This window comes from Cetorhinus maximus, chromosome 28 (genome assembly GCF_964194155.1).
Source record: "Cetorhinus maximus chromosome 28, sCetMax3.hap1.1, whole genome shotgun sequence".
NCBI classification, from domain to species: Eukaryota; Metazoa; Chordata; class Chondrichthyes; order Lamniformes; family Cetorhinidae; genus Cetorhinus; species Cetorhinus maximus.
The window spans coordinates 26403053-26475141 of NC_135906.1; the positions used below are offsets into that span (position 1 = coordinate 26403053).

Consider the following 72089-nt stretch of genomic DNA (forward strand, 5'->3'; position numbering starts at 1 on the left):
CTACTGCGGATGCTGGAAATCCAAAACGAAAACAGAAATACCTGGAAAAACTCAGCAGGTCTGGCAGCATCGGTGGAGAAGAAAAGAGTTGACGTTTCAAGTCCTCACGACCCTTCAGCAGAACTCAGTTGTTCAAGAGTTCTGTTGAAGGGTCATGAGGACTCGAAACGTCAACTCTTTTCTTCTCCGCCGATGCTGCCAGACCTGCTGAGTTTTTCCAGGTAATTCTGTTTTTGCGTCAGAGATATATTATTTCTGTCACCCGACCTCCAGTCCCATCACAAGGGTTAATCGCATTTAGGCAAAATTGGTAAGCCAACGATGAAATTGTGAGATAGAAGCAAAATACTGCGGATGCTGGAAATCTGAAATAAAATCAGAAAATGCTGGAAAAGCTCAGCAGGTCTGACAGCATCTGTGGAGAGAGAAACAGAGTTAACATTTCGAGTCCGTATGACTCTTCTTCAGAGCTAAAGAGTAGAAATATGATGGATTTCATACTGTTTAAGAGGGGGTGGAGCAAAATAGAAGGTCAGGGGTAGGCGGGAGCTCAGGAGAGATGCGATGGATTCAAGACAATGGGAGTGGTAATGGTAATGTTAAAGACCAAAGAAGGTGCTGACAGTGGCATAAAGGTAAGATAGCAGAATGTTTTATTAGCAGAAAAAGGGTCAACGCTCTGTGAAAGAACAGCATAGAAAATGAATGCAATTATGTAATCTGGCTAACATGATCAAACATACTTTTAATTTCTTGCTTCAAACTGCAGTCACCACTGGGAGCTACACCCTGAGGTTATACCCAAGATGCTTTCTAGAAGAGAGAATCATAATCTAGAACTTAGGGTCACTGTTTCAAAATGAGGGGTTGCCCATTTAGCTAACAGATTTTTTTTAGGATTTTTTTCCCTCAGAGGGTTGTGGGACTTTGGAACTCTCTTCCTCAAAGGGTGGTTGAGGCAGAGTCTTTGAATATCTTTAAGGCAGAGGTAGATAGATTCTTGATAAGCGAGGGGGTGAAAGGTTATCGGGGGGGGTAGGCAGGAATGTGAGGTCACAATCAGATCAGCCATGATCGTATTGAATGGCGGAGCAGGCTCGAGGGGCCGAGTGGCCTATTCCTAGTTCGTTTGTTTGTATGTAAATTTGTGATCCAGAATTTGTTATTCTGCCACTAAGGTGGTGCTCTGTTCCTCAAAGGCCCCAGTGTGTCATTGTGAAGTGAACATAGTCTCTGGTCAAACGAGGTCCAAGGGTTTTTTTCGTGAAGGAACATTGCAAAATATTACGCATCTGTAGATTTCAACATTCTGGAGTGTAGCGTCTGGAGTATTACAACCAAGCGACAGGAGAGGGGTGGGGCTTAGGTTTTCCTAGAATCGCACAGCCACAGAAGGAGGCCATTCAGCCCATTGTGTCTATCTTGGCTCATTGAAGGAGCTAGGCAATGCACAGCTTCAGGCTTCCTCCTCCTCAGAGTTTTCTGATCTTTGTTGTGAATGAAAAGCCCATTAAATACCTTCATAAACTTGTCAATGATGATGGTTGCCAGAGATGCCTGTGGTTTTGAGCAGGAGTCAGGATCACATTTTAAAAATATTTTTGGGAAGGCCCACTCAAACCTAGACAGTCTGAAGCACAGCCGGTTAGCTGCCATAGCCTGAGGTAGTCTAGGAGGTTGTCAAGCAACCTTCTCCACATGGCCATTCTCCACACTTAAATTTAGATTAATTGTCCTCTCCTTACTCAAGCACTGGGGGTGGTAGTATAATGGTAATGCTGCGGGAGGTCTGTATTAATACCTTAGAGATGTGAGTTCAAATCCCATTACATTAATCAATCCAGGATAAAATGCTGTACTTATTAACTTTTTAAAATAATTCATGGGATGTGGGCGTCGCTGGCTGGGCCCAGCATTTATTGCCCGTCCCTAATTGCCCTTGAGAAAGGTGTTGGTGAGCTGCCTTCTTGAACCACTGCAGTCCCAGTGGTGTAGTACACCCACAGTGCTGTTAGGGAGGGAGTTCCGGGATTTTGGCCCGGAGACAGGGAAGGGATGTGAAACTATTGGATTGGTGCAAAAACCAACCCGGTTCCTTCAGGAGAGGAAAATCTGCCATCTTTGCCTGGTCTGGTCCGGAGAACGTGCGACTCCAGGTCTTTGGATCTCTGAAATGGCCACTCAGTTGTATCAAACTGCTACAGAAAGGGTTAAAAAAAAACACAGTACTGTGGGTGTACTGACACCACATGGACTGCAGAGACTCAAAAATGAATCGGCTCACATTTCAAGATTGAAGTAAGGAAATAAAGCGGTGATGGGGTGGGAAGCGAGTTACGACTCAAGTCAGACCCTACCCTCATCCAATGTCCAGGCAAAGGTGCTTCCCCACAGCGGGGGGGATCACTGGGCAGAGATCAGAAGCAGGAACCATGGCTGATTTTTCCCAGTTGAAGCCTATTGTGTGGCTGATAATTCTACTTCATTAAATTAATCCCCTGAACTGAAACCGCTGAGGGCCGTGATTCCTCTTTTAACAAGAAACGGAGAACGCCTGATTGACTCTGCAGTGAGCTAGTGACTAACCAGGTCTCTGTACAAAACACACACTTGATGCCAATTAACGCAACCTTAGGTCTCCTTCTCCACCCTCAGAATTGATTCAGCCTTGTGTGACCGCAAACCATGTGTCCCAGGCATCTTGTGGTTTTGCCAGGGACGTGTTTGTTCCTCGAAACAAAAGCAAAAAAGATTCTCGGGAAAGGGTATCTTTCAGAAGTGGGCCTTCCCGCGATTTCATTAGCTGGATGTTAATTATGGAGGAAAAAGACACCTTCCCTTTGAGGCTGAGGAATAACAAGGGAGGTTTCTCATCCCTCTCGATTTTCTCCCCTGAAGGGGCAGAGTCGGAGGCTCCAGGATCCCTCCTGTATCACTCCACACGGCCTCTCGGCCTTTTGGCTAAGATCAAGTGTTGCAGGGGCGACACCATGGTCCTGCCAAGGCAAGGTCGGGATGGAAGGGCGATAACCAATCGCAATCGAAATCCATACCGTGGGTTACCTATCACCGTCCGAGTCACGGTGAACCACAGCGAAGGAGGATCACCTATGGATCGGGACTTCTTCGCCAGGAGGATCCTGTTGAAGGCGTGCGGCTTCCAAGCTACGGAGATCTTCACCCTGCACGACTCCCGCAAAAGTGGTTATTTTGACGTGACGTTCAAGCGGGTGGCAGACTGCGTCCGGCTCCTGAGGGTGTTCGAGGAGAAGAGAGACCTGCCGGAGATGAAGATCCTGACGGCGGAGCCGCACTTTTCTCTGCCGTTGCAACGGGAACGTGTGGTGATGGTGCATGTGTACAACCCCTTCGTCCCTGTCGCCGATGTGGTCACCTTCCTCACCAGGTACTTCGATAAGGTGGGGAGCGGCACCGAGATTCGAGACGACTTGGGGATCCGGACAGGCAAACGCCTGTTTAAGGTCACGCTAAAGACCGATGGTAAGGGAGCCATTTTCCACCCTCCTTCCAGTTTCGCTATCGGGGGAAACCGTGGCTACCTGGTCTACGCTGGGCAACCCAAGCATTGTCGCTCATGCGGCAAGGCTGGTCATGTGGCGGCCAACTGCAGCGCCTCCCTCTGCAAGATCTGCAAACAGGAAGGGCACCAGACAAAAGACTGCAAACAGGCCAAGTGCTGCAACCTGTGTGGCGAGGCAGGTCACCTCTACAGGACCTGCCCCAAACGCTGCCGTACTTACGCACAGGCAGCCAAAGCCGACCAGGGGGAAGCAGAAGAAATGTTTCGTGTCACTCCAACCACCAAGGCCCCCAGGGAGCTCAACGGGACAAAGGAGGACACAGAGAGAGACAAGGTGGAGAAAGAGATTGAGGCAACAGAGAGCCAATCAGCAGCACTACCCCCTGTACCTCCCAGTCCTCAGGACAGCGAATCAATGGAGGAGGAGGCAGCAGTGGAAAAGCAGCAGGGGGAGCGGCGGACGGTGAAGAACAAGAAAAGTAAGAAGGAGCGAAGAAGAAGCAAAGGCGTTTCCCAGAGAAGCGGCAAGAGGCGTCTCCCATCTGACACGGATGACAAGGGCAGCAGCTCTTCGGATGATGAAGTGCCAGGGCGGCACCGACAGAAGAGGCGGCAAAGCTCCAGGGCGTTGGAGGACGAGACACCCGAGCTCCAGAAAATTGGAGACAACAAGGAGACCAGCGCACCCCAACTTTGCCTGCAACCTGAGGAGGCCAGTGCACCACAGCCCCTGGAATCTGGGAGCAGTGAGGCAATCATCGCACCCCAGCTCCAGGAAGCCGGGAACAGCAACACCCCAGAGGGGGTGAGTTTTGGAGAAGCTTCTCCAGCAAAGGTCATCTCAAAACCCACTCTCTACGTGAACCTCCAGATGCCACCGGAGCAGAACACGGCCAAGGAGATCTACCTCAGCCCATCCAACGTGAAGGAATTTGAGCTCACTACGGGTATGAAGGAGCAGACTAAAGGTCTGGGACTCTCAGAGACAGTGGGTTTGGTAGGAGAATAAATGCTTTAAAATGGGTTTAAAGATTGTATCCATAAATGTGCGTAGCATTAAATCTACTACGCGATGTGTTGCGACCTTGGACTACCTAGCCAAGGTCAAAGCTGACCTGTTGTTTCTGCAGGAGTGTGCGATACCGCACCTCAGCTCCTACAGGCAATGGTCACGATGGTGGTCCCACGGGCCATCGATCTGGTCGGGCGGAAACGACTCTCGTTCCTCCGGCCTGGGTATTCTGCTGCGAGGAGGCAACTTCACCGTCTCCGAGGTCAAGGAGGTGGTGGGCGGGCGACTCCTCGTAGCAGACGTAATGTACAAGAACGCTCCACTCCGGTTAATTAACGTGTATGGCCCGGCACAAGGGGCTGAGCGGCTGGAGGTTTTTCAGCAGCTCCCACTGCTGCTGGCGACCTCCAGGCCGGTCATTCTGGGCGGTGACTTCAACTGCATCATCGATGCGGCTGGACGATCCGGCAGGGCCGGCAGCAGATTGGACGCTACGTCCAGATCCCTGATGGAAACAGTTAAGGATGCCAAGCTGCACGACGTCTTCAGCAACCCTGCAGACGGAGCGCAGCGTAGATACACCTGGTCGCGGCCAGACGGGTCCATTCGTTCCAGGATAGACTTCCTGTTTGTGTCCCGTGCATTCACAGTCAGATCCACCGAGGTCAAGCCGGTGTTCTTCTCTGACCACTGCCTCCTACTGGCGGACTGCCACTTGGAGAAGGACCTGAGGGTGGGCAGGGGGGCATGGAAGCTAAATGTGCAACTGCTGACCCCAGAGAACATTGAGGAGCTCAAGAGGGATTACAAAGGTTGGAGAACCGTGAAACCCCTCTTTGAGTCCCTGACACACTGGTGGGAAGCGATCAAGGGAAGCATCAAGAGGTTTTTCATCCTCAAAGGCACCCAGAAAGCTAGAAAGGAACAGAGGGAAATGTCCCGACTCCAGAAAAACATGCAGAATCTGCTCCGGCTGCAGTCGATGGGGGTCGATGTCAAGGAGGAGCTCCGAGAGGTGAAGGGCCAGCAAGCCTCGCACTTTGCCTCGGAGGCCTCCAAGATCATCTTCCGTTCCAGAGTCCGCTCCGTGGAGCAGGATGAGACGTGCTCACGTTTCTTCTTCCAAAAGGTACACAGAGAGCGCTCTGTGATCAGCAGCCTGAAGGAAGAAGACGGCTCAGTAAAGTCATCACGGTCCGACATTCTGAGGATCAGCAAATCCTTTTATGCCGGATTGTATGACGTGAAGCCCACGGACAGCACGGCCTCCCAGTCCTTCCTGTCCTCTATCACGGAGGTCTTAGACAACAGTACGCGGGAGAGCCTGGACAAACCGCTAACTCCTGATGAACTGACTAAGGCCCTCGAGTCCTTGGAGAAGAGTAAAACTCCCGGAAGCGACGGCTTGCCAGCGGAGTTGTATTCGGCTCTGTGGGACTTGATCGGCCCAGACCTGCTAGGAGTGTACGAGAGTATGCTCCTGGCCGGTAGTATGTCAGAATCCATGAGGAAAGGCATCATCACCCTCATCTACAAGCACAAGGGGGAAAGGGAGGAAATTAGAAATTGGCGACCCATTTCACTGTTGAATGTGGACTATAAGATTCTGTCCAAGGTCATCGCCAATCGGGTCAAATCCGCTCTGGAATTGGTGATTCACCCTGACCAGACCTGCTCTGTGCCAGGCAGGAAGATCTCTGACAGCCTGGCGCTGCTCAGGGATACGATTGCCTATGTACAGGACAGGGGTGTGGATACCTGCCTCATCAGCTTGGATCAGGAGAAGGCCTTTGACAGAATATCGCACACCTACATGGGGGATGTGCTCTCCAAAATGGGGTTTGGGGAGGGAATTCGAAATTGGATCCAACTGCTCTACACTAACATCAGTAGCGCAGTCTCAATCAATGGGTGGGAATCAGATAGCTTTCCGATTAAATCTGGAGTCAGGCAGGGCTGTCCTCTCTCGCCTGTCCTTTTCGTGTGTTGCATAGAACCCTTTGCCGAGTCCATCAGGAAGGATCCGGGCATAAGAGGAGTGACGATCCCAGGCAGTGGAGGCACTCAGGTAAAAGCCTCCCTGTACATGGACGACGTCGCCGTCTTCTGCTCGGATCCGCTGTCGGTGCGCAGACTGATGCACATCTGCGACCAGTTCGAACTGGCCTCGGGAGCCAAGGTAAATCGTGGGAAGAGCGAGGCCATGTTCTTTGGGAACTGGGCTGACCGATCCTTTGTCCCCTTCACTGTCAGGGCTGACGGCCTGAAGGTGCTGGGGATATGGTTCGGAGGGACCGGGGCATGCATTAGAAACTGGAAGGAGCGAGTGTCTATGGTGAAAAGGAAACTGGGCATGTGGGAGCGACACTCCCTCTCCATTGCGGGTAAGAACCTGGTCATCAGGTGTGAGGTACTCTCGCTGTTGCTGTACGTGGCGCAGGTCTGGCCCATTCCACACTCCTGCGCGATGGCGATCACTCGAGCCACCTTCCGCTTTATCTGGAGGTCGAAAATGGATCGTGTCCGCAGGGACGCGATGTACAAGCCTCTAGATAAAGGGGGAAAAAACGTGCCCAACATCGCCCTCATACTGATGGCCACCTTTGTGTGTGGCTGCATCAAGCGGTGCGTAGACCCTCAGTACGCAAACACCAAGTGTCACTACGTGCTGAGGTTCTACCTGTCCCCGGTGTTGCGAAGGATGGGTCTGGCCACGCTGCCGCGGAACGCTCCAAGTAGTTGGACCGCGCCGTACCACCTGTCCCTGGTGGAAAAATTTATGCAGAAAAACACCTTTGACCACAAGTCCATCAGGCAGTGGTCAGCACGTAACGTCCTAGAGGCCCTGAGGGAAAAGGAGAGGGTGGACCCTGTGGGATGGTTCCCCGAGCAGACTGTCAAAGTCATTTGGCAGAATGCCTCATCGCCAGAACTTTCCAACAAGCACCAAGACGTAGCTTGGCTGGTGGTGAGAAAGGCCCTCCCCGTCAGATCCTTCCTACACGCCAGGAGTCTCACCCCCTCTGCACGTTGCCCTCGAGGTGGCTGTGGTGGGGAAGAGACCGTTGTTCACCTCCTTGTGGATTGTGCCTTTGCAAAGAAAGTCTGGAGAGAGATGCAGTGGTTGCTGTCGAGGTTCATCCCGAGCAGTTCTGTGACACAGGACTCTGTGCTCTACGGGCTGTACCCAGGGACACACACCGAGACAAACATCAACTGCAGCTGGAGGATCATCAACTCGGTGAAAGACGCGCTTTGGTCTGCCCGAAACTTGTTGGTCTTCCAGCACAAAGAGTTGTCCCCGACCGATTGTTGCGGACTGGCACAATCCAAAGTCCAGGACTACGTGCTGAGGGACGCACTAAAGCTTGGGGCAGCTGCCGCAAAGGCGCAATGGGGAAGGGTCGCTGTCTAAGACCTTTCTACCACAGCGCACCGAGAGACTGGGAACTGTTTAGAGCCCCTCGGGCTGTACAGATCAAAATGAAAGGCTGTAAATGATTGTAATATTGTTTGTACTGATGCACCTGGTGATACATTTTGTAAAAGTTTAACCTGGATTGTACCCTTGTAATGTTGTTTTTGAAATGGTTTGGAATGTGATTGAAGATATTTTATGAATAAAGTATATTTTTACAAAAAAAAAAAAAAAATCACTCCACGCGATTCTGTGCAGGATGGTCAACCAGGAAACCAACTAATGCTGCAGTGTCTTTAATGACAATAAGGATTGGCCGGGCCCTTCTCGCTGATGTACCGAGTGGACCTTTTAAAAGATTTGGTTCATAGGTTTAGAAGGCATTGAATATCGCTGAAAAGAGAGACATGTTGCTGAAGTTTTTCATCTTGCACTTAGCAGGACAAACACAAGAGTGCCAAATTTCAAAACAAGCAATCACAACAATTTATACTGCAAGAGAAAAGGGGCGCTGAGACAATTAGAAGGCAATAAAGTTTCTGGTGCAGTTGGGTTACTGTTCTTATAACAACGATTGCACTGGCTGCAGGGAGACTGAGGACTGCCCATAGTAAGCTGCCTTGGATTTATTTTGTGTCAGACAAGATTCACCTGGACAGGTGATACATAGGGCAGGTAAGAATGAGGAAGTCAGGAGTAAGAAGGTAAATTAGGTGAAACCTTTTTCCCTACCAGGTAATTGAGTTGCAGAATTGCTTTGAAACTGATAATATTAATAGGTCGATTTAAGCTTCATGGCCCCTGAATGTTTTTACATTAGTTCTCAGGGTACTGGCAAGGTCACTCTGCAAAGACATTAGAGTCAATCTTATAATGTAGGCCAGACCAGGTAAGGAGTGGCATGGTCCCTTCCTTACAGGACACTGGTAAACGAGCCACCATCTAAAGACTCTTGAGCGAGCTACAAGTCATTAGACTAATTGAACTCACCGTCCCAATTTGTCACAGTGGTGTTGAAACTGACAATCCTCTAGGACAAGGATGTGCAACCTGTGGCTCTGGGGCTGGATGCAGCCCATTAAGGATCCATGTGCCTCCCGATCTTGAGCAATCAAAACCACATTGATAGCGACGAAATGGCTTGCTTCATTCTCTAAACTTTTATTCACATTGTGCTCGTGAGAAAGTTTTATTCAATTAACTTTTTTTTAAAAAGTTCTTTTAGCTTTTAAAACGCTGTTGAAATGCGTCTCTCTTGTTTTTCATTATGATTGGAATTTGAGTAATAGCATTACGGGTCTCGAGGTATGGCGTTTTTGACTACTTTTTTTTTTAAATGGCACTTCTTGCACTGGAGGTTGCTGACCCCTCCTCTAGGATACCAGTCCAGCACCATACTCACTGCACTAACCCCAAACATGACCGTTCATGATTAGCAACTGAGTGTGTGGTAGCTAGGGCTCAGCGGGTGACAATCTTGCCTCTGATTTAGAAGGCAGTGGGTTCAAGGACTTGAGCACAAGATTCATGATTGACATTCCAGCGCAGTACTGAGAGAGTGCGGCACTGTCAGATGTGCTGTCTTTCCAATGATGTGTTAAACCACTGCTCTCTTAGGTGAAATCCCATGGTACTATTTTGTAGACGAGTGGGAGAGTTGCCCCTGGTTTTTCCCCAATATTTATCCCTCAAATAACATCACTGTAACAGATTATCTGGCCATTATCCCATAGCTGGTTGTGGGAGCTTGCTGTGTGCAAATTGGCCGCTGTGTTTCATACATTACGACAGTGACTACACTTCAAAATTACCTCGTTAGGTGTAACGCACTTTGGGACGTCTTGTGGTGTAATTGGCGCTATATGAATGCAAGATTTTTTTTAAATTGTCATGTGAAATTTTAAATGTATTTGCTTTTGGAAGGGAGGTGACAACCTGTATATTGGAAGCAGATTAACAGTAAAGTAGTTAACATGAAAATTAACACGAAAGTGGTGAACAGGGCAAACTGGTATCCAATAAAACTTTCGTCCTGTGCTCCCACATTGTGACTACACAGCCCAGGTATTCCTGCAGAGAGAATGGATTGAGGAAATGGTCAGAAGTGAAGTGGGTGAAGTTGGGCTCTGGAGAAAGGCTCATTGCCACTGATGACCTTTCTCTTGCTCCTTTAAAAACAATGGGCCAGAACTTAGGAAATACTTTGGAGTCGGATCGCCACTTAGCTCCTTTCCGCTTACCCAGGTTGGCAGCTGCACATTTTTCATCCACTCTTCCGACCTGGGCCTGCTGAGAATTGTGCAGCGCACCTGGTTCCTGGACCCTTCCAGCGCAGGGCAGCAGTGTCGGGGCAAGCGAAGCGATGCCCCCTTTTAACGGCACCAGCTGTCGTAAAGCGGTAAGTTTAAAAGTCCCTGTGTTCAAATGCCACTTTGAGAAGCAGGGAGAAGGCAAGTGTATAAGGTAAGTGGGTGGGATGGGGGGGTCAGGGGTCGGGGGTTGGGGGGACAGAGGTAGGATAAGTTGGGGGGCTAACATGGGTAGGGGGGTAGTCGGGGGATTGAGGGTGGAGTTGGGAGGATGGGGGTAGTCAGTGAGGGAGGGAGGGTAGTGAGGGTGGGTGGTAGTTTGTCAGGGGCTGTCAGGAGGGTAGGCAGGCTTGGGGGGGTAGTCAGAGGTCATGAGGGTTGTCGGGAGGGGAGGGGATAGTTGGGGGTGTAGGGGTGGGGAGGGTCAGAGAGGTGGTTGGGGGCTGTTGGGGTTGGGGGGGGGTCAAAGGGGTGGTCAGGGGGGTTGTCGGGTAGTTGGAGGGGTGGGGGTTGGTCAGGTTACTAGTAGGGGGTCCAGTGGGGGTGGGGGGAGGTGTCAGGTGTTCATTCCTATAGTTACCCTGAAGTTAGAAGTGGGCTTCATCCGTCTCATTTTTTCTGGGTAACTATTTTGCTAAGAGAGTTGGAACCATCCAAAGTCTCCAATTCTCCAATTTAGATCAGAGTTGATAGTGCAGGGTAATTCCCCGTCGGAAGTTTAAACTTCCCGGGCAATTCCCGTGCAATTCTTGCATGGGGACATCCAGGGGAGAGTCTTTTTGGATAACCTCTGGGGTACGACCCAACCCAGAGGTCAGAAGTTCTGGGCCGATCTCACGTTGCAAGTCAGCGTCGTGCTGCATCCCTGGCCGTGTATTTTAGCTCAGGTAAACCCCTCAATAAAATGGAGTGAATTTTATTTCAATATCTTCTTGTGGAGTCTCGAGTTCAATACCAAGCAACATGTTGAAACATTTCCCAGGGTCCCTTTCACAGACCCCGTGTCCGCAGAACAACTGAAGAAAGTAATTACGGAGGGCAGAATCTTTCAGGTGCTAATTCTGTGTTTGTTTGTCTGACTCTAACAGGCCCGAACGTTCAGACACAAAAATACCATAAGCAATCACCTGTTTAAGATGGAAGACCACCCTGATCTAAGTCACTGCGCAGCCACTAGAAAAATCCTCGACCGTCCTTAAACACTCCTCACCTGGCATTCAAACATTCATTTTCCAGGATGGATTGAGAGGGAACAATCTGGAAGGCAGGATTCTGATTTTTCTTCTTTAGGGCTATTGCCTCAAAGCACCTGAAGTGCCCTGACTTCCCTTCCCCTAACCACCCCCCACCCCCTCTGGCTGAGATATATCGACAGCACAAACTCGGAATCGGAAAGGCTGGGGCCTTTTCCTGTCTATCACCCAGTTCCTGACTGGTCACTGCATTTATTCAAAGCCATTCAGGAGGCTGATACCACCATGTAGTCGCTGAAATGAAGGTTGGAATTCACATGTGTCCTACATCAATAAAAGTTGGTATAAAAGGGAATATAAGTGGAAGGACTGACAACTCAAAGACAAGCCCTTTTCTTTCAGATATTAAAAGTGTGGAGACTCTCTTTCTCACCAAGTGACATTGAGGGGCATATTGTCTGTATTATGTCATCCAGTGGTCTTACATACTTCAAGCTCAATAACTGAGCTGAAGCCCACAATCCATTGATTACCTTTATTAACAATTTTTAAAATTCTTTCATCGGATGGGGGTATCGCTGGCTAGGCCAGCATTTATTACCCATCCCTAATTGAGAAGGTGGGGGTGAGCTGCCTTCCTGAACCGCTGCAGTCCATGTGGTGTAGGTACACCCACAGTGCTTAGGAAGGGAGTTCGTGATTTTGACCCAGCGACAGTGAAGGAACGGCGATATTTTTCCAAGTCAGAATGGTGATTGACTTGGAGGGGAACTTGCAGGTGGTGGTGTTCCCATGTGTCTGCTACACTTGTCCTTCTTTGGGGCAGAGATCATGGGTTTGGAAGGTGCTGTCGATGGAGCCTTGGTAAGTTGCCGTGGTGCATCTTGTGGATGGTGTGCACTGCTGCCACTGCGCATCGGTGGAGGAGGGAGTGGTGGATGAGATGCCAATCAAACAGGTTGCTTTGTCCTGGATGGCCTCTTGAGTGATCTTGCAGCTGCACTCATCCAGACAAATGGAGAGTGTTCCATCACACTCCTGACTTGTGCCTTCTAGATATTGATGAATTTGTAGAAAATTGATTAATTTCCATCCCTCCCATCCCTCCTTCACACCAACTGAATACCAAAGTCCTGTACATATGTAAGACGTATGTAAGACCGCTGGATGACACAATACAGACAATATGCCCCTCAATGTCACTTGGTGAGAAAGTCAGAAATACCTGAAGCTGAAATATAACACAGGGGGCACCTTGACTCAGAACCTTGCCTGAATGCACTGTGAAAACACTACATGCTTCACCCGTGATTTCTTGTTCCAATTTGCTTTAATATAATGAACTCCAGCTGATATTACAAATACAGAAAGCAGGTTTGGAACACATAGATTTCAAATTAATTGCAATTACTCCGGATTTAAGCTCTCTTCCTTACAATAATACTGTACTTCACTGGGTGCAAAATGGCTTGACACGTCCACGCAATGTGCTTCATATTAAAATGCAAGTTCCTCCTTTCATTTTCTTTTTCTCTCTTCCTTTGACTTCCAGATTGTGGAATGGCTTTTCTTAGCGATTAAGATAGCAATAGTATAACCATGGTGTTACACCATCCCAGGACTCTGGCTCCAAGCACACTGACAGCTGTTCAAAGGTGCCCTTTTGCTCCAACTCGTGTTAGCCGTGGCTCGGTGGGTCTCTGAGACAGAGGGTGCCTTTGCTAAGAAGGTCTGGAAAGAGATGCCGTGGTTTTGCTGAGCTTCATCCCGAGCAGCACCGTGACACCAGGACCTTTGACCTACGGCTGTTCCCAGGCCGTGGTAAGACTCCACTGCGGCTGGAGAAAGACGCTCTTTGGTCTGCCCAAGACTTGATGCCTATGACCAACGGCACGTTCCAATGCCCAGGACTATGTGCTAAAGATCGCACTAAAGCCTGGGGCAGGCAGCCACTGCAAAGGGGAAAGGCCACCATTGAAGACCTTTCAGCCCTAGAAAATCGAGGGACTGGAAACTGGGTAAAATCCCTCAGACTGTATGTCTGACGTAACGAATATTATAAAAAACAACTAATAATTGCCAATGTAGTAACATACAGTATTGGAAGAAACTTATTTGGTTTACACCTTATCTAATGTCAACTTTGAACTGTCACGTAAATGTGCTTCTATAAATTTTACGAATCAAGTATATTTTTGGGGGAAAAAAGGTCAGAGGGTTGAGGGTTCAGGCCCCACTCTAGAGAATTGGGCCCATAATCTAGGCTGACTCTTCAGTGCAGTCGATGAGATAGTGCTTTCAGATTAGATGTTCAACCAAGGCTCCACACTGTTTGAAAATGAGCAGGGGCAATCCCTCCACAGAAGTTATCCTTCCGCCAACATCACTAAAAAACACAGATTACCTTATCATGTATTCCACAGCTGTTTGTGACATAAAATGGCTACATTTCTCTAAACTACAACAGAGACTACACTTATAAAAGTAATTAATTGACTTCAAAGTGCTAAGGTTGCAAAAGACAATATCAAAATGCTTTCCTTTAACAAGTGATGATTTTCGCTACATGTTCCCTATTATATATTACATTGCAAGCTCATGCTCTGAAGGGTAGCTACTGTTGATCTCCAGTTATCACTCCAGCCACAGCTCAAAGACACAACCTTCTTGGTCACCAATAAGCTGTTATTAACCTTTATTATCCTCCTCCCTCCCATGCTTTAACCATGCAGCTGATCCAGAGTTTCCCAAGTTGGAATGTGCTCTGCTTTTAGCTCCAGTCCTATCTCGCAAAACATTTTGAATATCTGGATGGGAATCATCCCAAAGTCAACACAACACAGGTAGTATTCGATAATAATAAGCCATGCAGTCACACTTCATTTGAATACTGAAAGTTGATTGGCTGAAATTTACTCTTGACTCTATGAGTTGGGGTTGGGTAGATTGTGAGTTGAGTTGGGTGGATCCATTACAGATGTGTTGGTGGGGTAAGGTTGCCAACTGTGATTAAATGGATTCCTGGAGGTTTCATCACATGATTTGCCCCCACGCTCCAGCCATTAGTCGGCCAACACATCCATCCTTGTGATGTACTGCCTTCCTATGCCAATTGGGAAGCAAAAAGGACTCTTACCCAATTTGACTGTCAACCAAACTGCACTTTTTCCCATTTCCAATATTTTTTATACCTGGACAAAGGCAATTACAGAAAAAACAATCTTTTTTAATATCCTGATGATTTTTCTCCAGGGTTGCACACAGCTGTGTCCTGGAGATTGATCTTCAATTCCTGGAGACTCCAGGCCAATCCTGGAGGGTTGGCAACCCTATGGTGGGATCAAGTCCATGGTAGATCATTGGATTAGGTAAATTCCAAGATAGATCAGTTGGGTTGGGTGAATAGTATGCTAGATGAGCTGTGGAGGGAATAGATTCGTTGGACTGAATGGTGTTCTCTACTCCAACTGACAATTACTCACTAGATCGTTAACTAGAATTTTGGCAAAAGTCACTAATTTAAAGGCAGGGCGTGTAGAGTTTATGATGAAGAATTTCTACTTGCACCACTCAGACATTCCGTCACTGAGGATTCAATTATTTTCCAGTCAATTGCCACCTTCTAAGAACTTAAGACTCCCTCTGTGACAAACTTCATCTCTGCATTTCTGGAACCATTGGCAACACTGCTGTCTCTCACTCGTTTCTTAAACATAAAGGGGAAGGCTTTTTTGAATGACTTCCTGAAACTCTCACCCATGAAAGCATAGACAATGGGGTTGATTGAAGAGTTGGCATACGACATGCAGTTGGCCCAGGTTTTAATTTTGTACGTCTCATAGTTGGCTTGGAAGTTCATGTAGAAACCTTGGAAGAGGATGAAGAGTTGGATGGGGCCCCAACAGACTGTAAACAGCAATATGATCACCACCACCATCTTGGTAACCTTAGCTCTCATAGTGATCGACCTCTCTGATAAAGGATGTACTTGCTGCAAGAGAGTGCATGGATGGAGAATTAACTTATAGCTTTCTCATACATCAAAATCAGTAGCAACTGAACATTGCTCATAAATAATTTGTTCTGTACCTGCCCTCACCTTCTCTTGCTCAATGGGGTCTTTCAAATCTTGACTTTGCTTCCTCAAAATATATTTAAGATCCTCCATGGATAAGGAACATAAAATCTAGTGTGAGAAAAGGCCTTTCAGCCCATCACACGCTATCTGTTGGCCTGTTAGGTCCTTTCCCCTCCCTTCAGCCAAGCAAGGATATTGATAATTCTCTAACCCTCAATCCATCTTCTCAGCAAATATTGACCCAGCTTCTTTTGAAGGTGCCAATTTTATCTGAACGAGTTACACGCTCGGACTCTTGGAGGCTGTTCCCCGTCCACTATCCGATGGGGAAAATAGTTTTTCTTTCCAATCAACTTTACATATTAGGTAATATTAGCAATCTGAAGCATTTTGGCATTTTCTCAACTTACTTTTGGAGTAATTGAGCAAAGTTAGAGTAGATAGGTTGGAGTTCCATAGTTCACAAGTTGGGTAAGATAGGGTTCATGACTGTTAAAATACATGATGGCCAAAAGTACCTCACTGTTAGTAATCCCCACAGTATCCCGATGATCATGGCCAAATCCAACCCAGAGAGTATGCAGCACCCAATCTGATAGGCCAGCAGCTCTTTCGCCCCAGCAGCGCCAGAAGCTTCAGTGGACAGGACTGGGATTGCAAGCAGTCCCCAGGGTCTAAGTCCCAGGAGTCCAGGACCTGCTAAGTTTTTGGGGTCTCGGGTTGGGGAGGGGAGGTGAGGCCTGTGGGAGGTGGGCAGAAGTGGGGTTGGGGGGAGTGTTGGTGGAGAGGCTGGGGTGGGGGGGGTAGCAAGCGCCCGCAGTAGCTGGAACCTTTGGGTGGAAGGGGCACCCAATGTCAAGAAGGAGGTCGTTGATGGAGGCACTGCCTTGCCCCACCCCCCTCCCTCCCCCAACCCACTTCCCACCCGGGGCCTCAGCAGAGTCACTTTTCATCCCTGCACCTGAACTGCTCCCGTCAACCTTAAAATTGAGACTGGGCGGGAAACGGCCTTTAAGTGGTCATTAATTGGCCACATGAAGGCCTCAATTGGAGCAAGGGCAGGTGGGGGTTGACTTAGGCATCATCTGTGTGGCTGTAAAATTGCAGAGAGGTCTGGACGAGCGAGAGCCCAGCGGAAAGGCAATCCGAAGAATTCTAAGGCCACACCCCCGCCAACAAACCCGTCGGCGAGGGAACGTAAAATTCTGCCCTATGAATCATTTATGTAGAGTCACAGAGTCATTTCTGGCACAGAAGGAAGCCATTCGGCCCATGGTCTTGTTCAGTGCTAAGCCTCGACCACTTGTGGTAAACTGGCCCACTGCAAATAAAAACAATCAGACACACACACACACACACAGGCACACTCACAGACACACACTCACAGACACACACACACAGGCACACTCACAGACACACACACACACACACACACACAGGCACACTCACAGACACACACACACATACACAAGCACACACAAACACACACAGGCACACTCACAGACACACACACACACAAACACAGACACACAGGCACACACGCACACACACGCACACACAGAGCAACACAGACATACGCACCAACACAAACACCAACAGACACACATTAACAGACACACACGCGCACACACACACACACACACACACACACAAATGGCTAGGAAGAGAAATCATGGGCTCTGGGGCTTCTCCTGTTTCCGGGCCTCAGGGGTGTCTGTGCAGCAGAATTTTTAAGAGGCCAGAGACCTAAGACTGAACAGTTCACAATTGTATCTGTTTCATGATCAGCGAGTCTGAAACCTCTGCTGATCGCTGCTTCTCACTACAAGATATTTTCAATATCTGCTATGCAACACAACTTTATCACAATATTTCAAACCTCAAAAACTCATAAAAAGCACCAAGGTAGAGTGAGATTATAGGTAAGTAGACAAAAGGACAAGATTGAAGTCAATGAAAAAGACTTGAGAATCATTGTGTAACAAAGGTTACCGATTCACTGTGAGCCCATTATGCACTCCTGTCCTGTCAATCTCACCCCACAGAGCCTGCTGAGTAAACTTTCATTAATAACAAAATAAACTCCAGCCATGATTCCACCTTCTGTTGTATGATGCTGTGTGTGCCTGCATGCCATTGTAATGTAAAGGTGCTTGGCAGAGTAAGGATTAATGTGGGACTGAAGAATAACACCACCCACAGTATGATGTATGGAGTCTCATGGTAATAGACTAGTAGAACGCTCTAGAATGAGCCTGTTTGGAGACAGCAGCACCATGCATGACAGTAACTGGGATTTGCACATAGTTAAGAATTAACACTAAAGTGTTCATGTTTAGACATATAAGTCTCAAGATCTCATCATTGAGACATCAAATGAATTTATAACACAAAATGGTGATCAGCAGTGATATGAAAGGTGACAGTTAAACGATGAACTCAGAACAGAACCCCATGATATGGAAGCTAAAGCCTGACTAGAGAGACACGTGCTTAAGAAAAAATATTGAAGAAACAGCTGAAGAAGCTTCACTATAGACTTAACAGTTGAGGAATCGATCAGAGTGAGTGAAGGTTCATTGCAAGACCCTGAGTGACACAGCGTGAAGAAACCTGGTCAGGCCACAAGACAGTGAGCAAAATTGCAAAAAAAATTGCAAGATCCTGAGTGACGCAAAGTCAAAGAACCTGGTCAGTTCACAAGATGGTGAGCAAAATTACAAAAAAAAAAGCTGTACTTTACATTATGGAATAGGTGGCAGTCCCAGGGGCTCAGTAGCTGCAGCAGGAGTGGCTGTGCTGCACTGAAGTTGAAAAAAAGTTAAATAAAAATCAGCTGGCAAAGTAAAGCAAGAAACCTGCAGAGCACAGTTAAAAAAAGGGAAAAAAGCCTGCAGAGTTTAAGAGAAGGGGAACCCTTTTCAGTCAAGTCTCTGGCTCCTTGTACAGAGGAATGAATTGCTGCTGTTTTAAAAGTTCTTACAGGGTTCAAAAAAAAAAGAAAAAAGAGGAAGAAGCTGCTACATTATTCTCTTTAGGATAGTTTTTTAAAAAACCAGCCAGGATCACGGGGATCCTGTCGAACCCAAAAATATGCAGGAAAATCACAAAGACAGAACTGACGGCTGCAGACAGCCTGAGTGAAAAGTTACTACGCAGATAGCCTTAAAGGGGCAACTACATTTAAAATTGCAACTAATACAAAAAAACAGCTATGATGAAAAAACTACAAGAGCCAGACACATTTTGAATAAGGAAATGGCTAAACCGGACCCAAGAGTAGGAGACAATTTTTAGTTCACGGGAGAATTACTGAATTAAATAATAAATCAGGCGAAGTACTCGCTGGCAAGCTTTTATTCATGTTTGGTTCATTTGCAGGCAAAGTACTCCACCGCCAATGTATAAATTAATACTCGACAACATTTGTGAGATATTAAAAGGCTTGGTCAGATATTTTAAACTCCAAGTTGTGGAGAGCACAGGCTGTAGAAGAAGGTCCAGGACACCCCCAATAAAATGCCAGGACAAAAGACTCCAGAGCGAGAGAGACAGAAAACCCCGGGGCAAAGGAGACAGAAGGCTCCAGAATGAGAGAGATAATATTCAAGTAAACCACAAAATGGTTACCAACCATGTCTGTGCAATGAAATGCACAAGCCAAAGAATTTAGTGCAGTAGAAAGAAATGGCTGAGATGCAGCCGAAAAGCTTAAAAATAGAGTTTCTTGAAAATGCTGATACGGTACCCAGCCTGCAACAGCAGATAGCAGTACGGAGTGAGCAGTTGGCTATGAATGAAGGAAAGCTATCTGAGGTAACTCAAAAGAAGCAAAACGTGCAAAAAGTAAATGAAGCTGTTCCACAAGAAAATGTTCACATCAGAGCAGAACTGGAAGATTTTGATGTGCAAGATTGAAGCTGAGTGTTTACTTTTGAAAACGCACGATAAACTGAAATCTACCATGAACCAAGCTGTTTGAGATCTGAACAAATTTCAGAGACGACACAGAAGTATCAGGAGGAAATAACGACCCTCAATGAATGGAGTGCAAACTCCCTTTGGAAGGAACAGGAAAAACCCACAATGTCCGAACAAAGCAGATGAGTTGTTAATAAAGAGAATCACAACTTGAAGGAGTTGCAAATAGCGAATCGAATGGAGATAATCAGGTGCCAGAAACACAGAGTACTATTACCATTCCTCCAAATGTGACAGGCTGAGATGTGGGTGAACTGACAAGCCTCAGGACTGTCTGAATTTATAAAGTCAGAGACGTGAGGTGGGAGAGAAAGGATAGCAAGTAAAGATTGTATTGTAAACAGCTATACTCAGTTGGAAGGGGGGGAAAGCTTTCTTTCGAGAAGAAAGAGGGATGTTGTATGTGCCCCCAGGCTATTGTAATATAAAGGTGCACAGCTCCCCTAAACCTTTCCCCAATCCCACCAAAACCCCCCTCCAACCTTCCCCCCAACCTCCCCACCAACCTTCCCCCCAACCTCCCCACCAACCTTCCCCCCAACCTCCCCACCAATCTTCTCCCCAACCCCCCTCCAACCTTTCCAACCAAACCCCCCTCTAACCTTTCCCCCAACCCCTTCCAACTCCCCCTCCTACCTTCCACCCAAACCCCCCTCTAACCTTTCCCCCAACCTCCCTTCAATCCACCTCCAACATTCCCCCAACCTCCCCCAATCCCCTCCAACCTCCTTCCAACCTTCTCCCAAACCTCCTGCCCAAACTTCCAATCTCCCTCCAACCTTTCCCCAAACCCCACCCCCTCCAACCTTCCCCCAAATCCCCTTCCAACCTTGCCCCAACTCCCCTCTCCAATCTTACCCCCCTCTAACCTTCCCCCAACATCTCTCCAACCATCCAACCATCCCCCCTCCAAACGTTCCCCCAACATCCCATCCAACCTTTCCCCCACCACCCCCACAATCACCCCCACCTCGCGTTCCCCACCCCTCCCACCCCCACCCCCGTCCACCACACACAGCACCCAATTGGTTGTAAAATTACAGGGATGTGATTTATCATTTTTCGAGCAGGAACAATCTCAGTTACTGCTGCTGCTTCCCACTTTCAAAAAGAAAATCGGAATCACGAAGCTGCCCAAAGGCCGGAAGCAGCAGCAGCAACTAGTGAAATTGACACTGACACTGACAGACCGGCTTAGAAAATATCGGAACTCTCAGCCTGACGGACCCGTGTTTTTAAGCTGGTCTTTCAGGTCTGCAGCTCTGGCTGTTCAGCGTGGACCACAAGAAATTGTCTGAAACACCAAGCCCGGGTCCCCCAAGACCCCAGGCCCCAGTTTAGCACCACCTTCACCCCCTTCTCCCGGTAGCTGCACACACACATACACACACACACACATGTACACACACATGTTATGGCACAGTGGTATTGCCATTGGACTAGTATTCCAGAGACCCAGGGTAATGCTCTCGGGGCCCAGGCTTGAGTCCCACCACGGCAAATGGTGAAATTTGAATCCAATAAAAAATCTGGAATTAAAAGTCTAATGGTGACCATGAAATCATTGTCGATTGTGATAAAAACCCATCTGGTTCGCTAATGCCCTTTGTCGTCCTTACCTGGTCTGGCCTACATGTGACTCCATGCCCACAGCAACGTGGTTGACTCTTAAATGCCCTCTGAAATGGCCTAGCAAGCCACTCAGTTGTATCAAATTGCTACAAAGTCTCCCCCCCTAACAGCACTGTGGGTGTACCTACACCACAAGGACTGCAGCGGTTCAAGAAGGCAGCTCACCACCACCTTCTCAAGGGCAATTAGGGATGGGCAATAAATGCTGGCCTGGCCAGCGACACCCACACCCTATGAATGAATAAAAAAAATACATGCAAACAACACACACACAGACACACACACACACACACAGACACAGATACACACACAGACACAGACACACACACACACAGACACAGATACACACACACACACAGACACACACACACACACACACACAGACACACACACAGACACACACACAGATACACACACACAGACACAGATACACACACAGACACACACAGATACACACACACAGACACACACACACACACAGATACACACACACACACATACAATACCACACTGAAGCCACCAGAGGGAGCTGCTGGGAAGGACTCATTGAGCCAGTCAAAAGTACAATTTTAATTGGGACTATTTGTCACTGACTGCCTTAGTTCCAATCTGTGACAGAAACAAATCTATTCTGCATGTTCCATCAAATTAAATTAGACTTTTAAATTAAAAAATTCACAGGTTCTGACAGGAAATGTATCCCAGTGGACTGTAGTCCTTCCAATCACCTCTCATTTCTAGACACTCATGCACATATTTTTAATCTAAATGCACTTGTCTCATTGTTTGGTTTTACTGAGCATCGCTTTAACAAGCAGAATTAATGAGACTTTATTCTTCTTCATTTTTGGAATATGGAAGTACTGGCAAGGCCTATGGTGTTTCTCATCCCTAATCCCCAGAAACTGAACTGGACCAGCCTTATAAATACTTTAACTACAAGAGCAGGTCAGAGGCTGGGAATTCTACAGTGAGTAACTCACCTCCTGAGTCCCCACAGCCTGTCCACCATCTACAAGGCACCAGTCAGGAGTGTGACAGAATGCTCCCCACTTGAAGGTGCCAACACCACACGGACGGCAACGGTTCAAGAAGGCGGCTCATCACCCACCACCTTCTCAAGGGGCAATTAGAGATGGGCAGTAAATGCTGGCCTAGCCAGCGATGCCCGCATCCCATGAATGAATAAATAAAAAAGTTACCCTGGAGAAGGTGGTGGCGGGACATTTAAAAACAGTAGAAAGGAAACAACTCAGGAAGCACTGAGGAGGGGGGTGGAGTAGAGACTTCGCGTCAATGTGAAGGGAAAGAATAAGGGCTTTTATCACCCAAGTGCCCAGGAGGTTCTGCGTGAAGGTGACAACTCTGAATGCCAGTCAGAGCCAATCTCTACACGGATCTCACACGTCAAAACCATTTGGCACAGGTCGAGATAAATCAAGCCAAGAGATCACACAAAGGGCAGGCGACTGTCCTCACAGGAGCTCTCACGTATTCAGCTCCACTGGGTTACTAGTGGAACAGAAATGAGCCCTCCGTGTATCTTTAGTTGATTACAGTGCTCCAGATTGCTGTGGCTCAATACGTAGCATTCTTGCTTGCCTTAGGTTAGAAGGCTGTGGGTTCCAATTCCACTCCAGAGACTAGGACAGAACCGTCCGTGCCCCCTGGCATCGGGTGTGTTTGGTGGCGTGAGTGGACAATAGGGCGAGAAGGTCAAAAGTCGGTTTCACAATGCCAGTGAAACCAGTTTGCAATTATCTGCTCAGCCCGTCGATGGCGGCCGCGTTTCCTGTCATCAGGTGTCGAGAACCTTGTTGTAACACATCAGCAGATAATGAGGTTAGCTCACTAGACTCATTCCCACCCCCCCACCTCCCCATTGCTGGGTCACCAGCCCACAGTGACGTGATTGCACGCTGACATATTTCACAACAGCATATGAAAGGCATGCACTTGGCGGGCTGCACTTTGAGGGGCACTCAGAGGTTGAAGGTAGTGTACAAGCACGTGCGGGGAGGGGGTGGACGAGGGAAGCGGCCACACATTAGGGACACCTTGTGTAAAGTATCCATTCCTCTGCAGCTGAGACAGTTCAGGCACAGCCACATTGATATGATTGGAGTTGGGCCTCTAGCTTCTCTGCCCACTCAAGCAACGCAGAGGCATGAAAGTGCCACCAAGTGCTCCAAAGCCTTTCACAGACACCCCTCGGGCACAGACTGCAAAGTTTTGAGTGTTTTAGAGGGTTGCAGAACAGTTGGATGACTGCACGTGTTGTACAATCTCTTTGCTAAAACTGGCCATGGAGCAGTCACTGGTGGAGGTGCTCACAGCCCCTTACAATGTCAGCATCCCGGTTTGGACCAGTCTCCCCTATGGTTCAAGCTAACAGTGCAGCCTTGCAGTGTGGGTTAGGAGAATGCCTGTGCCTGAGCTGAGAGCACAGCCTGCAGTCCAGTGGGCAAAGCTGCTGCCAATCGGTCAGGTGGAGTGGGGCGGAGCTGGGTGGGGTTTCAGGCAGTCATTCAGCGCACAAACCTCTGGCCATCCAAGTGGTGACTAGCACTCTCCAGGATGTGTTAAGGGGCCTTCAGACTTAACTAAGACAGGTTCTTAGTACACCCATGCTAACCACACGTCTCTCTCCTTCATCCTGCAGGATGAGGACATCAGGATCATGAAGCCTGGTGTGTGAGCTGTATGCTTCATGGCCGACAGAGAGCGCAGGTGATGGAGGAGAGAGTGACTGAGGCTCCTGGCTGCGCAGAGGGAAGAGCAGCACCCTCTGGAAGAAGGGGCAGCTGGGGCTCCCACATATGTGGCTGAAGAGCCACAGCGAGACATCGCTGGTCGGTGCCTAGCGACACCCAGGGTCTGTAGACACCGCCTTTCACTCCTGCAAATGACCAAGAACCAGTGTCACTGAAAACTGCGCATGTCTAGGGAACTGGTCGGTCACATCTACCACCTGCTGCAGGATTTGGTGCCACGGGGACATGGAGGGCATCCACTGCCAGTGGCCGTGAAAGTGACAGCGACGCTCAATTTCTACCCCAGTGGCTCCTTTCAGGGCTCCACAGGTGACCCTCTGTGGGATATCACAAGCCTCCACTCACAGATGATCCATGAGGTCATGGATGCCATCTTCTCGAGGGCAACACAACTTTGTGCATTTCACCTGGGACCAGGAAAGCCAGGATGCAAGAGCGATTGGATTTGCCCAGATCTCGGGTTTCCCACAGGTGCAGGGCACCATCGACTGCACTCACATGGCGCTCAGATCTCCATCGCAACACACGGTCAACTATGTCAACCGCAAGGGATTCCATTCGCTGACTGTGCAGCTGGTGTGTGACCACCACAAACATATCCTGCAGGCCTGTGCACAGTTTCCAGGGAGGGTGCATGACTCCTACATTCTCAGTCAGTCACAGATCCCTGAATTCTTCCAGGGTCCACAGAGGCTGCAGGGATTGGCTCCTTGGGGACAAGGACTACCCGCAGAAGACGTGGCTGATGACACCCGAGCGGCAGCCTCAGACTGCAGCAGAGCGACGCTATAATGAGGCTCATGCTGCAGCTCACAACTTGCTGGAGCAGACCATCGGGATGCTGAAGATGAGGTTCCGGTGCCTGGACCGGTCTGGTGGAACCTGCGATACAGTCCACAGAGGATGTCACATATCGTCACCGTCTGCTGCCCCCTTTACAGCCTGGCGCTGCAACGGGGAGAGGAGCTGGCTGAGGAGGAGATGGAGTAGCTGGAGGTCTCCTCTGATGAGGAGGACGCTGATGGGAATGAGGGTGAGGGGGTCCTCGAAGGCAAAAGTGACGGGGCTGAGGCCCTCGCACTGGCCGGATGAGGCAGACACGCTCGGGAGGCCCTCATAGCTGCTAGATTTGTGGAGGATGATGATGAGATGTAGTGAGGGGACAGCATAAGATCTCACATTGTATCTATGAATGTTTGACTCCAGTCTGGCTTATGGCAGTGCACATACCCTCTGTGAGAATGCTCCTGTCATGGAGACACAGTGGAGGCCCTAATAGTCGCTCGATTGCAGGCGAATGATGACAACATGCAGCGAGGACACTCCATAGATCTTCACACAGCCTCTGTGAACGTCTGACTCCTGTCTGGCCGAGGGCAGCTCGCTTGCGCTCTGTGCCTCATTTTCAGCATCCCGATGATCTGCTCCACCAAGTTGCGAGCTGCAGCCTGAGACTCGAGATGAGCATAGAGATGCAGCCATGAAACTTTAGAAGTATCTGATCCTTTGTCGGCCTTCAGGCACCTGAGCCCTTCAGGAGCACAGCATCACTGGTCACCGATGCTGAAGAGATGGGGGCCAGCCTCAGCTTAAAGGCACTGAGAGCACACAGAGAGAATGAGGGAACTCTGTGACACCTGCCCACTACATTCTGGCAGCAATGACCAGCACCATCGAGGTGCAGGCATCAGTAACGTGTCCAGGGAGTGTGAGGCCGGAACATCATTTTGGTCTGAAGGTTACTCACTGCACAGGGAAGAGGCCCTGGACTGAGACACCTGCCTTCATCTTGTGCAGAAAGGTTTCACATCTGAGTGACAAGAACACTGCTCATCAGAACAAGGAGCCATAGACAGGGAGACATTCTTGGGAGTTTATTGACAATAGTGAACATTATGTACAAGTGACTAACTCCTGTGCCCAGGCTGTGCAACTACATCTTCTTAACCTTCCTAACCCTGCCGCTACGTCTTGGTGCTCCCTGGGCATCCACAGTGGAGGTGGAGGCAGCCTGCTGACTGTGACACCCTGTCTGTGATGACCTTGGCAGGTGTACTCTGGGGGCCGAGACCTGGAGGGCCCCAGCCTGCTATCGGGATCCTGCTGTGTGGCAGTGGCACCCCCCTCGAGCTGTGGAGCTGGAGCTACTGGGGTCACAGGAAGAGGGGGTTCGGATGGGCCGGACACTCTCGGAGTCACCTGGATGGATGGTCCCCAGGGTTAAACCTGCTGATCCTCCTCCTTATGGGTGCCCGAGGGCCCCACGATGACTACTTGAGGAGAAGAGGTAGCTGGAGTGAGATCGAGCTGCCCGGCACCCCTCTCGCATACACACTGTTGGAGGCCAACCATGGCATCATCAATGGAGTTGACCCCGTGCAGCAGTGCAGGAGCAACGTCCTGAACCAAGGTCTCCATGGCAGCCGCCATCCTACCAGTGTTGACCTCGGTGCATTGCAATCCCGGCGCTATCACCTTAGCCTGAAGACGGACAGACTGCTCCATCGTACTTTGCGATCTGAGGAGTGCAGCGGACATTCCTTCCTGATGTTCCCGAGCTTGTCTTTGCAGCTCCAGCAACTGTGGCATGACCGAGTCCAGAGGCTTCTCATCTGACTCAGACTCAGCAGATTTCTGGCCTCCAGCTGTCCTCCGAGTGGGAGGCCTGGGAATTCCCTGCCGCCGCCTACTGTGGATCAGACAGTGCGATGTGCTCAGCAGATTGTGAACCCGAGGCTACTCTAAAGCTAGGTCCCACTGAGCTGTGTGTCTCTGCGCTGATAGATGGTGTGGGTGAGCGCTGTGTCGGGACTTCAGGGAGGGTGCCTTCAGATTCCTCTTCAGAGGTTTTTTTGGGGCTTGATTGGAGGCCCTGAGTCATGGATGATGTCAGCTGTTGGCAGATGTGCCTGTGAAAGCAAGGGGAGATAATTAATGCAGTGGCCTGTGAAACAGGACACATCACTCACAGCATGGTTGTCTGGTGGATGTTGCATTGCTGGATCCTCACTTAGTAGAGCAGCGCCGACCTCACTGTCAGCACAGGACTGGTCCAGATCCTCGCCGGCCAACTGGATGGCTCTGTTTTCAAAGTCTGAGGACCTTGATGTCAGGCATCCCTCCACCAGTCTGCGACCTCTCCCTCTTGTTGTGTGTCAGCTTCTCCTGCAAGAGCCGAGGTGGAGAAAGTGTAAGCAGGACGCCTGCCAGGCCAGATGATAAGTACGTCTGGCCTGTGTGGATGGTGAGTGGTCCCATGAACGAGATGAGGACATGGTGGTGTGTGTGAGAGAGTGAATGGTGATGTCCCTTGAACTGGCAGTGAGTGAGGGCTCTGTGGATGTGTGATGGGTTTGTGAGTGTGTGAGTTGAGAGCGATGGGAAGAGTGACTCTCCCTGACAGAACAGAGGAGATCCTTCATCCTCCTGCAGCACTGGGTGGCTGTCCACTTCTGCAGGGCATTGGCCGTTGACCACTACTACCACCATCCTCCAAGCCAGATTGGTGATGTTGCTGCCCCTCCTGCGGCCAGAGCGGGGGTAGAGGACATCACAGCGAGACTCCACTGTGTCCAAAACCCGCTTGAGGGACGCGTCATTGTATCTGGAAACTGCAGTCTTTTTGCCTTTCAGGGCCATGTCTTCTGTGCAGCAGTCCTGGGCTGGAAGCGCTGCGAGGTGTGCGCGGGGTTACACTTTAAATATGGCGCCCGGCGTGATATGGCGGTGAGATGACACCGTGGCGGGTGAATGAGAGCCCATCCGCCATAGAAACTGCGTATTTCCTGGGAACGCATGATTAACGCGGCGGGTCTGGGATGATGCGGCGTGAAAAGCCGCCATTGTGGCCAGTGGGTAAAACGTTTTACCCGCCCGCTTCCGCACATAGCGCACATCTGGGACGATTCCGCCCTATGAGGGCAAAATCTAAGCAGGCAGTCCAGCGCAGTACTGAGGAACTGCTGCACTGTCAGAGGTGCAGTCTTTCAAGTGAAAAACTGAAATGCCAGTCTGCTCTCTCAAGTGGATATGAAAGATCCCATGGCACTAATTTGAAGGACTGGGGGTCCTCCCTGGTGTTTTGGCCAATATTTATCCCTCAACCCACATCACTATACAGATTATGTGGTTGTCATCATACTGCTTTTTTTGGGGAGCTTCCTGTGAGTAAATTGGCTGCTGCATTTCCTACATTCCAAGAATAAGTACAATTCAAAAAATTGCTTTGTTGGCTGTAAAGTGCTTTACGATGTCACGGGGTCATGAAAAGCACTATATAAATTCATGCTCTTACTCTCTTTACCTGATAGTTGTTGTCAATGGGGTCGACTCTAGGCCGTCCCACTCGTTTCAACATGACGGTGTAACACACGCAGATGGTGACCAGGGGGAGAAGGTAGACAGCTAGGAATGTGTACACAATAAAGGCTTTCTGCTGGGAATCTGTTGGGAATGCCTCAATGCAATAAGTCTGCAGTCCATACCAGTAGCCCCACTCTAATCGGTGGTACGTAGCCATGGGGACGGACAGAATGAAGGAACCTGCAGAGGGCAAACAAAGAAAAAAGGAGTGAGAGAAGGCAGAAAGTGAGGACCAAATGGGACCAGATAAAGGGAAAGAAACAAAGGTCATTCGGACAGGCCCCATTCTCTTTATACAAGATAAGAAAGAAGAGGTGGCAGAATTAAAATTTAAATAGTTAAAAGATGAAGCAGAAGAAGCTTACATATCTCGGTATCAATGGTTTGACTGTAAAGTGAGACCATGATGTGAATTCTCCAGTTTAATCCTGTGGTTCACTAAGGCTGCCCTGGGGAGTTCCAGCAATCCTGTGATCGCAAGTGAAATCCTTAGCTTTGAGGTGATTCAGTAGTGTGAACATCAGAAGGAGATAGGAGATTTTTATTCCACCATTGTTTGACATGCTTTCAGCTGCCTAGGCTCCATACTCCAGAGTTCCTTCCCGCTCTGCACATCACAACCCACCTCCAATTTTTCGGTCATCCTTCTTTGACTCAACGCTCATGTTTTTCTGTCTTAAAGGCACTTTATGGTGGCATGTGCTTGTTGTTTAGATGAAATGTTAAACTGAGAGTGTTCCTGCCTCTGCTGGCGAATGGTAAAGATTCCATGGGCACTATTTCAAAAACAGCAGTTCTCTTAATGCTCTGCCCAATGCTACATTCACCTCATGGCTGCCTGTGAGACACAGCTGCCTCAAAATGGCTGCATCAAAATGGCTGCCTCAAGAGCAAAAGAAGTGAAGGAAGCCAATTATGTGAAGTATTTTGATGTGTCGTAGGATGTCACATTAAAGGCAGAATTCCCATTTCTGATCTACCCTTGTTTGTAGTCCATAATTTGTTACTCTTAACATGTTAACCTGGGCCCTAAATATTGGCAGTTTATTTAGTTGTACTTGACATCAGAGCCATGCCTTATCCTGTTCCCCTCCCAACCCAGTCCCCCGCCTCTCCCAGTTCAACTACCCAGCCGGGATCCCTGGGTAGTGATCAGCAGCAGGAATCCTCACTCATTATTCTAGCCAGCATGTAGGATGAAATCGTCTGACAGCCCAGGTCACAACTTTCCCGAACCGAATGGCTTGTTTCCACCCTGGATGGTGCATCTACCAACTGAGCCAAGGGTGGAAGCCACCCATAAGAGTCTGCTGCAAAAAAAGTGGAGGCTGGAGATGGACTGGGAGAAGAGTCACTTCCAAATCATTGAGTGAAAAAGAACTCAAGAAGCCTGTAAACTTACAAATATAATGCACAGGCACCTCTTGTACAAGAATTTTCATTTTGTCCCAGGTATTAAGCTTTGTTGCCTGGGTGTTAACCCCAATAGCAGTCTCATTGCTCCAGTATTTAGTCCATCTGAAAGAATGTGTTTACCAAGGTCCCACCCATCCTTCTTTGTGTGTTATGGGTCCCCTAAGGGATCAGCCACCCTCGCTCTCCTGTTCTGTGTAAAGGTCTATAACCAAAATGTTCATTTGTCTTTTGCCTTCCCGGAGTTTGCTGTGTGTTTCCAGCGTTTGCTGGTGTTCTTCTCCACCCCCCACTTCCCCCCACCACCCCACACACCAACCCCCCCACCACCCCACACACCAACCCCCCACCACCCCACACACCAACCCCCCACCACCCCTCCACCCGTCACCCCCCCACCCCCCATCAGCTCCTTGTCTTTCAGTCGCACTCACCAATCCAGATGGCCATGCTGACCGCCATTGCCAGCCTGGGCGTGCGGTGACGAAGTGACCGGAGCGGATAAACGGTCGCATAGCAACGATCCACACTCATTGCGGTTAGCGTGATACAGGTTGCCTGGACCGTAACCTACAGAGAGAGAAAGAGAGGAGGCGGGAAATAGAAAGACACATCAGTTGTTAAAATGGTAGTGGCTTTTGCCCCATTGCAAATGCTTTCCACCTCCTCCTCCTCCTTCATCCCCTTCTAAGAACCATTAGGAAAAGGATGAGATCATTTAGACTAGATCATCGCTGATTTGTACCTCAACTCCATTTAGCCATTGCTCCAAAAGCCTTGATACCTTACCCAACAAAACCGTATCACTCACAGTGTTGATAGCTCTGATTGCCACCCCCCACCCCACCCCCCCAGAATCCTCACCCTTTTGGAGGAAAGAGTTCCAGATTTCTACTACCATTACTGTGTGAAAAGTGCTTCCTGATCTCCCTCCTGAATGGACTAACTCGAATTTTCCGATGTGTCCCCTCGTTTGCGATTCCTCCTCCAGAGGAAATGGTCTCTCCATTACCTTCCCTATCGAATCCTTTGAATATTCTAAACTCCTTGATCAGATCACTCATCAATCTCCTCTACATAAGAGCATACCAGCCAAGTTTAAGAAATGCGCCTTTATAATTTATCCTTCAAAGCCCCTTGAAGACATAACTTTCATCAGTTCTGAAACAGGTGGCTATTTTTGGGTGAGAATTGGTTTGTTCTTCATATATCCATGAGTTCAATTCTCTTTGTATCCCCAGAGTTATTCTACCTTCCTCGTCTGCTACAGGTGACACTTGCCCTCCACTACCTTGCCACAATTGCATGAACCTTGACTACAGGCGGCAGTAATATTTTGCCCTTTCAAGGGGGAAATGGTTGTCAAGTCCTCACCTGGAGTCCACAAATCCTCTCGCTCCAGCACGGCTTATCAGGAGTTAGAACCCTAACTGGCTTCCTCCCTAATTCGGAAGCTTAAGACCAGCTGGGAAGTCTCCTGCTGGTTTGCCTGTCACGTTACTGATTCAACTACACATTTCTCTTGACCAACAATGTGCCAAAATTGCTTCAACAGGATTTCCCTTCCCTATGACCTATACCACCAAGAAGGTCATGTTGTGGGAGCACCATGGGCAGCAAATTCCCTTCAAAGCCACACATAATGCTGTTCCTTTATCCTCACTGCTTCAATCTCCTAGAATTTCCAACCTAAGACCATCGTAGGTGGTCCGTCACCTCAAGGACTGGAGCGGTTCCAGGAGAAGCCTCACCAACACCTTCTCAGAATAATTAGCATCGGGCTATATTGAGAAATAAAGGTTTTGAAATGAATCACTATCTTAGCCCAAACTGGGGAATTTTATCTTGGACCTCCCTGTGTGGCATAGCTACTCACTGAATAAACTTACTGAGCTATAAAAAGAGTGTAAGCTGGTGTCACTTTTTATTAAAAAATTCATCTATGGGATGTGGGCATCACTGGCAAGGTGGGCATTTATTGCCCATCTCTAATTGCCCTTGAGAGGAGTTACGAGTCAACCATATTGCTGTGGGTCTGGAGTCACTAGGCCAGACCGGGTAAGGAGGGCAGATTTCCCTCCCTAAAGGACATTAGTGAACCATTGGGTTTTTACAACAATCAATGATAGTTTCCTGATCAGCATTACTGAGACCATCTTTCAATGCCAGATTCTTCTAAAATTAATTTAATTGAATATAAATTCCACCAGCTGCCATGGTGGGCATTTGAATGAATGCCCCCAGAGCGTTAGTAGGGGCTTTTGGATTATTAGTCTAGTGACATGACCACACCTCAACTTGTGGTGTAACCCCACCTCCTTGCATTAAAAACAGCAGTGAAGGAGGACAGGCTAAATACATGGGCAAAATTTCTGACGCATGCATTTCCCCCCTCTCTCATATCCTGGATCTCTTACGTATTGAATCATCTACATTGCTATAGGGAAAAAGACAGAACCTCAAGTCTGCCCCTAATTCCATGTACCTTCTGAGCCCTTTCCAAGTTTCCTGTTGATATTCTTACCTACATCTCAAAGTTTGTGTTCCCACACTGTGCCCTCACTTCCCTGCTCCAATCCCAAGAGCACCCCCTTGGGCCATGTGGCCAAATCCATCTTACAGGTCAGCACAGACCGATCCCAAACCCGCGCTAATCACAGTTCAGCCAGAGGAGGCTTCCTTGGCCACTTGTTACCTGCTGTAAATAGTTGACAAATTTGCACATGAAGTCTCCAAATATCCAGCTGGGCAGCGGATAGAGAGTGGCTGTAAATGGCACACAGCATACCAGGAATATGATGTCTGTCATTGCCAGGTTAGCTGAAAACACAGAGAGGGAAGAGAAAAGGTGAGTTGCTTAGTCCTCGGAGTTTTGGAATTTCAGCGTACTAACTTATAAAACTGGCACCAAGACTGGACAAGCTTTCTCCCCTCTCATGGGGGTGGGGTGGCCCATTTACCTTTATATTGCAGAATTGCTGCAAGGAGAAGGTCTGGGGCCCAGACATTTTGTGAGGACATCCTCCTCATGATGTCCTGCCCAATGACATTGTCCAATCGGCCCATAATCCATCATCCTAAATCACAACGTGGAGAACTTAATGGGCGGTATTTTTATGCCAATGGAATTTTACGGTCCCGCCGAAGTCAATGGAGTTTAGAGTAAGTCACCACATTTTAAGGCCCCGTCCCCGTGGCGACAGGACCGTAAAATTCCGGCCAATGAACAGGTCACGCAGGCAAATGGTCATATTTAGATTGGTGAGCGGTTTACTTTACATGAAGAGTGACCCAATATAAGGAATGAGTTTGCAACAGGCTAATGGTGAGAGATTAAACCGAGGAGTTTTATTTGCCACTGCCAAGGCAAACATTTCTCCCTCAAGCAACGCCAAACCAGATAAACTGTTGTTCACCTCATTGCTGTTTGTGGGATCTTGCTGTGTGCAGATTGGATGCCACATTTATTTATATAACAGTAATTACACTTCAAAAGTAGTTAATTGCTTGTGGGGCATGCTGGGATGTCCTAAAGAAGTGAAAGGAGCTATATAAAGGCAAGTTCTTTCTTTCTAAGACCCTGCAATGATTTAAGAAATGTTTGACATTAATTGTCATGGGGAAGCTCAGGTTATTTTTCGATGGATAAGTTGGGATGGATCAAATGGTCTTTGTCATCTGTAAGTTTTCAACTTGATCATGTATTTGACATTTCTCCTCTTGCCCTTCCTCCCCCTCCCCCACCAAAAAGATTTACCAACGATGGTGCCCTTTTTAAAACATGTCCCATCCTCCACCTCTTTTCCACCTTCGTGAGCGTATGTAATGCTCTTCCCTCTGTCCCTTCATGGCGCCGTTCCCAGCTGCCTGGGTAATAGGGATGGCAGGTGTGAGCTCCTGCCAGCTCTCTGCTAGGTGTGGCTTACCGCTAGGTGCATGAGACCAACTGGGCTCGGTTGGCAGTGGGGGAGGGGGAGGGGGTGGGGGTGGCGGGCTGCTGGGTGAGGTGGGGGGTGGGGACGTTCTTTTGCACCCTCAAGGTTCAAAGAAGGGAATTTCTTTTTGAAATTCTGTGATTATGCACCTTCCTGCTCTGTAATACTCGGTACAACATCCACCTACTGAGCCACCGGGTTTAGGTGTAAGTAAATAGTTCTATTCTGCTTTGGATAATTTTTTGTGCTGCACAAACCAGTTTCTCACCACATAATTAAAGATTTCCATTCCTTGTTGCAAGAGTATCTGATTCCCAGTATGGTCTACAAGCAACATGTGATATAATTGTAAATCATTTGGCACTGATAGCTTTGACTATGTGAACACAACTGGACTCCAGAATCCCATTAACTATGGTGACAGAGAAAAATGTTCAATGTCTTTGGGTGATAACATCCACTGCGGGTGGCTAGACAATAAATTACATCTGATCCTTAGTGTCTCTGAGCCCACTCGTTCTCACACTTTCAAAACTCAGGAATTGATTCCAATATTTCATCTTACACCATCTGGTGTGGGAGTCCAGGAGGAGAGGGCATAGCTGTCTAATCAGAACCAGGCCACTCAGAAGATAAGTAAGGAAAGATTTCTTCACACAATGAAGTGTGGAACTCGCTGCAGCAAAAATCAATAGGTGGCGTGTTGCAGTTCACTCAAGGAGACCTCGATGCTGCGGCAATATGCACTTTTACATGTCATAGTCTGGAGCTATAGTGGAGGCTCCAATACTCAGCCTGTTTGGCTGTGTTGTGGGCATGCCTTCCTTGGCCAACAAGTCCTGGAGTGGGACTTGAACCCAGAGCTTCTGGCTCAGAGGCAGGGGAACTACCCACTGCACCACACAAAACTTCCAACAAAGACCAGTAGGCGCTAGCTTAATTAATCATTTCAAATCTGAGGTCGCTAGGGTTTTTTTTTTATGGAGCCAGAGCAGGTGGCTGGAGTTAAGATACAGATCCACCATGATCTCATGGACTGGTAGAATGTGATCAAGGGGCTGATAGTCTACTCCTGTTCTTATGTCAGTTGTTCTCAAACCTTTTAGTCCGCGGACCACTTTGACAGCACAACAGACCCTGCGCACCACCTACCGGCCCTACCCCCACCTGCTTTCGCTCGTCACCCCAAAAACTCTCATCATAATTCATGGGGAGAATGGAGGCTGCTTCTGATGAGACACCAATGGGGTGATAAAAGCAAAATACTGCGGATGCTGGAAATCTAGAACAAAAACAAAAATACCTGGAAAAACTCAGCAGGTCTGACAGCATCTGTGGAGAGGGACACAGTTGACGTTTTGAGTCTGGATGACCCTTCATCAGAACTAAGACATATAACATATAACGTTTCTCTTAGTTCTGACCAATGAGGTGATACCCTGGTCCACTCCTCCATCACCCCCTACTCCTCAACCCCCACTTATGGCACCTCCCCATGCCCACGCAGAAGATGCAACACCTGCCCCTTCACTTCCTCTCTCCTCACCGTCCAAGGGCCCAAACACTCCTTTCAAGTGAAGCAGCGTTTCACTTGCATTTCCCCTAACTTAGTCTACTGCATTCGTTGCTCCCAATGCGGTCTCCTCTACATTGGAGAGACCAAACGCAAACTGGGCGACCGCTTTGCAGAACACCTGCGGTCTGTCCGCAAGAAAGACCCAAACCTCCCTGTCGCTTGCCATTTTAACACTCCACCCTGTTCTCTTGCCCACATGTCTGTCCTTGGCTTGCTGCATTGTTCCAGTGAAGCCCAATGCAAACTGGAGGAACAGCACCTCATCTTCCGACTAGGCACTTTACAGCCTTCCGGGCTGAATATTGAATCCAACAACTTTAGATCTTAAACTCCCCCTCCCCCCATCCCCACCCCGTTTCTTCCCCCTCCCCCCCTTTTTTTTCAATAATTTATATAGATTCTTCTTTTCCCACCTATTTCCATTATTTTTAAATCTAAAACTAAAACCTTGTTAGTCTTTCCACCCCACCCCCACTACAGCTGTACCTTGAGTGTCCTGTCTTCCATTCTTAATTAGCACTTTTCTTAGACAATATCACCACCTTCAACACCTCTTTGATCCTTTTGTCTGTGACATCTTTTGATTATCTGCTCCTATCACTGCTTGCTTATCCCCACAACCACCCCACCCTCAACTTCTCTCCCCCCCACCGCCCCCCACCTTAAACCAGCTTATATTTCACCTTTCTCCTAACTATGCTTCAGTTCTGCTGAAGGGTCATGAAGACTTGAAACGTTAACTGATTTCTTCTCCGCCGATGCTGCCAGACCTGCTGAGTTTTTCCAGGTAATTCTGTTTTTGTTGAGGTGATATCTGGTTCCCAGCTCCAGTCTCCTGCTGGGCTCCACATTCAGCCGGTTCCTCCTCTTTGTTTTCAGCTCCACGAGTGTTGAAAATCCGATCTCGCGGTTGTATGCTGTTGGTTAGGGCAGCAGGTTTTCAGACCTGCCTCCAGGTTGCTTGGACCGTGACTGGAGCCAGGAGTCCGTCAGACTCTCCTGGCTGAATACCAGCTTCAGTGACGCACTCGCACTTTGCGGCAGCCCCTGGTGGCCCCTCACGGGTCACATTCTGAGAAGCGCTGCCCTGTGCAGCAACCTTAAGTGAAGCAGAACGTCCTGAAGCCAACCGCAGCGCCTTGCGTTCACATGATGCGGTGGTGTGATCGGACCCCAAACTTCCTTCTGCTCTTTGATGTCAAATTGGCACAGGACTTTGAACAGGACCTGGTGACTTTGACTTTCTTTTTTTTGCCCAGCAGAGTTCTGCCCTTGCCCATGTGAGTGGGGATTATACGAGGTAATCCCTGCCATTAGCAGCCCAGCAGCACGAGGTGTAAGGGAACTTTGGTCCTGCCGCCCAGTGCTGCTAACGTCTCCGTGGTGAGAGGGATCGGGTTTTCAAATTCCTGACAGCAGCGTAACAATGAAATTTGCCTTCTCAAACTTGGGCTACGGTTTCCACTTGCGTTTGGAAAGCAGCAGAGCACAACAAGGGACCGAAGCCTGTTCGCCTCCCATCACCCACAATGATGAATGGCATGTCTGTTGGCCGGTAATGGGTAGATGTGCCTGATCCCTGAAAGTGGGAAGAGGTCAGGGACACAGTGAATTTGTCAGGTAGAAGTTCTGCCCCGTCAGGCTTATAGCAGTGGAGCCTGGCCGGGAGGAAAGCCAGGGGAGGTTGGGGCATGTGTTCAATTATTGTGGATTCCCCCCCCCCCCACTCGGAGAATTCTCCATCCTCTGCCAGGCCATTGTGGGAAGGATTCAAGGGAGGGTGACCTGTTTCCTGGGAAGGAACTCTGAAGGTGCTTCTCACTCAGGAGTGTTGCCGTAGGCAGTTTATTTTGAGAAGCCTTGAAGAAGGGTCAACATAAAGCATGACCCAACAGGGTTTATAACAGTAGGAGAGAAGGTGAGTGTAATCAAACTTATGTTTTAAAAGCCTCCAGACTATAGCAAGGTGAAAGACCTAAAGGACTCACATTTAGATTATCACAGGACGTCCCAAATTGCTTTACAGCAAATGAAGTATAGCCGCTGTTGTAACATAGGAAATGTGGCAGCCAGTTTGCACACAGCAAGCACCCAAAGTAGCAATGTCATAATGACCAGATAATCTGTTTTACTGATGTTGATTGATGGGTAAATATTGGCCAACACAATTTTCAACAACATCCTGAGGTTTACTATTGACCAGAAATTTAACTGGACCAGCTACTGTGGCCTCAAGAGTAGGTCAGAGGCTGGGAATTCTGTAGTGAGTAGCTGTCCTACTAATTCCCCAGAGCCTGCTGACCATCGACAAGGCACAAGTCAGGAATGTGATGGAATACCCTGGATAAGTGTAGCTCCAACAACACTCAAGAAGCTCGAAATCATCCAGGACAAAGCAGCCTGATTATTCATCGGTACCCCATCCACAACCTTAAACATTCACTCCCTCCACCACCGCCGCACAGTGGCAGCAGTGTGTGTACCAACTACAAGATGCACTGCAGCAACTCACCAAGGCCCCTTCAACAGCACCTTCCAAACATGTGACCTCTACCACTTAGAAAGACAAGGGCAGCAGATGCATGGGAACACCACCACCTTGCAAGCTCCCCTCCAAACCACACACCATCCTAACTTGGAAATATATCATCGTTCCTTCACTGTCGCTGGGTCACATTCCTGGAACTCCCTCCCTAACAGCACTGTGGGTGTACCTACACTGCAGGGACTGCAGCGGTTCAAGAAGGCAGCTCACCACCACCTTCTCAAGGGGCAATTAGGGATGGGCAGTAAACGTTGGCCTAGCCAGCAATGCCTACATCCCCCGAATGAATAAAAAATAATCACCTCTGTCTTCCATCCTACCACAGTCTTTCCCTTTTGCTCTTCACCCCTTTCCCTGGCATCTATACTGCCTTGAAACCTATCTCTAACTTTTTGCCAGTACTGATGAAAAGACAACAACCACAAATGTTCACTTTCTTTCCGTCTGCACTGACGCTGCCTGAGCTGCCGTGCGTTTCTAGTGTTTACCACTCCTATTGTAGGTGGTGCAGCATTAAACATAACAAAAGCAGACATTCACTATGCCACAGAAAAGCTTAACTAATTTGTGACAACAAGAAGCAGGCTTAGCAAACAGGAGGCCTCAAGAATTTCATAAAACATTTGGTTTATTATGTACCAAAGGAGTTGGCAGCTTCAAATGATTCCTTTGTACTGTCAGAAACACTAGTTAAATTCAATTTACGATCCTCCAGATGTTTACATTTTCAAGACCAATGACATAAAAACAAGTAGAAAATTGAGCATCTGCAGTCAGTTTGTATTTTAATATCTGCATTGTTCACATGCCAGATGCAATGGATTAAAAATAATGTCTTTCAGCCCTAAGACCTGCATTCAAGTCTACCTTACATCGATGGCATTGAAGTCTTTTTTCTATGATGGTCACTGGGGGTCTAAGTGAAATTGATTTGCTGCATTTCTACCACTGCAGGGGATTAGCTTTTGAAAGGACTCTTATTGAGAATTCCTACTGATTCTTCACGAACAGAATTTGTCAAATACTAGGGCCTTGGAATTGTGCTCGGGAATCTTAGCACGCAGAGGCTTACTTTCATAAGCAGTTTAACAGTATTTTGTGTTATGTCAAGCGTATGTGTCAGTTGTAGTTCAGTGGGTGGTCGTCCCATCTCTGAGTCAGGAGGTGTGGGTTAAATTCACATGGCAGCACTACAGCACAAGGATCAAAGCTGACCCTGCATTACAGCGCACTGCATTGAGAGAGTGCTGCACTGTCTGAGGTGTTGCCTCCCAGGTGAGTCTTTACTCCAAAGATCTGTCTGCCCTCTCAGGTTGATGCAAAAGGTCCCATGGCCCTATTTTGAATAAGAGCAGGAGAGTTCATCCTGCTGTCCTGGCCAATATTTATCCCTCAATCAACATCACAAAATACAGATTAGGGTCATTATTACTTTATTGTTTGTGGGAGCTTGCTGTGCGCAAATTGGTTGCTGCATTTCCTCCATTACAACAGTGACCACGCTTCAAAAGTATTTCATTGGTTCTTAAGCATTTTGGGGTGTTCTGTTGGTTGTGAAAGGTGCTATATAAATGTAAATTTTAAAAATATTTTTATGTATATATACACAAGCACAAACTCACCTCCTGACTCATCAAAGCCTTTGCACCATCGACAGGGCACATGTTCAGGGGTGTAAGGCAATACTCTCCACTTGTATGAATGAGTGTCGCTCCAATAAAACTCAAGAAGCTGTAATGGGTTGCTAACATTATCTCAAAAAGTCAAGTTTATGCTTTTGTATATATGAGTCTGGCACATCCTCACAATGTTCCATGGCACTTCACAGCAATGTAGAGTCATTGCAATTTTGGAGGGATGTGCAAACACCAATTTGCACACAAGTGCACACAACAAGAGATGAATATTGGCCAGGATATGAAGAATTACCTCTGCTTCTTCAAAGAACTACCATGGATCCTTTACTTATGGGCACATCAAATCTCAGTTCAACATTTCATCGGAAAGATGGCATCTCTGATAATGAGGCCTGCTCTCAGCATTGCACTGGAGTGTTAGCCTAGAGTATAAGCTCAAATAGAGTGAGGCTCGAGCCCACAAATCTCTGATTCGAAGGTGACACTGCTGCCAACTGATTCAAGCTGACACATACTAGTCAGGCAGCTATATCCATACTGCTTAGTGCATTAGTTTAATATATTGTTATACACATGCTCATGACAGAAAAGCAACCTTTAAAGCTTTTATGTCTTGGAGTAAATGAGTTTGTTGGCCAACCGAACTCTAACTCTAACCGCACGCCTTCCTATGTTCTCTTCAGTTGCTGCTTGCAATCAATAACGGGGAGAGACTGATGTAAGAATAAACAGTGATGGCTTATTGAGACATAGGGCAGAGCACCAGATCATACGTGCTCACTCAAAAACCTCCAGAACTAGACTTACAGTTCCCAGTTGCCCGCACTGTACAGTGATTCGTCAGTGCTGCCAAATGGTCAGTACACTTGCATTCTCTTAAAGGGACAGGCTACCTCACTTTATCACAACAGCAAAAGATGCAGCCTCAGTGGCGCATTGGATTCTTTTCCTCTTTAAATGGCTCAGAGGTGTCTGTGCATGCAATCAGCTCGACACGACTGCAAGCACGTTAGCGCCATAATGTACGGGAAGAGATTCAATGCGAAAGCAACATCTACGAGTATTTGCATTCATCATAGTTCGTAGGAACTGTTGCCCAAATACCACAATGGTGCGTTAGGTTTTGAAGCAGACCAAGTCCTCGTTTCTGAGTGATTCTGAGCAAAAGCAATCCGGACAGCTACTCGTTCGCCTTATCTGTACTCAATTGGAAACACTGGGCTTAAGCCAAACTGCATCCCAATGTTCCTGTAAAAGACCATAAGACATAGGAGCAGAAATTAGGCCATTCGGCCCATCCAGTCTGCTCCGCCATTCAATCATGGCTGATAAGTTTCTCAACCCCATTCTCCCGCCTTCTCCCCGTAACCTTTGATCCCCTTACCAATCAAGAACCTATCTATCTCGGTCTTAAATACATTCAATGACCTGGCCTCCACAGCCTTCTGTGGCAATGAATTCCATAGATTCACCACTCTCCGGCTAAAGAAGTTTCTCCTCATCTCTGTTCTAAAAGGTCTTCCCTTTACTCTGAGGCTGTGCCCTCGGGTCCTAGTCTCTCCTAATAATGGAAACATCTTCCCCACGTCCACTCTATCCAGGCCTTTCGGTACTAATCCACCCACCAAATTGCTCTCCCTAGTAACATCACCAGTATTCAAATAGCTCAAAGCCCACTTGCATTGCAAAACCCAATTGTTAAGTGAGCAAAATCCATAATTACGCAGTTAATTGTTTAGCATAGTTCAAGTGGCACTGAACAAAAAAAAACAATGTCATTACAACCATCTCACTTTACTGGGATCCAAACTGAAGCAATCACTTCCAGTGCAGCTCATCAAACATTCCACATCGGCACCATTTCACTCTGTCAAAATCCTAGTAAAAAGAACATTGTGTTCTGTTGCTTTTCACTGTCTCAGGCATTTGTCATTGCAGTTTAGAAGGTTAGTCCTTCACAGAGGGAAACCCAGAAAGTGCTATTGATCTAAAGTTCTCTTTTAGTGTGAGATGTCAAAAATTGTTCCCTTGTTTTGGCACAGTCTGGCAGGTTTAATCTAAGATAGAGGCACTGCAACTATTAGGGTGCAACTGAAAAGTTTGAAAACGCTTCACAGGGATTTTACTTCATCCTGTTAGCGCATGTTAACCAGTGTGCTACCGAAACAAATTAATTCCCAGCAATAAATGATCTGTGCACTGCAAACTTTCACATGAATTAACATACTCATTTCTTATGTCTATTGTGCACAGCGATCCTACTTCAGGATAGGTGTAGTTGTAGCCAATGATTCCCCAACCGATCACATTCAAGGATAGCATTTCCTGCGGACTAGATTCATTTCTGAGCATTCAATACATTTAGAAATATTAACTGTGCAGTAGGGAGGTCTTATGGTGTATTGATGCTGTCCCTGCTTCTGTGCCAGAAGCTCTGGGTTCAAGTCCTGCTCCAGGGCTTAATGACTGCGGAAGGTGTATTTACAATGTGGCCAAGCAGGTTGGTTTTTCAGCCTGTAAATCCTTCCAAAATGCCTGATGGCAGGTGGTGAGAGTGGGAGAGTTTCCTGGTCAGCCATACTGCAGAAGGCAATGGCAAACCACTGCAGTACTTGCCAAGCATAATCATGGACCAATTCAATGAGGGTTTGTGCTCTCTTAGGGAATGGTGTCTGAAGGAAGGACAGTGCAGCTGGGGGCTATCATGACTGTGCTGACTCTTTAATGCTGATATAAAACTAACCCCTCTGTCATGCTCTCTCCCCACCACTCTGTAGATTCCTCCACTTCAAATGTGTATCAAAATTTCCTTTGAAAGATTCTTTAACTACTCCCTGTGATTAAGCATTCCATTCATTAACATGAAGTAATTTCTCCTATATTTATATGTATATAAATATGCTATATATATATATATATACACACACATGAACCCATTTAAAATAAACAGGTTAATGCTCCATTTAAAAAGTACACACAAGAACATAGGTTCAGCATGTTGAACATTCAGAGGTCAATTTCCCTATGGTTTCACCCTCCAACTTCCAAACTCACTGAAATTTTTAATTCAAACTTGTAATGGTTTTAAGGTGTTTGACAGGGGAGGATGATTCCCCTGGCTGGGGAATCTAGAACATGGGGTCACAGCCTCAGAATAAGGGGTCATCGATTTAGGACTGAAATGGAGGTTTGGAAATCTCTGCCCCAGAGAGTTGTGGGTCCTATGTTCAAGACAGAGGCTGAATGGTTTTTGGGTACTAAGGAATGTGGTGAGACGGTGGAGTTGAGGTAAAAGATCTTGTTGAATTCCAGAGCAGACTGAATGGCCTACTCCAGTTCCTATTTCTTATGCTGATATCTTCTTATAACTAAAATATTAGTTCCCTTCAACTGAAGGCATTTGATCAGGTCCCAGGAGAGTACTGGCCTCCTCAGTCTACACTGCCATTCCTAATTCTATGTCAGGAACATTTGTGTTGTACATGTGTGGGACCTGTCTGATTGTATACAATGTGATCACTGTGACATATCCATATGGCGTGGGTGGAGTTTGAACTGGCAAGGAGCTGGTGCGGTGCGACTGTCTGGATGAATCATGACATGCTCAAGTAACACCAGGAAAACATGCAAAAGTATGGCACTGGCTCCAACATCCAACAGGACAGCACCCTGGGCACCTGACCTGACAGCAGTTTGCAAGATACATGGGAAAATGAGGCTTCAATGCCTCTTGAGCTATAGGGCTTGCCTCCATTATAGCACGTGCTTGGCCTCCATGATGGTACAACTGTGCTTCTGCTGTCGATACCAGGCCCCTGCCCAACCTTAAGCAAAAACATGGGAAAGATTTGCATTTATGTAGTGCCTTACACAGAGTATGGGAAGGAGAGGCCATTGGCCATTTAGCCCCTCAAGCCTGTTTTTTAACTCATTCATGGGCTTGTGGGCATCACTGGCCAGGTCAGCATTTATTACCCATCCTGAGTTCAGGGGGCAGTTTAGAGTCAACCACATTGCTGTGGGTCTGGAGTCACATGTAGGCCAGACCAGGTAAGGAAGGGAGTTTTCCTTCTCTAAAGGACATTGATGAGCCAGATAGGTTTTTACTACAATTGTTTCATGGTCATGTTTTAGACTTTTAACTCCAGATTTTTATTGAATTCAAATTCCACTGTTTGCTGTGGCAGGATTTAAACCCGAGTCCCTGGAGCATTACCTTGGGGTCTTTGATTAATAGTCCAGTAACAATACCACTATGCTATCGCCTCCCCCCACAGATCAGGGCTGATCTGAGACCTAGCTCCATCATACGCCCACCTTTGTCCATACCCTTTAATACCTTTGGATAACAGACATCAATCAATCTCAGTTTTAAAATTAACAATTGATCTAGCATCAATTGCCATTTTCAGAAGAGAGTTCTAAACCTCTATCACCCTTTGCATGTAGAAGTGTTTCCTAATTTCACTTCTGACTTTTAGGCTTTGCCCCCTAGTCCTAGACTCCCCAAGCAGCGGAAATAGTTTCCCTTTATCGACCTTGTCTGTCCCTCAATATACTGAAACCTAATAAAACTCTACTTTGTGTAAAATCGCCTTGTAATTTAACCTTTATTGTCCAGGTAACATCTGGTAAACCTACGCTGTACCTCCTCCAAGGCCATTATATCTTTTCTAAGGTGTGGTGCTCAGAATGGCCTCAGGAAGTCCCTAAGTGCTTTGTAGTCAATGGATTGTTTTATTGAAGTGTACTCACTGAGATAGTGCAGGAAATGTGGCAGCCAGATTGCGCACAGCAAGCTCTCATAAATACCTCAGATGTCAGTGTATAAATTGAGCCTTTGGAGCCTCCAAATATCATTCCAAACTCCAAAGGGATTGACCTATACACCAAGTGTAAAATGTAAACCCGGTGTCGGGTGTGGGTGGTTGCTATCTTGAAATGTGAAAAAAGCATAACATCAGTAATTCATATTAAATGATCGTGGCATGGTTATTGAATAAATTAATTATACAAAGGTAGCTTTAACCACAATGAAAGCATCTTAAAACCCATCAAACTCATTGTCTTTGGCGTCCAATGGAAAGAGTTCATTGAATTCATTCTGAGTCATTTTGGCTATGGCATCATCTTAGCTCTTATTGTTTCATAATCATCACCCCAGAACAAACCATCCTCCTTTCCATCCACTGAATTGGATATTCCACATTTTTGAAGTACCTGATGACAGTTTTTGCACTAATATAACAATGACAAATCCACACAGAACATTAAACAGGGCAGCGCGCACATATCCAGTCTTTGTGAAGGTTTTTTTCTACGTCAACCACCTGCCTAATCCATTCAACATGAACATGAACCTTGAATGGCTTGTTGAGGCACGCATCCAAAGCTTGAATGATGAACGGTAGACCCTCTGGTATAACTGCAATTTAGGTGTTATTTCTTCACAGGCACCTCTTGATTTCATCAGTTGTTTGGTATCTGAACATGTCCCATGCTAATAAGCTGCATTCGTTGCGTTAGACCACTGGGATGGCTATTCCACACATTATCGATCCATATCTTCACTCTATTCTCAACCATCTAACTGTTGTCATGGAAATGCACAAAAGCCCCTGCATAGAACTTCATTTTTGACACGGTCTTACGTTTGAAAAATCACCAAAGGCTTTAATTTCATTCCGTCGGCCATTCAGGCTAGTACCACGGTGAATTTTGTCTTCTCGCGTCCTGTCATTTTCACTGGAGCTGTTTTCGAACCTTTCCACTCCACGGTGTGGTTGCTGGGCATATTGAAATTTATGGGTGTGTCATCCATGTTGCCAATAAGTACTTAGAGCACATCTGAAAAGGGCACAGTTGGGACACTGGGGCATGAGGAGAGCTATGAGACTGAACAAAGCCAATAAACTCTCTCAGTAAAGAAAAGGTCTGTGTCTTGGTTTTGACCAGTTTGGAACCTATTAACCCATCCTTCTCAAGATCAAGTCCTTATTCTCATGGCGCATTTGGTCTTGGGCATCTTCTTCAGGGCAGATTCCTTCTTCTTCGATTCTCGCACTAGTATTTTTCACTAACACCAAATTTTCTCCCTGCAGCGCAGTTATTTGATGAGTTAGCAAATGCCACATCTTTTAGTTTGAAATTAGCTTCATCCATTTTATTGGAAGGCCCATTTCTCTTCGTTGATCGTCTTGTGGGGTTTGATCTCTGTGGGTGTAACTATAACACCTTCTCGAACCCTTGTGAAGGGTTATAAGATAAGTAAACATGCATTTGTGGGGTGATTAATGAAGGCTGACGACTAATGCGAGTATAGCCTGTCATGGTTGAAAAGAGGGGTTGACTTATACAACGAATATATGCAAAAACACGATTTTTAGGGCCAGAAAAATTGCGTCGTCTGATACACCAGTTCGACTTATATACCGCAATCTACAGTATCAAATGATATCATGGCTAGATAATCTGCTTTTAGTGATGTTAGTTGAGGGATAAATTTTGACCCCATGGAGAACTCTTCTTTGAAATTTTGCGATGGGATCTCTTATATTAAACTGAGAAGGCATTTAACATCTGAAAAAATGGCTACTCCAACAATGTAGCACTCCCTCAGTACTGGCCCCAGGTTGTCAGTTAAGAGTATCTGCTCCTTTCAGCAATTTTTCTTCTTTCAACTGGTCAATGGGGCAAAGTGTTCAAAATACTGTTGGGGAAGAAAAGACTTTCCAAACAGCTTTCTACTCCCAGACAAAGTATTTTAGCTAGGGCTTGGGTGGTAATAACTAGGGGCACCACCTATCTGGTTTTTTGACATCAATGGCTCAATTTTTAAAGAAGTCTGTTTTTCCTCACAGCGTGTGTGGAATGTTGTGTGACATTAATTATTTGGGCTGTTATAAATTTTAAAATATCTAGCTCCTGGAGTGAAAACCGAGTATGAGAGTAAGTGAGTATTGCCAACCCCAGTCCCAGACTGCTAAATGTTCCCTGAATCTTGAACCTTGGAGTTTTTACCTGTAGCCAGGAGTCCATTCCAGGCACTGTTCGTATAGCTGAAGAGATTCCTGCTCTAAACGGGCCCTTTGCCAGGTGGAGCCAGAGGAGAAAGCACCGAGTATGGTGGTCAGGAGGGTGGGATTGAGAGGATGTCCATCCCTGCAGTCTTCCAGAAGATTAGGAGCAGGAGTAGGTCATTCAGTCGCTTGAACCTGTTCCCACCATTCAACTGTGGCTGATGTGATCTTCAACTCTGTTTACCCACCTTGGAACCACGTAGCCCTCAATGCCATTTGCTAATAAAGCTATCGATCGCAGTCTTAAAGTTTCAATTGGTCAAGCATCCGGGGTTTATTTTGGAGGAAGGGAGAGGGATTTCACATTCCCACAAATCTTTGTGTGATAAAGTACCTTTCTGACGGTACTCTTGAATGGCCTATCCCCCACCACCCACTGCCCCCGCCTCTCCCCCACCCCAACTTTGTTTTGGATTCTCCCACCATAGGAAACCGCTCTGAAGATAGTCACACGGACTCGAAACGTTAAGCCTGTTTCTCTCTCCGCAGATGCTGCCAGACCTGCTGAGTATTTCCAGCATTTTCTCTTCTTATTTCAGATTGCCAGCATTCGCAGTATTTTGCTTTTTATTCCTATTTTATTATAGGTAAACAGCTCGTCTGGATCCACTTCACCCACATGGGCTTTACATGGCCCCACACGGGCTTAACATGGCCCCACACAGGCTTAACATGGCCCCATGCGGGCTTAACATGACCCCAAAACCATCTAAACACCAGGGGACAGAAGCCAGAGTTGGGTAAGCATCCTGGACTTTAATTTAACCCTTTAAAGCCTGACAACATCGTGGTGTATCAGTGCTGGAGTGACATCCTTCCTGGGGTACAGTGCCTGAACCTGAATATCAGGGGTCTGGCCAAGGCTCAGTTTCCCTTTCAAACCATGGGACCTGGGCATGAGTGGCAAGGTCAGCATTTGTTGCCCATCCCCAACTGTCCCTTGAACTGAGCGGCTTTGCCGCACCATTACAGAGGGCAGTTGAGAGTCAACCACATGGCTGTGGGTCTGGAGTCACATGTAGGCCAGACCGGGTAAGGACGGCAGATTTCCTTCCCTAGAGGGGCATTCGTGAACCAGATGGGGTTTTTTAACAATAGCAGCTCTGCGCTTACCATAACTGAGACTAGTAATTCCAGATTTTATGAAGTGAATTTAAATTCCCCCAGCTGCCCTGGGGGGGGGGTGGGGTTTGGTTGCCCCCAATCCCCCGGACCTTGACCCCCAGGAGCCCTGCTTTGAATCTGAAACACCTCCAATTCCAACCCATCTCTGTGCTGCCCATTGCTCACATCTGACCTGGGCATCTCCCCCACCCCACTCCCCTCTCCCCCCAGCGTGTTAGCTTTTTGGGATTTATCGCTCAGGGCGGGAACCCCGACTGGAACCCATATCTCACCGATGTAGAAGTTGGTGACCGTCCTCATCTGCCGATTCTGGCCGATCACGTAGATGACCAGCGAGTTCCCGAGCAGCCCCACCAGCATGATCAGGGCGAAGAACAGGGGGACGAGCCAGGCGTCAGTCAGGAACGGGGGGCCCCCCTGCTCGCCCCCCGTCAGGTTGAGGTCGATGCCCAGGTCCCCCCCAGCGCTCGCCCGCACCTTGGCCGCGGCGGCCGCCGCTCCCGCCCCGCCGTCGGGGACCGTCGAGCCGATATCCCGCCTGGCGCTTGATCCCGCGCCGATCCCGCTGAACGGGGAGCCGGGGGCGGGTACCCCGGCACTGGGGAGGATACCTGGGCTGGTCGGGCGATCCATGATCTTTGGCCACGTTGGGGGGGAAGAGTCGAGGCAGCCGCCACTTGGCAGAATCGCGGGCGATGCCCTTGAATTAAAAAAAGTTCCACTTTAAACCGGGGCGGGAAATCCGCCCGCCCGGAGGATGAGGGCGGCTTGGCCAATTCTTCCCTTCAACAAGCAGCAGCGGTGAAATCCTCTCTGCTCCACCTCTCCCAGGGGCTCTGAGGTCCGGCTCGCTGTCCGAAATGCTGCCCGGTCCACACGCAGGGTTGGTCCGTGACTGAGAGGCGAAAGGCAAGACCAGATACCACCCCCTACCCCACCCCAGTGTCCCCCCCCCTCTACCCTACCCCAGTGTCCCGGGCAGATGAGCTGCGAGACTGACTTGAGCCGGGATGCAGACCACTGGCCGGAGAGAGGGTCCGAGCGAGGAGTTTTTTGTCTGTAAGAGTTTTTGTTTCACACCCTTTCTCAGCCAATCGGTTTCATTCGGCCAGTTGCTCCTGTGATATTTTTAATCTTCCTGACATTTGTCACTGGCCAACATCATTTTTTTTTTAAAGACTCTCCTCGCAGCTCAGCGATCTTAAATCTAGGCTACATCTTTTATCTCCTTCTCTGAATCGCCTTCCTTGTTCAATATCTTCTTGCAGACTTGGTGGTGCAGAAGGGAACGATCAGGCACTCTCCAATGAAAAGGGGTTTCTCGATGAGATCAGTAGGAGAGCGATGCCTACTTCATACCACTCACCAGCTCTCCAGCGATGTTGCAGATTCTAACTCCTGTCAACCGAGGCTCGGACCTGAGAGAGCAACTTCCTATAATTTACCCTGAGATTAATAGAGTGTCTTCTACTCACTCACCACACTATTGAACGTAGCTATCCAAAGAGGCGGAGTGAGTTAGTTCCAACATTGGATCCCAACAAATGTAGGGGATAATAGAAAATACTGCCTATCTCCATTGATTCAGCGAGTGCACAGCTGAACTATAACGTGCAGGTAGGTATCAAGCCTCCCTATCCCTTTAACCTCTTCCAGCCCTAAAACAGACCAAGAATATGCCCATCAGTTTACTCTCGATCACCAGCAAAATGATGGAAAGTGTCCATCAACAGTGCTTTGGAGCAGCACTTACTCAGCAATAACCTGCTCACTGGTGCTCAGTTTGGGTTCTGTCAGGGTCACTCAGTTCCTGACCTCGTAGAAACATAGAAAGTAGGAGCAGGAGTAGGCCATTTGGCCCTTCGAGCCTGTTCCGCCATTCATTATGATCATGGCTGATCATCCAACTCAATAGCCTGCTCCTGCTTTCTCCCCATATCCTTTGATCCCTTTTGCCCCAAGAGCTATATCTAACTCCTTCTTGAAAACACACAATGTTTTGGCCTCAACTACTTTCTGTGGTAACAAATTCCACAGGCTCACCACTCTCTGGGTGAAGAAATTTCTCCTCACCTCAGCCCTAAATGGACTACCCCGTATCCTCAAACTGTGGCCCCTGGTTCTGGACTCCCCCACCATCGGGAACATCCTTCCTGCATCTACCCTGTCTAGTCCTGTTAGAATTTTATAGGTTTCTATGAGATCCCCCCTCATTCTTCTGAACTCCAGCGAATATAATCCTAACCAACTCAATCTCTCCTCATATGTCAGTCCCACCATCCCAGAAATCAGTCTGGTAAATCTTTGCTGCACTCCCTCTATGGCAAGAACATCCTCAGATAAGGAGACCAAAACTGCACACAATATTCCAAGTCTGGTCTCACCAAGGCCCTGTATATTTAGCAAGATATCCCTGCTCCTGTACTCGAATCCTCTGGCTATGAAGGCCAACATACCAGTTGCCTTCTTTACCACCTGCTGCACCTGCATGCTTACCTTCAGCGACTGGTGTACGAGGACACCCAGGTCTCGTTGCGCATTCCCCTCTCTCAATTTATAGCCTTAAAAAAAACATGATAATGATAGTTTTATTGGTCATTGTGACCAAGGCTGACCTTTCAATGCCAGATTTATTAATTGAATTTAATATGGATTTGAACCCATGTCCCCAGATTACCAGTCTGGGGCCTCTAGATTACTAGTCCAGTGACATTACCACTACACCACTATCACTCCCATGAGCCTTACAGCCTTGGTCCAAACATGGACAAAAGAGCTGAACACAAGAGGTGAGGTGAGAATGACAACAAGGCAACATTTGACCAAGTGTGGCATCAAGGAACCCAGGTAAAACTGGAGTCAATAGAAATCAGGGGAAATCTCTCCACTGGTTGGAGTCATACTTAGCACAAAGGAAGATGGTTATGGTTGTTGGAGGTCAATCATCTCAGTCACAGAGACATCACTCAATCCCGGATATCACTGTAGGAGTACCTCAGGGTGGTGTCCTAGGCCCAACCATCTTCAGCTGCTTCATCAGTGATCTTCCCTCCATCATAAGGTCAGAAGGGGATGTTCGCTGATGATTGCACAATGTTCAGCACCACTCACGACTCCTCAGATACTGAAGCAGTCCATGTCCCTATGCAGCAAAACCTGGATACCATTGATACTTAGGTTGACAAGTGACAAGTAATGCTTGCACTACACAAGTGCCAGGCAATGGCCATCTCCAACAAGAGAGAATCTAACCATCTGCCCTTGACATTCAATGGCATCACCATCACTGAATCCCCCACTATCAACATCCTGGGGGTTACCATAGACCAGAAACTGAACTGGACTAGTCATATAAATACTGTGGCTACAAGAGTAGGTCAGAGGCTGGAAATTCTGCAGCTCATGACTCCCCAAAGCCTGTCAACCATCTACAAGGCACAAGTCAGGAGTGTGATGGAATACTCTCCACTTGCCTGGATGAGTGCAGCTCCAACAACACTCAAGAAGCTCGACAACATCCAGGACAAAGCAGCCCTCTTGATTGGCACCCCATCCACAAACATTCACTCTATCCACCACTGATGCACAGTAGCAGCAGTGTGTACCATCTACAAGATACACTGCAGCAACTCACCGAGACTCCTTCGACAGCACCTTCCAAGACTCCTTCGAAGGATAAGGGCAGCAGATAGATGGGAACACCACCACCTGCAAGTTACCCTCCAAGTCACTCACCATCCTGACATGGAAATATATCGCTGTTCCTTCACTGTCACTGGGTCAAAATCCTGGAACTCCCTCCCTAACAGCACTGTGGGTGTACCTACACCACATGGATTGCAGCGGTTCAAGAAGGCAGCTCACCACCACCTTCTCAAGGGCAATTAGGGTTGAGCAATAAATGCTGGCCTAACCAGTGACGCCTACGTCCCATGAAAGAATTAAAAAGCTTTGCATTCCTCCAGTCCCAGCCTCTTGCATTCCCTAATTTCCTTCATCCCACCATTGGCTCTGTGCCTTCAGCTAAGGTCTAGAATTCCCTCCCTGAACTTCTCTGCTTCCTTAACTTTTCTGTCTTCCTTTAAGACCCTCCATAAAACCTACCCCTTTAACCAACCTTTTGGTCATCTTTCCTATTATCTCTTTACGTGGCCTGGTATCAAGTTTTGCTTCTATGGTGTGTCATGTTTACTATGTTAAAGATGCTATATAAATACCAGTTGTTATTTCAAACTGTTGCACGATCCTGATAGAAACTGATAGGTCTTAGAGAGATCCTGGGGTAGAGTTTCAACATGTTTTTTGACTCTAAAAATGGGATTACAGATCATCCACCACTAGAGAACATAAGAAATAGGACCAGGAGTAGACCATTCGGCCCCTCGAGCCTGCTCTGCCATCCAATAAAATCATGGTTGATCTTCTTGTGTTTCGATTTCCACATTCCCATCTACCCCCGATGACCTTTGATTCCCTTGCCTAACAAGAATCTATCTACCTCAGCCTTAAAAATATTCAATGACCCCACCTCCACCACCTTCTGAGGCAGAGAATTCCAAAGTCGCACAACCCTCTGAGAGAAAAATATTCTCCTCATCTCTATCCTAAAAGGGCAACTCCTAATTCTTAGTTCTGGACTCACCCACAAGAGGAAACATCCTTTCAACGTCCACCTTGTCAAGGACCTTCAGGATCTTGTATACTTCAATCAAATCACCCCTCACTCTTCTAAACTCCAGTGGAAACAAGCCCAGTCTGTCCAACCTTTCCTCATAAGACAGCCCACTCATTCCAGGTATCAATCCTTTGAACCGCCTCCAATGACAGAAACTGCCGACATTGGGTCAGAGAGCAATTAGGTAGCCTAGATGGCAAAAGAATTCAAGAAGAGCTGAAGAGAAATTGCTTTCTACAATGGGTTGTTCTGATCTGAAAGGGTAGTAGAAGCAGATTCATTAATAGTGTTCAAATGGGAATTGGATATACACTTGAAATTGAAAAGTTTGCAGGGAAAAGAGAAGGCACTAATTGGATAGTTCCTTCAAAAAGCTAGCAGGATGGGCCAAATGGCCTGTTTCTGTGCTATGAAATTAATTGAACGAGGAAGTTAGAATGAGTTAAGGTGTCCATGTTGCAAAGAAGACCATACACTATCAGCATGTGCAAGGTTTAGCTGTCAGTCATGGATAATGGCTTAAAGCAATTTCTTTGTTGTCCCATGTAATATTTGGCAGAGAATATTCCCCTCTGGAATTCACTGACAGCCCCTGACAGTGGAAAGCCTTTGATTGCCAACTATGAAAATTTCAATTATTGCAAATTTAGAACTAGCTCGAACTAAGCTCATCTCCTGCAGAGCTCTGAGAGTCCTGCTGGGCTCTATTTCGGGTGAGGTCAAGGGAGCTGTAAACAATCAAGCTCTTCAGCAAGGCTGTGACTTTAATGCCACAAACATGGTGGAAATGTGTAATTAAAGGAAAATCAGCTTTCTATTCCAAATTCAGGAAAAGTGGGATAATCAGGGAAGTGTACTGGATTGTGGCATGTAGCGAGATGTGCTGTATTTTTGCACAAGTAAAACAATGCATCTCAAGATGCTTCTTAGCCAATTATGTACTTTTGAAGTGTAACTTCACTAATAACTATTGTAGCGAAGGGAAATTTGGCAGCACATATGTGCAAAACTGGAGTCAATGGGAGTCAGGGAGAAAACTGTCCGCTGGTTGGAGTCATACCTAGCAGAAAGGAAGATGGTTGTGGTTGTTGGAGGTCAATCATCTCAGTTCCAGGACATCGCTGCAGGAGTTCCTCAGGGTAGTGTCCTAGACCCAACCATCTTCAGCTGCTTCATCAATGACCTTCCTTCCATAAGGTCAGAACTGGACTCATCCAGGCAAGTGGAGAAAATGCCACCACATTCTTGACTTGTGCCTTATAGATGTGGGGAGTCAGGAGTTGAGTTATTTACTGCAGGATTCCTAGTCTCTGACCTGCTCTTGTAGCCACAGTATTTATATGGCTAGTCCAGTTCAGTTTCTGGTCAATGGTAACACCCAGGATGTTGATAGTGGGGGATTCAGTGATGATAATGCCATTGAACGTCAAGGGGCAATGGTTAGATTCTCTCTTGTTGGAGATGGTCATTGCCTGGCACTTGTCTGGCATGAATGTTACTTGCCACTTTTCAGTCCAGGCCTGGATATTGTCCAGGTCTTGCTGCATTTGGACATGGACTGCTTCAGTATCTGAGAAGGCATGAATGGTGCTGATCATTGTGCAATTATCAGTGAATCTCCCGACCTCTGACCTTATGATAGAAGGAAGGTCATTGATGAAGCAGCTGAAGATGTTTGGCCGAAGACAATACCCTGAGGAACTCCTGCAGTGATGTCCTGGAAATGAGATGGTTGACCTCCAACAATCACAACCATCTTCCTTTGTGCTAGGTATGACTCCAACCAGCAGAAGGTTTTTCACCTGATTCCCATTTGACTCCATTTTTTCTAGAGCTCCTTGATGACACACTCAGTCAAATGCTGCTTTGATGTCAAGGGCAGTCACTCTTTCCTCACCTCTGGAGTTTAGCTTTTTATCCATGTTTGAACCAAAGTTGTAATGAGGTCAGGAACTGAGTAGCTCTGGCGGAACCCAAACTGAGCATTAATGAGCAGGTTATTGCTAAGCAAGTGCTGCTTGATAGCACTGTTGATGAGCCCTTCCATCACTTTACTGATGATCGAGAGTAGGCTATGGGGTGGTAAATGGCCGGGTTGGATTTGTCCTGTTTTTTGTGTACAGAACACACCTGGGCAATTCTCCACATAGCTGGGTAGGTGCCAGTGTTGTAGCTGCACTGGAACATCTTGGCTAGTGGCGCAGCAAATTCCCGAAGCACAAGTCTTGGACGTCCAGTGGCCATGAAAGGCTCTATATAAATGTAGGTTCTTTCGTTTCATAAAGTTCATCTATCTGTCTGCTATTTTAACAAACCAGTATACAATAAAAAGGTGTGTTGCATTTCGCAACACACAAAGGAATTTCACATCTGGGCAATAATGTTTTAATTGTCAGCATTGTACAGCATGATGCCAAGCCAGCATTTCACATTTTTAAAGTTAAATTGAAACATTACAATGAAATTGCTATACTATTTCCCCTTGTGGAAATGAAAAACATATTGATTATATTTAATTGTGATGCATGATCGGGGTAAACAGGTAGGACAGTTAGCAGATTGGCACAATGATAACATTTTGACTAGCAGAACCCATTCCCAAGCACCTCCTTCACAAAGAACGTAAATTCCGTCTCACTGCTGCAGTCAGTCCCAGGACAGATAAAGACAATTCAAAACGATTTCAAACAGAATACAGTTAGTTTCGACTAAAGGGCCTCTTCATTTCTTTAAATTGTCACCGGTGTCTGACTCAACAGCTATTCCTGTAACCTTACAGCGAGCAATCAGAGCAAATCCAGCCAAGCAAAGGACATTTTAAATTGACATTCAGGATGGTTAGTGTCCTGGGGTTTTTTTTCTCAGAATATGGGCACATTAAACTTGCTGGGCATGAAGCCAATGCCTGGCTGAAGGATTGGTACTTTCATTAAATTTGCACCGGTTGGCAGTTATCGTTCTCTCTACCCACTGACGCCAGTGAAAGTACAGAATCAGTTTTTAATTCAAGGCAACATTATCAGTCTGGAGTAAAAATATAACTCCCAACATCCAAGGATGCTGCGCAGAACTAGAGGAGGACAGGTATAAAAACAGAAAATGATTGGGAAACTCAGCAGGTGAGGAAGCAGTTTTGGATGGAGAAACAGGGTTAATGGGCTGACTTTTCCCAGCCCCTTGGATGCCATATCATGGAGACCGATGTCTCCGCTGATCTAGCTCCTGCTGCGAAGGCAGCTGCTGCACTCCTAGTGAAGTTGCCCCCCACCTCCCCGCCCCCCCCCAACCCCATCACATATTGCCACACCTGCTGCTGGCCCCTCAGCAGCACCCACACCGCGAAGGTGGTCGGGGTCCCAACCCACAGGCCTCACTGAACCGACCTCCTGACGCTGAGCCTCGGCCACTGTCCCCAGTCGAACAGGGAGACGGTTCCTCAATTGGCTACCTCCGGGAAGGCCGCATCCGCCAGCCACTTCCAGATTCCCAACCCTGAATCAAGGCCGGTGTTCCAACGAGGAAAATTCAGCCCAATCTTTCAGGATGAAAAGGTTATCATTTCTTACCCAGGGATGCTGCCTGACCTGCGGTGTGCTTCCAACATTTTCTGTCCTTATTTCAGAATTCTAGCACCCGCAATATTTTATTTCAGATAAGGACAAAGGACCTTATTTAGAGATAAATAATGACATGCTTCCGAAATACCCCGTCAATGTAAAACTAGGGGCAACAGCAGCAACACACTATAAACCAACGTTATATAAATTCTTCAGATAAGAGATTGTCACAAATGTATTTATAAGGTTGCTTTGTATGGTAATCAGATGTATTTCTACCCCACAGTATATTATATAAGACTAGCATATATATGTGCTTTATCACTGCTTTTTTATTCTTTCATGGGATGTGGCTGTGGGAATTTCTGGCAAGGCCAGCATTGGTCACCATCATTAACTGCCCTTGAACTGAATGGCTTGCTAGGCCATTTCAGAGAGCAACATTACTGTGGGTCTGGAGTCACATGTAGGCCAGACCAGGTAAGGATGGCAGATTTTCTTCCCTAAAGGACATCATTGAAACGTGTAAAACATTTCATCCCGTTCTGATGAAGGGTCATTGACCTGAAGTATTGACTCTATTTTTCTCTCTCCGCAGATTCTGCCTGACCTGCTGAGTATTCCCAGCATTTTCCCTTTCTATTTCAGATTCCCGGCATCTGCAGTTCTATTATTCTATTTCCATTTCTATTAAAATGTATTATTCAATACAGAGGGGTCTTCACCTGCCTTTTGAAATTGAGAAGAAGAGTTAGCAAAGTTTCAAAATTGAACCTACTCCAAGATATTCATTGTCACAGGTTGAATTTCATTACAAACATTCGGCTTTATTCCCAACTGACCTCGCCTGGTTCTTTTTAAGCCTAGCACAAGGAAGAAGGATAAAAGCAGAATATCAAAAGAATGTGGATTGACACTGCTGTGTTTAGCTGAATCTAACTCTCGCTCTGAACCCTTTAATAACTCCCCAAGCTGCTCCATTGAGCTCACAGTCCTGCGTTAGTATGCCAGGTCGGCGAAGAGTGATTGGAAGGCCCGACAGTGAGGTTTGGAGCACACCAATGCCAATTTGCAACCCAAAGGAGCCTGAATCATGAATGGGAAAGTTCAAGTGAAGAATCAAACTGACCAGGGGGTTGGAAGAATCTTAATTGCCTGAACCCAATGTTACTTTCAGAAATATAGTCTACTGTTGTCTGTTAACCCGTCATGAGCAACTGTAGTTTTTCTTAGAATTAGGAATTTATTTGGAAGCCTTGGCCAATCATAAATATTCAAGGAATGGGGCCACTTGGTACTACAGCAACTCGCCAAGACATGACCTCTACCACCTAGAAGGACAAGGGGTAGTAGAGTAGGTCAGAGGCTTGGTATTCTGCGGAGAGTAACTCACTTCCTGACTTCCCAAAGCCTGTCCACCATCTGCAAGGCACAGGTCAGGAGTGTGATGGAATACTCTCCACTTGCCTGGGTGAGTGCAGCTCCAACAATACTCAAGAGGCTCGACACCATCCTGAACAAAGCAGCCCGCTTGATTGGCACTCCATCCACCACCTTCAACATTCACTCTCTCCACCACCGACACAGTGGCAGTGGCGTGTACCACCTACAAGATGCACTGCAGCAACTCACTCTTTCAACAGCACCTTCCAAAGCTACAAATCCTGCCACCTAGAAGGACAAGGGCAGCAAGTGCAGGAGCCTTGCCAGCAAATTCCCCTCCAAGCCACCCACCATCCTGACTTGGAACTATATCATCATTCCTTCACTGCCGCTGGGTCAAAATCCTGGATTTCCCACCCTAACAGCATTGTGTGTGTACCTACACCACATGGACTGCAGCCATTCAAGTTCATGAAGGAGGCCCATCACTAACTTCCCAAGGGCACTTAGAGATGGGCAATAAATGATGGCCTGGCCAGCAACACCTGCATCCCATGATAGAATTTTTAAAAGCTGCTCTAGACTCTGGAATATTTTTGGGGCACCTGACCCACAAGGGCAAGGGAGGGGTTGGGGGAAGGAGTAGGAGTTGTAGGGTAGAACCATGCAATAAGGCTGTATGGTATTTAAAACCATGGAATTCTCTGCCAGGCCATGTGATGGATAAAGGAAGGCCTGCATTTATATAGCATCCTGCAAAATTAGGATGCCGCAAAACACGTTGCAGCCAATGAAGCACTTTTTTGAAATCTAGTCTTTTTTTTCATTCATTCCTGTGACATTTTTACATTCTATGGTCTAGATTTGTTGTAACATTGCCAATGTTGTTGGGTAGAACAGAACTTGAATATTGACGAAAAAGGGGACATCCTGTTGAAGCTTTCATCAGGATCCTGTGAATCTGTCCTGATGAGTACAAGACAGAAAACTTTGGCAGCATGTCTCTTTTTTCAGCAATGCTCAAGTAGTGTCAAAGTTGTGATAGTTAGATTTCAGCTTTGTGCTATGGATTTGTGTCTGTTAGGATGTAAAGGCTCCTTCAACTCAGTTCACTTATATGCCTGCTCAACCTGGGAGCCTCTTTTAAGTTCCACCTGTATGGGGAAATTTTTAAACCAATATTGGGAAAGCACATCTAAAGTTGCCCCAAACTTCAACTTGTCAAAGTTAATTTCTCGCAAACTGAAGTGAACCTTAATGTAGAGGCAAACATAATAGTCACTGTAAAATCCCATAAGCAACCATACACCGAATGACTGGTTAATCAGTGTTGGTTGAGAGAAGAATATTTACCAGGATACAGGAACTCCATGCTCTTCTTCAGTTATATCCAAGGGATCTTCAAGGACTAATTGAAGCATTCAAATAGGTAAATAGCTAGGTTGATGTCTCCTTCAAAAGATGGCACCTCCAACATTGCAGAACTTCTTCAGTCCTGGACTTGAGTGTCAGCCTAGGTCAGTTCTCCTCAAACTAGGGTCCATGGACACAAGGGGGTCCGTAGAGACTTTCCAGGGTTCTGCAAAACATTGAAAGGGCATACTGAGCAGGGTCGGTCTTACGGGTGGGCAATGTTGGCAACAGCCCAAGGTGCCTGGGTCAAGAGTAAATGAATGAGTGGCGGGCAGAGGCAGCTTGGTGTGAGCCAGGAAGCAGAGTGCGGCTGCCACATATGCAATACAGGGCAGACTGACTGTCTCACCTATAATGGGAAGCACTGCGCATGGAGGAGCACTCAGAGTGGCACAAAGAACACCAAATAGGCCACCAAGGCTGGTGGTGGATGCCAGGTGTTCAAGAGAGGGGAGCTTTTAAAAATATATATTTAAACACTACATACCTAAAGTCAAAAGGAAAGGGCACCAAAATACAAGTTGAGGTCCTGTCTGGAATTGGAGAATGATTTACAAGTGTCATTGTCAGTCATCACACCAAGGATAGACAGATTTTGCATTGAAAAGCAGGCAGATCCATCTCACTGGTAACTGTAATACCTGTTTCTTTAAAAGCATCATCCAAACACTCTTTACCTGCAGAACGTTCATATTATTAGCATTATGAAGCATTATAATCTAGAAGAGAGTGGTCCGTGATTCCAAATTCATTTGAAAAGGGGTCCTCCAACCCAAAAAGTTTGAGAACCACTGGCCCGACTCTGTGCTCTATTATGGGAATGAAGTTTGAACCAAGAGTAGAGTTAGATCATTTTGTAGATTCATAGAGAGACTGCATGCAAGTAAACACTGAATAAATATTTTCTATTCCCTGTTGAATGATTTTGAAGGCAGTAACATTAAAGAAACCCACAGAGTGCGCATGAGAGAAATCAGCAAGATACTTAAGTCAACTGAAATTTATTTTTAATGGCTTTCCTTTTCAAAAATGTACTGAAGAGTCTATTTCTTTAATGGCACATTTAGCTGTGAAAGCTTAATTATTAAATAAAAATGGCAAATATAACCTGACACATTGACCTTTTACATGGATTCAATGAAAGAGACCAAAGGTTCGATTGTGCTGAATGCCACTTTCAATACCACAATGTAATCTCAAATTCAAATTACATAGGCTGCTTTTCCCATTAACATTTCACAAAACAGATGGGTTTTGGAACCCATCAAGCTTATGCAAACATCCTTAAATATTCAACGAGAAAAGGACCTGTTTCATTTTTATTTCCCATCAAGTATTCATTGAATTGTCTTTGCAGCCACATAGTAATAAAAATGCAAAGCAGATATATCCATCCAGAGAGTAGTGCAGTGGTACTTGGGTTTGTGAAACGGTGTTTGAATAGCAATGAATGGGAACCATTCATAAAATCACTGTCTCAGTTGTCATTCAATTGGCAGGATATGCTTAAATTCCAAACTATGCATCATTATGATCCTCACAATCTAGTCCACAATGCCTAGGCAACTCATTTTTCACTTGCTGATTGAGTTTAGTGGGCCTGGGATTTGGAAAATGCTATTTTAATACATATGACCCATTGATGGATAAAATATCTAGGGCCATTTAATAGGATCATGGCTGATCTGATTGTGGCCTCAACTCAACATTCACACCTACCCCCAATACCCTTTGGATTCTAATTCTATTGGTTTAATCCCCTTTAAGACATGTTTGAGCTATTACAAACACAATATAAAACACACTAAATTTAGCACCTTTTCCTACTTCTGGTAACATTTCAAAATATAGTGGAATATCCAGTTCAATTGATGCAGATCTAAGATGGTAATCTCACTGATGCGCCTAGTTAATGATGTCATCAGCTAATTTTAACACAGCTTTCTCTCATTTCATAGTTCATTAATTCCTTGCAGCCAGTGTCCCTACATGACGCTTAGCATCCAGTGTTCAAGCAGAAATATTGTCGTATCCTAAAAAAAAGTTCTGCCTTATTTAATTTACAATTTATATCTGCAGGTTTTTGAAGGAATTGCAGGATGTCAGGGTTGGGGGATAGAACACTTTGAACACAAAGGGAATAAAAACAGGAAAAGCTTAAACAAACAGCCTCTGAAGAGTGACTGGGCAGTCAATGTTTGAGCTTTTACCCTTTCTCAAAAAAGATAAGTAGCCCGTGAGTTTGAAATTATGATCGTTCACGTACATCACAGATACTGACTGATACGTGCTGTGCATTTCTAATGTTATGATATGGCAGGTGGTTTTTACCAGGCTGACCAAATCCACAAGGGGAACTTGGCCACGCTATCACAACGATTTTGCAATTTGTATTTATTATGAAAAGGCTTGTGCACTGAAGTCAGAAGTAATGAGTCCACTACCATCTTTAGAGTTTTTAAAGGTTAAATTAAAATATTTATTAACAAAAGAAGAAAAAGTTTAAACACACACACAAGATTGCAGCTACACAGTTATAACATTTCCCAAAATTTCTACTTAACCAGACTGCCAATTACACACCCCCTTTAGTGAAATAGTCCAAATAGATTCCACATTTACATAATCACCCAGCAATTTTACAACAAGCACCCACTGAACAATGGAATTCCAAAGGCTTTTAACACAACTTTGGTTACTGGAACAGCAAACTTCTGCAGGTTGGCTAGTGGTTTTTTCCCCAAGTCTGTTTCGCACGGTGCATCTTTCAAAATCTCACACAGCCACCCCTAACACAGCCTTCTATCCTTCTTTAAATATATTTCTCCTTTTTTGATCTGTAAATCCCATTGTTTGCACTTAGCTTTAGCAGTAACTTTTCCCAGAACATAACAATCTTTCATGTTATCATTATGGCCCGCGCTTTTGGGAAAAATCAAAGTAATAACCTTGCCTTATTTATCTTGCCAGTTGTAAACATTTCCCATGTCCCTTTGAAAATCAAACACTTCTCCACTTATCTAAAAATGCAAACTTCATTCACATCTTATCTGCTGTTCTCACCCATGTTCTACTCATCTCCATTTCAAATGCTTGTTTTACACCTCATTTCTTTGATAATGCATACCTTGCAGTCTAACCGTCTCTAGTTTAATTAACTTAGCCATGTGCACAGAGCCATGCACACACATACACATAAGCCTGCTTTAAAATATCCAACACTAATATTAGGAAAAATATGATAGTTTCTTAACACTAGCTTTTAGAGGTTCTATTTTAGATTTCCAAGAATTTAATGCATTTTCCTCTCGGTTGCATTTCCCACCCAGGTATCAGTTTCAAACTGATTTACATTTTATTTGTTCCTGATGTGTGAGCATGGCAGGCTAGGCCAGCATTCATTGCCCATCCTTAATTGCCCTTGAGAGGTGGTGGTGAGCCACATTCTTGGCTTCTGCAGTCTATATGGTATAGGTACCGTGCTAGCAGTTTTGATACAACTGGGTGGCTCTCTAGGCCTTTCAGAAGGCAATTAAGAGTCAACCACATTGCTGTGGGTCTGGAGTCGCATGTGTAGGCCAGACCATGCAGATTTCCTTCCCTGAATGGCAGAACAAGCAGATGATATTTTATGACAACCAGTAGCTCTATGATCACCATTATTGGGACTAGCTTTTTATTCCAGATTTATTAATTAATTGAATTTTAGATTCCACCAGCTGCTGTGGTGGGATTTGAACTTGTCACTCCAGAACATTATTCCAGATCTGGTTACTAGTTCAGTGACATTGCTAGTACATTACTGATTGGGAAAGTAAGAGGAAAGTAAATCTACCCTGAAAACAGGTTCATTTCCAACATCACCTATCAGTCTCCAAACAAGACTGCAAATTTGTGACAAAGTTGGCACAGTTTTGTGATGTTGATTTGTACCTACATAAGTTTAGAGTTCCCCAAAACCAATTCTCTCGGGAATCATAAAATCTGGTTTGGATTTGGAAGTCCTAGAGGTGAAAGGGCATGGTGGTTCATTAACCCTTTTAAATGTTTCATCAAACTGCTAAAGAATAAACAGACAAAGGTACCTGGCCCTGTGCCATTTGTGACACTGAATTTTAGACTGTGCATTAAACATGTAATTGTGTCCCTTATTAAAATTCAACTCAAATAGTTTCTCAGTACACACAAACGTGATGGAAATAAATTAAACAAAGCGTTTTCAGAATTAGCATATGGCAGTTATGATTACAGACAGATTTGGGAATATGAGGACATCAGTAAACAATACTGAATAAACAGGCCTTCAGCTTCTTGAAGAGACAATCACTGCTTGGGAAAAAGCAACAAGCTGTTCATTGTCTGCTGTCCTGCAACAACCTCAGCAGTTATTCTGTAATTCTGTCTTCTCCTATTTCTCTCCTCAGAGCGCCGACTCTTGTCGGGCTTTAGTTCCACAGGCGCTGGCAACTGTATCTCACCCAAATGTGTGTGTCAACAGGCCATGGAATGCGGAACTGCTGAACGCAATGTCTTTCTCACCCAATATACACACACACACACACACACACATACACGCACACACACACACACACAAACACACACACACACAAACACACACACACACACAAACACACACACACACACACACACACACACACACACACACACACAAACACACACACACACAAACACACACAAACACACACACACACAAACACACACACACACAAACACACACAAACACACACACACACACACACACAAACACACACACACACAAACACACACAAACACACACACACACAAACACACACACACACAAACACACACACACACACAAACACACACACACACAAACACACACACACACAAACACACACACACACAAACACACACACACACAAACACACACACACACAAACACACACACACACAAACACACACACACACAAACACACACACACACACACACACACACACAAACACAAACACACACACACACAAACACACACAAACACACACACACACACACAAACACAAACACACACACACACACACAAACACACACACACACACACACACAAACACACACACACACACACACAGTTTTCAGCTGGGGTCACTGAATAACAATCAGAACTTTACAGCCTTCTAGACTTAATATTGAGTTCAACAATTTCAGATCATGAACTCTCTCCTCCATCCCCAACCCCTTTCCAATCCCCCTTTTTACAACTATATATTTTTTTCTTTTTCCTCCTATTTTTAAATTTATTTCGATCTATTGTTTCATCTCCACCTTTTAGCCCATTTCGATCCCTTCCCCCCACCCCACCCACACTAGAGCCATCTGCCACTAGCTTGCTTCCCTTAATGTCCCCATTAGCACATCCTTTAGATAATATCACCACCGTCAACACCCCTTTGTCCTTTTATCTATGACATCTTTGGCAATCTCTTTGCCTCCACCTATCACTGACCCCCTGTCGAGCTCTCCTGTCCCTCCCCCTTCTACCAGCTTATATTTCATCTCATTTCTATATGTCTTAGTTCTGATGAAGGGTCAAACGGACTTGAAACGTCAACTGTATCCCTCTCCGCAGATGCTGTCAGACCTGCTGAGTTTTTCCAGGTATTTTTGTTTTTAAATCAGAACAAGAATCTTGGCTGATTTCACACCATTCCAGCCAGTTTGTAGGTCTGTACATCCATAGATCCATTCCCACTCTGTGGATCATCCTCGACACGTGGAACCAATCCTGGCGCTATTGAAAGCTGACATTCGAGGGGTGAAATTTATTCAAACTAGGTGTGTTCATTCTCATTTACATTGATATCCTTGACCAGCATAAGAATGTGGGTGAGCAGTTATTATCTCTTTATTGGTTATTATATATTTGTATTCAAGTCATTGGGCCATAAAGTCTGATCTCCTGGGTGTATCTGCGGGGTACCCTAAAGACGTGCTGGAGAATTCCACCCTCCCACTACCCACCCCCCCACCCTACCCCCACCAGAAGTTCCCAGGTAAGGAATGCATAGCAATTGCCTGGGAAGTGCAAAAAGTTTTAAGAATCACAAAAGGCTAGTATAGCAGGTATAGCAAGTAGTTATAAAAGCTAATGGAATGTTATCATTTATTGCAAGGGCAATTGAATACAAAAGTAGGAAGGTTATGCTTCAGTTATACAGGGCAATGGTGAGGCCACATCTGGAGGGCTGTGTACAGCACTGGTCTCTTTATTTAAGGAAGGCTGTAAATACGTTAGAAGCAGTTCGGAGAAGGTTTATTAGGCTAATACCAGGAATGGGTGGGTTGTCTTGTGAGGAAAGGTTGGACAGGCTAGGCTTGTATCCGCTGGAGTTTAGCTGGGTAAGGGGCAACTTTTAAGGTCCTGAGGGGTCTTGACAGGGTGGATGTGGAGAGGATGTTTCCTCTCGTGGGGGAATCTAGCACTAGGGGTCACTAGTTAAAAATAAGGGGTCGGTCATTTAAGACAGATATGAGGAGAAAGTTTTCCTCTCAGAGGGTCATGAGTCTTTGGAATTCTCTTCCTCAAAAGGTGGTGGAAGCAGAGCCTTTGAATAATTTTAAGGCAGAGGTAGATAGATTCTTGATAAACAAGGGGGTGAAAGGTTATCAGGGGTAGGCGGGAGGTTACACTCAGATCAGCCATGATCTTATTGAATGGCGGAGCAGGCCTGAGGGGCCAAGTGGCCTACTCCTGCTCCTAATTCGTATGTTCGTATGTATGTTTAAATCGCAAACTTCGGGTGGTTCCAACTGTGTTACATCAATAGTTACCCAGAAAAAGTTAGAAGAATTAAAATAACTTCTAGCTCCTGGGAAGCCATTGTACAGACGAATGTTGACCCCCCGCCATGGGACTTCCCAACCACTCCCCCACCCCCAATGGGACCTCCCCCACCTCCCAACCGCCTGACTATCTCCTCCCACCAGCACAGGCCCAACCCGACCCACCCTCCAACCAAGGCCTGAACACCCCCTCCCTGATCCCCCAAGCCCCAACCGTAGCCAACCGTCCCTCCCCACCCCTCCAAAGGCCCATCCTGACTCAACACCTTCACCACCCCAAGGCCCAGCCCAAGCCAACCGCCCCCATCTCCAAGGCCCAGCGTGACCGGACCCCATCCCCGACCCGAACTTCCTCCCAAGGCCTCACCACCGCCCCCCATTCCCCCAACCCCACCAATCCTGCCCCCTTACCTTACTCACTTATCTTCTACCAGGCTTGCCAAAGACCTTTAAACCTGGCTGGATCTTTAAACTCACCTGGTCTTTGGCAGCTAGTGCTGTTATAAAGGGGCATGGCTTATTATCTTCAACTCTACAGCCCTCGAGGCTAGGTCCCGGGGATGTGCTGCACTGCTCAGATCTTGCCTGGCCTGAGTCGAATAATCAGGCGAGATAGGGTCGCCTGGATTTCCAAGTAAGTAACTTAGAGCCGAGTGGCAATCCAATTCAATTGTCACTCCATCGGTAGGTGTGGCCCATAGTTTCAGTGCCTGCTAGCTCTTTTTTTTCATTCTTTCATGGGATTTAGACATCTCTTGCTAGGCCAGCATTTATTGCCCATCCCTAATTGCCTTTGAGAAGGTGGTGGGTGAGCTGCCACCTTGAGCCTCTGCAGTCCATGTGGTGTAGGTACACCCACAGTGCTGTTAGGGAGGGAGTTCCAGGATTTTGACCCAGCGACAGTTAAGGAACAGTGATATAGTTCCAAGACAGGAAGGTGTGTGGCTTGGAGGGGAGCTTGCAGGCGATGGTGTTCCCATGCATCTGCAGGGTAGTAGAGGTCACAGGTTTGAATAGCGCTGTTGAAGGGGCCTTGGTTGCAGTGCATCTTGTAGATGGTACACACTGATGTCACTGTGCATTGGTGGTGGAGGAAGTGAATGTTGAAGGTGGTGGATGGAGTGCTGATCGAATGGGCTGCTTTGTCCTGGATGGTATTGAGCTTCTTTGAGTGTTGTTGGAGCTGTCAGTGGAGAGTATTCCATCACACTTCTGATTTGTGCCTTGTAGATGGTGGACAGGCTTTGGGGTTTCAGGAGGTGAGTTACTCGCTGCTGAATTCCCAGCCCCTGAATTTCTCTTTGGCTCTGCTTAATATTGCAATGCACAGTGCTTCTGTGCCAGCTTCCTTGCGTTGTTTAGCCAACTGTCATTCAATATTAAATCCTTACAGTTTGAAGCCTGCTTAATATTTCGATCATAGGAACTGGAGTGTTACAAATTGGTCTCACATTAGTGAAAATATCCATGTCAGGTCCATTAGCAAACATACAGCTTAATACCTTTGAAGAACCATTAGCGGTTTATATATTCACTTTGAAACAAGTACCTAGAGAACAATTCCTTTAGCTTTAAGTCTCAATACACAACAAGCAGTGCCATTATCCTGTGAGCTACTAGGGTGATGGTGCTTGCATGTGGAAGGGGAAGGGTGGAGGAGGAGAGGAGGAGGGAACAAGGGTCAATTCCCTCTTTAAATCTTTATCTCAAAAAGTCTAAAATTTTCAAATCTACCTAAGTAACTCAGAGGACGAATTTCGAATCATAGAATGATGCAGCACAGAAGACCATTCAATCTATCAAGATTGTTCCAGCTCTTTGAAAGTGTTAGCCAATTAGTCTCACTTCCCTATAGCCCTGTAAAACTTTCCATTCAAGTGTTTACTCAATTACCTTTTGAAGGTTACGATTAAGGATGCTTCCATCACATTTTCAGCCAGTGCATCCTAAATCATTGGGCGAAATTTTATGGTCCCTCCCGCCGGTGGGATTTTCCAATCCCACTGAAGTCAATGGGCTTTTGAATGGTCCCCGCTGCATTTTACAGACACCCCCCCCCCCTCAAAAGGGCCGTAAAATTCCACCCTTAAGAACTCTCTATATAAAAATTATTACTCCCATGTCACCTCTTATGGCAAGGTGAGGTACACTGTCCCTTTAAGAGAATGCAAGTGTACTGATCATGTGACAGCACTGACGAATCACTGTACAGCGCGAGCAACTGGGAACTTTAAGTCTAGCTCTGGAGGTTTCTGAGTGAGCACGTATGATCTGATACTCTGCCGCTGATATGTGTAGTTTCATCCCCACACAGAAAGCTTTCAAGTGGACTTAGCTCAATTTTCACCATTCATAAAATCCAAATAAAAAGCTGCTTCAAACCATGCTGCTAATGCTGCCATATACATGATTTCTGGGTTTCATAAGCTTTGGTGATATTCTGTCAGGTCAGTGACAAAATTGGCCAATGATACCAAATGCACAGAGTTATAATGAAATAAAGAACTTATATAGTGAAAAAAAAAATAAACCATCGCTGTTTATTATTACATCAGTCTCTCCCCGTTATTGAATGCAAGCAGCAATTGATGAGAACATAGGAGGACGTGCAGTTAGAGTTTGGTTGGCCAATTAACTCATTGCCAAGACATAAAACCTTGCTTCACTTTCCTTCCTCAAATCTATGTCCCCTGGCGATCAACCCCTCTACCACTGAAAACAGTTTCTCCTCACTTACTCAATCAAAACCTTTTACGATTCTGATTTCCTCTGGGATTCCCATTCTGCTACTGGAACCTTAGTGGAAGGTGAGTGGAATCCCTATTTACATACTTACATTAGCTTTTTTTATTCTTTTGTGGGATGTGGGCATTGCTGACAAGGCCCTTGAACTGAATGACTTGTTAGACCATTTCAGAGTGATTACTAGGGGTCTGGAGTCACATGTAGGTCAAACCAGTTAAGGATGGCAGATTTCATTCCCTGAAGAGCATGAGTGAATCAAATGGGTTTTTAATAACAATCAATGATAGCTTCATGGTCACAATTACTGAGGTTGGCTTTCAATTCCAGATCTATTAATTGAATTCAAATACCACCAGTTGCCATGGTGGGGTTTGAGCCCATGTCCCAAGTTGATTGAGCCTACTGGAGTCCAATGACCTTACCACTACGCCGCCATCTCCCCCTTTACGCTGTTATGTTTACCCGCATTACAACAAAAGTGAAGAATAATTACCTAAAGATAGGGCTCAATGACTGTAGCTGCCCAAACAACCAAATCCCAACATGAGTCAGTACGTCCAAGAGGGGAGATAAGAAAATAACTCGCTAAATAAAGAGATAGTAACGCTCATCCACGTTTTTACACTGGTCAAGGGCATCAACGTAAGGGAGAATTAAAGCTTCCAGCTGGAGTAAATTTCTTCCCTGGCATATCAGCTGTTAATAGCACTGGGAATGGTTCCACATGTGGAGAATGGTCCACAGATTGGCAACAGCTCTATGGAGGGGCAATGGTTTTGGATTGCTCCAGTTGCCCATCGCATTTTGCCCTAGTGTTCATACTGTCAGCCCAAACAATGTGAGGGAGCGCAATGATTGCAAAAGTAAGTTTGGAGGCTTAGTTACGCATCAGAACCCACATCCACCCCCCCCCGCCAACCTTGCCCACATTTATCGGCGTTACATTTCTAAGCGAAGTAAGCTTCTTGGATTTGACCCAGTGCAAATGCATCACCAACAACACTGAATCCAACCTGGGGCAAATGGGGATGCAAATAAATATTGTGGTAATGACTTTGTTTAATGTCCACCTGAGTCTCTGCTGAAGTGGCGAGAGAGAGAGAGAAAGAGAGACCTAAAGAAGGACAGTTAGGGATGGTAATAAGCAGCACAAACCTCATGCCCCACCTGACGTCCAAATACATGTGCTGTCATAGTGTTTTTACATAAGATGGAATGGCTGGTGAGTCATTGTTTCACTGTCAGCCGCACTCTTAAAGCCTGGAGATGGAACTCCACCCTCAGGATTCTGGAGGTTATCACCAATTTTCTGTTTGCTATTTCTAAGGGGCAGAAAAGGGGGGCATAAGCCATTCATCCTAATATGTGCTCTCAGTGGGTGAAGACTCCTGAAGCATGACTGGCAGAAACCCAAGGAAAATATAGCCCTATAGCTATGCAGTCAAGTGAAACCCTTCTTCTGCTCCAAGTTAAATGTGGGAGAACAGCATCACAAGATTGCATCCTTCGAATGCTGGAATGTCATATGCCATTGTCATGTCTCAGCCTGACCAGGCCCTTGGAGACTGGCACTTAATGGTAAATGTAAGTATAGAAGCAAAGAGCAATATAAAATAGGCAACAGAAGCTTGACTTTCCCCTCCCTAGTCTGGAGCAACCAGGAATAAACTTGTCCATATCTGATTGTCACGTACAGGGTTCTGAAAGGGTGAGTAGACAGTGAGAGGTTATTTGCCCTGGTTAAGGAATCTGGAGCATGGAGGCACAGTCTCAGGATGAGGGGCCAGCCATTTAGGACTGAGAAGAGGAGAAATTCCTTACTCATAGGGTTGTGAATCATTGGAATTCTCTACCCCATAGGGACGCTCCATTGCTGAGTATATTTAAGGCTGGGATAGGCAGATTTTTGGTCTCTCAGGGTACCAAGGGATATATAGGGAGTGTGTAGGAAAGTGGAGTTAAGGCAGAAGATCAGCCATAATCCTATTGAATGGTGGATCAGGCTCAAGGGGCTGTATGGCCGACTCCTGCTCCTATTTGTTATGTTCATCCAATCTGAGGTCAGTTAAACCACCACACCAGTGAGTGAACCTACAATCTTTCTACACACTGTTGGAGTCATCAGGGAAGCTCTGAACGCTCATATTGTTAAGTTAAAAACTTAATTTCAAATTTGCAGCTGACATGCTCGCTGTACTGTTATTAAACTACATCTCAGCATTGCAAGGCCATCCACTAGAAAAGTACTTTATTCAACTAAAAGGTACTCTGATTCACAAAGCTTTTTATCCTAGTGGCAGAGTTAGTGCTCCTGCCTTCACTAGCTTACTCTGTTTTTGAAGGTGAAAATTAAATGTGTTATTTATTAAGGTGCTCTTCTGATCTGCCACCACTTGTCTTTTATCTCTGCTCACTCCTTGGCATTCTGGATCAAAGCCCACACTTGCAAAGAACTACAAAATCTTATGCATCAAGTAACAGGAACAACAGTTTTGCCCTTCCTTCCTGAAGGTGTGGAAATCATGTTGTGGGAAACGTAACAAGCCCTCTCCCCAAGGCTCATGTTGGAGTAGAGCTAAACAGGAGCCTCCCAAAGGTGCTGGGTCATAAGAACATAAGAACAGGGATAAAGCATTCAGCCCCTCGATCCTGTTCCACCATTCCATGAGACCATGGCTGATCTGTAACTTAACTTCATCCGCCCACCTTGGTTCAATATCCTGTCATACTCTTGAGTAACAAAAATATATGATTGAGGTCATCCAATCAGCTGCATCTGCCACTTTCCTCCCTTTCACTAGCCCACCAGGCTAAACTTCCTATAATGCTCCCCCCAGCTCTCATCCTAAACTCTCTACTTTCTCTACTCTATCTCCTATGGAATTCTCTACTACAGAAGGCTGTGGAGGCCCAGTCACTGAATATATTTAAGAAGGAAATGGATAGATTCCTGGACTCTAAAGGTGTCAAGGGGTATGGGGAGAGCGCAGGAGTTCGGCTTTGAGATAGAGGATCAGCCATGATCATAATGAATGGCGGAGCAGGCTCGAAGGGCTGACTGACCTTCTGCTGCTCCTATTTTCTATGTTCTATGTTTACCTCCCATCATGCCCTCTCTGAGCTCATCTTGTCCATGAGACCCAGCTCCAGCTTCCTCTAACCTATTCCCACTAAACTGCTGACCATCCAACTCCTGGCCCCCATTTTACTCAATATTACTAATGGTTCTCTCCCTCTCTCTCTCTTTCTCTCTTCAGGTATTGTCCCCTCTCCTTTAAACTTATAATCATCACTCCTCACCTCAAAAAAACCAGCCCTTGACCCCACAGTCCTTGCAAACTACTGCCACATCTTCGATTTCCCTTTCCTCTCCCAAGTTTTTGAATGTGTTGTTGCCCCACCAGTCTGTGCCCCTCTTTCCCAGAGCTCCCTGTTTGAATCCCTCTGATCAGGTTTCAGCCCCTGCCAAAGTATCAGAAAGGCTCTTTTCAAAGTTACAAATGACATCCTTATGTCACTGTGACAAAGGTAAACTATCCCTCCTCATACTTCTCGACCTGTCTGCAGAGTTTTGCAGAGTTGACCACACCTTTCTCCTCCGATGTCTCTCCACTATTAACCAGCTGTTCTCAGCCTGTTCCATTCTTACCTATTTAGTTGTAGCCACAGAATCATTTGCAATGGGTTCTCTTCCTGCTCCTCCACTATTACCTCAGGTGTCCCCAAGTATCTATCCTTGGCACCACCACCCCCCTCCAAATTTCTTATCTACATGCAGTATCGTCTGAAAGCAACATTAATTTTCAAATAATTATCACGACACCCAGTTCTACCTCACCACCACCTCTCTGTTCGCACTCTTTGTGTCATATTTGGTCCTGAGATGAGC

At 46.5% G+C, this 72089-nt stretch overlaps 1 protein-coding gene across 1 annotated transcript; it reads right to left on the minus strand.

Annotated features, from left to right (window-relative positions):
- Nucleotides 1-12792: 12792 nt before the first annotated feature.
- Nucleotides 12793-48046, minus strand: LOC144668960 (G-protein coupled receptor 54-like). Its single transcript, XM_078531464.1, has 5 exons — nucleotides 47883-48046; nucleotides 32409-32533; nucleotides 30148-30283; nucleotides 28242-28480; nucleotides 12793-15464 (listed from the first exon to the last, which is right to left on the minus strand). Exons 1-5 carry the CDS (start codon nucleotides 47968-47970, stop codon nucleotides 15096-15098), a joined length of 957 nt encoding a protein of 318 aa, XP_078387590.1. The 5' UTR covers nucleotides 47971-48046; the 3' UTR covers nucleotides 12793-15095.
- Between the last annotated feature and the right edge of the window lie 24043 nt (nucleotides 48047-72089).

Bases quoted from the DNA above. Each gene is read 5' to 3' on its own strand.
- LOC144668960 (XM_078531464.1), bottom strand. From the start codon at position 47,970: ATGCTGGTGGGGCTGCTCGGGAACTCGCTGGTCATCTACGTGATCGGC. The intron at 28,481-30,147 runs GTGAGTGCGACT...TGCCCTCTGCAG, and splicing joins CAGCATGGCCATCTGGATTG to GTTCCTTCATTCTGTCCGTC. The intron at 15,465-28,241 runs GTAAAGAGAGTA...ACTCTCTTGCAG, and splicing joins CCATTGACAACAACTATCAG to CAAGTACATCCTTTATCAGA.